Source organism: Eupeodes corollae, chromosome 2 (genome assembly GCF_945859685.1).
Source record: "Eupeodes corollae chromosome 2, idEupCoro1.1, whole genome shotgun sequence".
NCBI classification, from domain to species: Eukaryota; Metazoa; Arthropoda; class Insecta; order Diptera; family Syrphidae; genus Eupeodes; species Eupeodes corollae.
This window is the reverse complement of record NC_079148.1, coordinates 23,459,006-23,530,853: the sequence shown is the minus strand read 5'-3', so window position 1 is coordinate 23,530,853 and position 71,848 is coordinate 23,459,006. Positions and strand designations below refer to the sequence as shown.

The window sequence follows — 71,848 nt, the reverse complement described above, 5'->3', positions numbered from 1 at the left end:
TATGCTTTCATTTGAGAAATGTGGTATAATGATTTGTACTGTACTATTCCTGCCTTACAGTTTCCTGGAATGTCTCTATGGCCCGGCACCCAGCAAAGGTTTATATTAAACCGTTGTGCCAGATTCATCTGTAAGACTGCTCTTAAACCTAAACTTAAATTAGTTATCCATACTTTGGATCACTGACTCGGCTATGGTCCTGTTCAGCAGGAGCTTATAATGTTTGGTGAGGTTTCTGGGCGTAAAGAGATGATAGATGGCTCCGTATGTGCCATCTAACAATCAAATTGGTATTAATGCAAAATCTAAATTATCGTCGATATTTTTATTCCGACCAATTTGTTGTTGTTGCATTCAACCTTTCCTTGTCTTTGGTTTTTCTTAACATAACATTTTTCTTTCAGGTAAATTGTATGATCAATTTATTGAAGAAGTCTGGGTAAGGATAAGAGAATTTAGCATTTCACAATCGACAACACCGTCCACAAGTCCAATTCCAACTGCCGACGACGATATGGAAAAATTAAATTTGACGGACGAATCACGCAAAACATTCGAATGCCTTGCAACCAATGATGAATTCCTACTCATGGCTTTTGCATGTAATTTAGATGAACTCAGCAGAGATTCCACAGAAAAGTCAGACACTCATCAACACACCAAAGATCCTCCGCCAGCGTTAAAAATATTCAATGAATTAAGTAGAACCTCTCAGATTATTCTACCCCTTGAAGAGATAATTCTTACCTCAATGACCCGAATATTAAATGCACGTATTGCTTATGCTAATCAATTTGTTATAAAAATGTACCTCGAAGAGTTTGAAATTAAGAAACATTTCCAAAATATCCGAAAAGTATTACTGTTTGAGTGCAGCGATTTGATGTCATATTTCTATTCAAAACTTTTCGTACAAGTAAGTCTTCATATTATTTTTGAGGTTCTGAAAATTATTTGTTTTGTTGTTTTTTCTTCTAAGATAGAATCTGAAGAAAGTTGGGCAAATCCTTTTCTGTTGAGTGTTCAACTTGATGATATCATGTGCTCGAAATTCCCTGAACTCTCATCATTGTTTCGGGTCGATATTAAATCGACTTTTAGATCTATAACACCAAAAGTAAGATATTATGCTTTGTTTGTTTTGAGGATTCCTTTTTTGATGAGGTGTTATTTATACCTTACCTAGGTTACAGAAGCTGTTGATGAAATAACAATTGGCTACAACATCAGCAAAGAGCTTTTGCATGTCATCACAGAGAAATCCCTCGAAGAGTACAATAAAGTGTTTAGATTTCTTTTGAAAGTTAAATGGGGACTATGGGCTTTAGAAAGTCTACACTTCCCGCAATCACGCAAACGTTCCGTGCCATATGCTCCATTCGAAATGATTGACTTGATAATGCGAAGATTGGAACAACTTCGTTTTTGGATGATCTACTCATTGCAATGTATTCATTTTCATTTGATGACCCATGTCCTACAATCGATGGGTCAACAATTAGATGAGAAATTTGATAAATGTTGTCATATCAGGGAAATGCTTAGAGTTCATGATTCCTACATAACAACTGTGTGTGATCATTGTTTTTTGGGAGAGACATTTAATAGTATCAAAGTTGGAGTTGAACAGGTATGAACAAAAATATTTATATTAATTGCGATTGTAGGAGAAAGTCTTTATAAATTCTAATTTCAGCTTCTTAATTTGGTTTATATAATTCGAATGGAATGGAATAGTTGTCTGAAGGAAATTGATTCGAAAAATATGTTGTCAGTCGGTTCGTTGTCGGATGATGAGCCTGAAAGTTCTACAAACTATGTGGCTATTTCTCAAATTGATGCTATTGAGGTTACATACATAAGATGTCATCAGTTTTTGGCCAATACTCTCAACAACGAAGTTTATCTGAATCAAAATAATTTCTGTAAGTATTTGTAAACAAAATTTGTATTCAACATTTTAATGATCTAATGAATCTATTTTAAACCCAATTTTACTTACAGTGTCAGGGTTGAGTGCGGCATTTAATTCAAGCATACCATACTAAAATGTAAGTATTTATTTTGATGGCATTTATTTGAAGTGTTTAAATCTTTTTTGCTGCTTTGTCTTCACGAAGTTCAACCACAGATAAAGCAGTTAAAACGTTTACATCATATTCATAGAGAAGATATAACCTATAGCAAAAACCTTATGATGCAATGTCCCATTTAGGGTTTGATCATTAAAAAAAAACAGAAATAATTCTTAGGTACCTTAGCCTCTCTCTAGAGAGAGAAAATCTCTTTGCTAATCAGTTTGCCACCATTTCAATGCTGCCTCAGAGTGTTACGTCTCTGACTGTACTTGGGAGCATAAATAATTGTATGTGACCGAACTTTTTTCGCATCCCCGCTCTTGTTCTGAAGAGCTGCCCTTTAACGCTGGCAAAACCACTGTGTAATCTTTTTCATCTATCCTACTTTTCAAGACTTAGTTTAGTTTAATTGACTTCTTTATTTCTTAGAATAATAACATTTCATAATATTAATTTCTAAAGCCTAATTGGTATGGCCTATTTGGCCGTCTACCAGAGTGACATATTATAATATGAATTCGTTGAAAAAATACAGAAATTGTTAAAATTTGTTTTGTTTACTATTTTATATAATTAAAAATCTTCTTCAATAATAGCTTTTCTATAAAGCAGTGCTGTGATAACATAGTTGTAAAGTCCATTCCATCCCTCGTCGCCGTTGAGTATGCTGAGCATTTCTCCCTCTTCCAAGTTGTGTTTGTTGAAGTATCTCAACCGAATTTCAATCAGAACAGGACATATTGCAATAAAATGAAATGTATCTTCACGCGCTTTCAAGTTACATAGACTACACAGTAAAGGCAGATCTGGTCATCAAACTATCGACCGATCGCACTTACGTCCCTTCTTGTCAAGGTCATGGAAACGCTGGTTAATTATCAGCTCAAGAAATATCTCGAAGATAGAAAGCTTCTTAATGACCGACAGTATGGTTATTGTAGCAGTAGTGATAATACATCCATCAAAAGAAAGGTATTTTAATGGTCACCCCTAACTGCAAGCCAAAAGCTTCTGCGAGCTCCAGGTTTCAGAAATATTGGTGAAAAGGTAAAATTACAGAATTTCGACCCAGCTCATCACAAATTATCTTGAGATTAATGTTTTCCTCAACAAAGCCTCGGAACAAGATGCCGTTTTCACTATAATAAAGAGCATCGACCCACAATGTTGCATCTGAAAAAAGATTTTTTTTTTTAGTTTTCCGAAAAAAAAACCAACAGCATTTTTAAAACTAGTATTGAATGGAATTTAGTCCGAAAAACACAAAATAAATCCTGATGTGCCACAGGGCTCTATTCTGTCTCCGGCAATCCGGTGGAATCAAAAATCAAGTTGAATGTAATGCGTCGAAAACTCAATGTCATGTGCTGTGGTAAAAACATAACCTACCACCTTTGTCACTGTCCATGAAAAGCAATTGCCTTAAGGAGCCTACACTTGGTATGTGTAACTCCAAACACCTAACATAAGATAAGGCAAAGATAAGACGTTTGCCTTTCACTCTAATTTTAAACCTCCGACAGAGTTTGGTTCTCAAAAGCTTCAAAACCCAAAAGATCCTTAATAAAATCCACTTAATAAGTTCTTTGCACTGATCTAAATATTATCTATAAAACTTATATACGTTGAAAGCTTGGGTATAATTCCTGGCTGGTACTACTGTTACTTACTTAAGTCTTTTGGACATTATTGGACAAAGGGCATTTAAATTGATAGAACACCGAAGAATAGTTTTTTGTTACACGCTTTTTACTGTAATGTTTTTGATTATGATTTAGAGAAATAGCCAGTTGTTTTTCTCCCCCAGGCCTCCTGCCTAGTGTAGATATTCGTTCTTTACCCGTACTTAAATGAATGTGGAATGCTTTGCCTTTTGCCACAATCTATCCTATCCCAGTCATTGCAATATTCAAGAATTAAAACAAAAAACCATGCACCGACACCGCCTTTCAAACCGTCTTTCTTTTTCCTAATTCCCACACTGTGTCTTATCATAAAAATGGTATCAAAAATCCCCTTAAGTGTGTACTTATTATCAAAAACGGACGATTTTAAATGACCTCTATTATGTCATTCGCATTAAGTAAGATTTGTATACTTTTTATTTTAAAAATATTTGATAGATTTTGGCCCCAACCGAAAATGCGTGCTTTTGGTATTGATTAATCTCATTTTCTTTGCATTAAAAAACTACCTTTCTTTTTGTTAAATACAAGTAAAAACATTAACTTCTTAGATTAAACAAATGAACTTCTTAGAATTCCCATCAATTTATCCTTGAGCTCAATTTGAACATGCTATAAAGTATAGATATTTTATTTTTAACCGCACTTACAGAATGTGGAAAATCTTTACCCAACTCTCTGTTTTTCCCTCCCATTTTTATGTATCCTCTTAAAACCTTTTCTTTTTACCTAACCTCGTTTTATCCTTAAACATGTTCAAATTAGTAATAAAGACATTAAAGGGTGTGCAAATGATACAAAAGGTAGAAAATCATTTTCTTTTAAAGAGCCCAAAATATAGGGTCTTTTTGGCGCGTGTAGATTTTGGCGCCCCGTGACGGGCATTGTGTTTTGGTAACATCTGTACAATCTTGTTTATTATTCAGTTGCTTATGCCAAATCATCACGACATGTGGTTCCAAGAGGACGGCGCTACGTGCCTCACAGCAAACGCAACGACATCTACACAACATCTATCCGCCCTTATTGAAAAGTAACTAATGTTTTCAATGAACTGTCAAAAAAAGTGTTCGACACAACACAAACTGCAATTCATTATCACCTCACAACTCACAACTTTCAACTCAGAGCAAACATGTTTTTTGATACCACTCATTTCTCGAATCCCAAAATCTTATAAAATCTTAATGTTGCTCTCTTCAACGTTGAACCTCTTCTAATAATTACAATTTCCCAAGCGTTTGTTTTAAGTCGAATACTCGGGTAGTCGGGTAACTATGTATGCATAAAGAGAGCAAAGAAGTAATTCAGTCTGTCAATCTATGAATTTAATAAGATTCCTGAAATTTCAAAATAGACCCCCCCTTTGTTTTATGTCGTATTCACGTTCACATTTGAAAAGTACAATAATTTGTTACGTACATATTTCATTCATAGGTCATACGGGAGCAATGTAACCATCCTATGTTTTATAAATTGACAATCCTTGGGGATTTTTACAAAAATACACTATTGCCCTAGATAGACCCACCTTACTTTTGAAACCTATTTAATTATATAATGATGATGGTTGCAAACTTTTAAAATATTACACACACCGTTTGTATGGAAGAGTTATGGATTGAATTTGAACAAACAGTCAATCCTTTTGCAATTATATTAAATTATAGGCCAAAGAAGCAACCTAAAGTCGTACTTTGTCTAGCTTCGAAGAAATATAACCAAGGCAGGAGTAATTACTTTGTCTCATAAATACAAACAACTATGCAACTTAAGGCAAGAAACTAAATAACATAAGCAAAAACCTCCCTCACATCCATCCAGACAACATAAACAGCAATTCAATTTTAATGTTCCAAAAACCACCCTCAATTAGTTCACAATAAATAGCATAATGTTAGTCAACACGAACCGAAGACCGAACCATCATACCTTACCAGCTTACCTTCTACCTTCTACCTACTATACTCGACTCGTACTAGAAATACAAATAGAAATAGAAAATTGTCCAGAATTTTCACCTCATTCTCGTGATACCACCGAGTATCACATTCACATCACATCACAACTGAAGTATTTTGTAAATTTAAACAAAAATACCTTAGCAACCGCATTTGGTCAAAACCAATATAGTGTAGAAATAGATAGATAGTTTTTGTTTATTCGAGAGTAGGTTTAAGTTGCGTTGTTCTCGGCAATGAAGAGTCAAAATCAAAAGACTGCTACTATAGAAGGTTTAACTTTTTAAAATTGTTTTTTTGTTTTTTGTTGTTGTTGTTTTATGGTGTCTCTTGTTTAACAAAAAAAAATAAAATTATATTATCTTTTATTTCCTTAGAAGTGCGTCACAGTTCGAGTTTGTTTCTACAAATTTTCTTGTGGCTTAATGTGTATCTTTTTGTGATTTGGGCACTAGCATATGTTTTCTTTATTCTGCACAATGTAAGCAAAACCATTTTTATACCTATACCTTAAAATACATGTAACTATAAACAAATATAGAATTTATTGTAAAAGATAAGGTTTGATTCATTAAATTTTTGTGAATGAATTTCTTCATGATTGAGTGCGTGTTTGAAGATACTTACTGTCAAGTATCAAAGTAGTAATAAAGTTTTGTCTTAGAAAAAAGTTATTTTCTATTCATAAGAAGAAAAAAGGGTATTTCATAAAAGGAGTTTTGAAGTGCTATGGGTAACTATTTAGTGAAGATAAACAACCAACTTCGGTGTTATGTGCCATTTGTAGCTAACCCAGTGACATGAACTTGGAAATAAGAAAACTATTATAACTTATATTTGGTTAATTTATAAATTGCTGTGAAAATGAACTCAAATTTAAAGTAGTGAAATTTGCTCGGCAAAAAAGTTTTATCTTGTGTAGGTAACTATTGGAAATGTATTATTACGTTGATGCTTTAGATTTTGTAATAAGTGGTCTAAATGGCAGTTATCTTTCTTGAATAACTTTGAATTTGCTTCAAAATAAGTGTTAGGGAGGCGCAAAGGTTAACCATATAAGATCGAGCCAATTAGACACTCGTAATCTGAATCTTTCGAGTCGTTAGGATGTCAGAATTGTCGAAAATTCAATTGATTCAGTGGGCTTTCTAGGAAGTGTGTGTTTCATTGACTAGAGGCCTTTGGGAAGAACTATGTTCACATATTCTTTCCCCATATTTGCAGAAAGTGTTATTTTTTAATAGGGGTGGTTCAAAAAATAGTTAAATCAGTTTATTAAGAATACCTAAAATATCCGTTTCGATAGTACCTATTTACTTTTGATTTTTTTGCTCAACATAATCATACCTATTACCAATGTCGTCTCATTTTTTCGACGACTATCGTTTTCTCTGTCGTGTCGTTTTTTAAGGGGCATTCCAAAACTTCTTCGACGTGACGAATTTGTAGCAGATGTTTAAACGATGCAAAAGTAACAAACATCTGTCAAAAAGAAAAAAAAGTCTAAATAAAAAATCTGTTTAACAAATGCGGTTTTATTTAATTATTGGTAAATAAATAAGTTATTAAAATGATAAGTGTAGAAATGTTTTACAACACGAGTAGCGATAGTGATGATGATGAGAGGGTGGAGTGCGAAGTTTTGCGTCTGAATCTGCATTTGTAGCCTTAGTTCGTGTTGATGTATGTCCGGATGTAGTCGTCAAAGTATTTAAAAGTAAATTGGGCTTCTTTTCTTCTTCACTTTTAACTTAAAGCCGGTCCAAATCTTATTAAAGCAAACATTAAAAATTGGTTTACATTAATGAAATAAGCGATTCAAACCTTTTGCCAACCATCTCTTACTAGAGGAACCTTGTTGTTCAGCTGCTCAGTTATGGAACTCCATTCCCTTTTTATGTCAGTTTTGTTGATTCCCTTCAAAAATCCCCTAGCCAACTGCTCGTTGCTCTTCTACGAGAGCCTGAAACTTATTCTGATTTGTTAATTTCACCTGCAAATGTGAACAAATATTTTTTTTTTATTTATCGCATATAAAGTACTAATAAATTCCATAAAATAAATTATTTAACAAGGAAACTTGCAGTTTTGCGAACTTCCATTTCTATTTCTTCGTCGTGAGCCAATTTTCAAACGGGAGATACCGTCGTTTTTTTTTCATTGCCGACGTTTCCTTTCGGCTTACAGAATGCTGAATGAAAGCGTTCAACACACTTAGCGTTTACACACGACAACAAAACGAGTGACAAAAGTTGAAAACGACTTATGGGGTGCAGTGTCGTGTCGTATATTTTGATGTCGTTTACGGCATCGGTAATAGGGGTGAATGTAGGAGTTTAGTTCAAGACGATGAATAACATTTTCTGAAAGGTTTTCTTTTGCTGATATTTTAAAAGTAGTTTTCTACAAATCGCATTTCGATGATTTTTTGATCACCTTAAAATCAAAATACATAATTAACGCAAGTTTATTGATTCTTTCTTCTTCGAAAACGCAAGTTCCTTAGAAACAAATGATTTTCCTTAAATGGATATTAGTAAACCTATCACCATTTTGTAATCACATCTCCGGCACAAATATGCTGTTGACCTGTGTAAATTTTGTGAAATAATTTTGTACTATTCCTGTTTTCCTATTAAATCCTGAGCGCCATACGCTCAACTAAAAAGTTCGTCATGGTACACGTACCGTATAATACGTGCTACTTTAATTAGTAGTATTAATAATTATTTAAATAAGAAAAAAGTTTTCACGTTTAAATTCCCATATTTTGACACTTTCACTAAAATTATTAGAAGACTTATTTAATGGTGCTTACTCAAAATCCGTTTACAATTTTTCGAAACGATTAATCATGAACCTATTCCAAGGACCCTTAAGCAAAACAGCAGTGGGCTAAGTGGGTTTTTAAGATGAACTAAAGAAAGTATTGCTTTCCTAAAACACATCAAAGAGAATTAGAAAAAAGTGGCTCCAGGGATTCCATGTGTGTCACTGTATCCTTGCCCCAACAACGTAAACCAAAAAAATAACAGTAGTATCAATACAAATTGTTTGGTCAAAAATCGAAAATTTAAATTTCCGCAAAAAATCCCGAAAGACTTCCTAAAACTTTTACTTACTACATATGTAAACTACTGTATGTTTTGTATTCTTTAATAAAATTGAACTGTCATTTTGATCATTACGTTGGTAGAGAAATCGAAAAAAAGTGGGTCCCTAAATTCTGCAGCCCAAACCATTGGGTCCATTGAGTTCAAATTTGGAAGTGAAAATTTTAAGCAGATTCGCGTTAAACGTTTTTAATTTTTTTAAAGACTAAAAATAATGGTAGTCTTTTTTATAATCACCCTTATTTTGAGATTCGTTTTCTATCGAAAGTTATTCGAATTCGAGAAGATTTTATTTTAAGATTCGATTTAAAAAAAATAACTGCGTAAACTTTGACTTTCGAATTTTTGTGTCGTTCAGATATTTTCTGGTGAATAGCTAAAGAAACATATAAGTTTTAACAATTTTTATACGATAATTAAACGAAATTTTTGTTATTTTATAAAGGGCACAGTCACATTCTTATTCAACCAATAGGGAACAAAAAGAAGTCTTAATAAGGTTGATGGAGGGGAATCTAGAGGTAGCAAAGAGTTTTTCTGTAAACTGTGTAGATGATAACCGGTTTTAGAAAAATTTTGCCGTGAAGCGCAATAGCCATTAGAATTAAGAAACAAAACTATTGCCATTGTTTAATTTGTCCAAAATAAGAAAAACTACACCGATTTGAAGTTTATAAACTTTGATTGTTTTCATTTCAATTAAAAGTGTGACCATGTGTGACGAATATACATAACATTTTAAGCGGTATAAACACAACATGGAAATTTCTTTATCACTTTATCAACTTCACTTAATTTTTCAATTCAGAAACTGTTAATCTCTAACAAACTCTGAATTAAAAATAAGATTCTTCGAAAAATTTAAATTCAGTGTGGTAACACTAAATCAAATCAAAACTTCAAATCATTTAGAACAGCTGATCTCGAATATAAGATTAATTTCGGTTAATTTTCTGCAATGAATATTTTTCATTCGAATCTCAAAATAAACAAAATTCATTCGAACCAATAGAATTAGTCACTTGAATCAACATTTCGTTCGAATCTCAAAATAAGCATGAATAAGAAATATAAAATGAAAATATTTTGTATTGCTCCAAAAAGGTTCTATCTCAAAAAAGAGAAAATATTTGGTAACGAAAATTAAATGTAAAACTTATATTAAATAACTCCACAAAATTGCATACTAAAAATATATTTAAACTAAGATTGAAACATTTGAAAACGAAGAAATTATTGAAGTCAAAAACGATCCTGCTCCTGGCGCAAAATTTCGCTCACTTATCTGACAGCACTCCATGAATTCATACACCACAGGTTACTTGAAATAATTCAGAAATCAGGAGGCAGAACACAATGCTAAAAATTATGTAAATCCATTCAATAAAACCATTATTTACCTAAACCATAAGGTTTTTTGTTATGTTCTTTACTTTAAAGGGCCTTACAGGTAGATTCATGGGCTACAAAAAACAGGTACTTTTTATTACCTTCTTCGGGAAACCCCCCATAAAACTTGTATTTATCATCTAAATCCAAAATTATTAGGCGTGTACCATCAACTGAGCGTTCAGTGAGCGCTCAATGTCAGATTGGCAGAGGCAGAATCGTTTTGTGGGACAAGAATCTCCGTACAAACCTAAGCTGTCAAAAACATATGTTGTCAATTGTAGTTTTTGATGTGAATTTATTAATTTTTTCTATTGATAATTGATAATTCTTTGTTACTTTTGGATAAAAAAACTATTAAAATGGATAACAAACAAGAAAAAGTTTTGCGTCAGTAGTAGTTCTTCAGATAAAATAAGAAATAAAAAAAGGAATGAGGAGCATGAAAAGATTTTGATGGAAGTGAGGATGTATCGATCAAAAGATATTGCACCCCGTCGACCTCAAAAATTTGCTGAACTTCTTCACTCATGTTAATTAATTTATAAAAATGTTTAAATTTTATTTCTTTTCTTAGAAATTATTTAAATTAAAAATTATAAAATTAGACAAATGGCAACTAAACAGCTGTTTTGGGTGAGCAAGCAAATTGAGAAATGAATCCATGAAATTTTTGTCTCAGAAATCTCCGCAAAAAATCTCAGTGCTCAGCTGAGTTTTTTTGTCTAACTTTAAAAATAGTTGAGCGCTCGGAGCGCTCAGTTGATGGTACACGCCTATTGTTAGCAATATAATCTTATTAAATACCTCATTCATTATACATTTGGGTTTTTCAAAAAAAAAACTTAAGGGTTTGAAAATATCATCAAACAAATAAACGAAAAAAGCTTGTCTCTTTTCATGTGACACGAAGTGTATGTACGAGTATGTACATATATAGTCAAAATTAATTTAAAAAAAAAAAACGCTCTAACGATTTTCGAAAAAAAAATTCTTACACCCCAGATTTTTTTAATAAATTGAATGGCATTTACATTTTTTATGAGAAACTTATTTCCTTGCTAAATCTTAAAATGTAAGTTCTATTTGTAAAAGAGAGTCTTTGGATACAGGAGCAAGTTTGTGCGATCCGGTGTTACACTTTATTTATTTTACTGTAGTGGCTTATAAATTATTGCTTGATTTGACTTGGATGAAGTAATAATCGATTTTTGGCCAATTTATCTGCTTCTTTATTTAATTCATTGACACTATGTCCTGGGTGACCAAGTGGAGGGAAACCATTTTGGCTTTGCTTAGTAAACGTAACTTCCTACGATACTGCCAGTGGTGATTTTTGTTGAAGAGAAAGATCTTTAGCGGCCTCTGCAGTGTCTTTTAGAGAGGTGATTAGATTAGTTCAAATACATACAAAATAAATTTGATATTCTAAAGAATATTTAAAGAAATAAAGTAATTTGTAAGCAAGACATTTTAAAGAATAATTTTCTTTATGTCTTAGACCGATTTTATTATTTCAGATGTTTGAAAAGTAATATATTCTAATTTTTAATAAATACAAAATCGTTGCACCTTACATAATAGAAATTCTGCCTTCCATTTATGTCTGTGCAAAAGCACTGCATCCATTTATGTTACTTAAATTCACATTTGGCTTTTTGCCATATAAATTAACCACCATTAGTATCATAACAATAATGTATTGCACAAGAGGATAATTTCAAATTTGAATAAATTATGATTGATTTCCTGAATTTCAACGAAACCTTATGCTGTGGGGGTGGTGATGAAAGTGAAAAGCATTTATATCATCGTAAAACGGAAATTACCTACTTCTCTAAGAAACTAGAACGAATGTATACGAGTAGGTAAATGGATTTACAAATCGAAATATGAATATATAGCAATATGCACCATAATTTGCTTGTAGGCTTATATTTATGTTTCTTGTTAAAAAGTATGAAGGAAAACAAATATTGTGCATTTATAATGTTTCATAGATTTTAAAGAAAAACGGTTTAGAGTTTACTTAACAAAGAAAATGGAAAATGATTATAGAAAAGAGAACGAAAATGAGAACGTAGGCGTTCATTATAGACCAAATGGCGACAGTGGGATACCTTAGTTTGTAAGGTTAAAGATTTAATGTCATTCAACCGAAAGATCTGTGTAGGAGATAAAAAAGTGTCAATTCAATTCTGGTTGCTTATTATAAATAACAAATCGAACTTTCGACTCAAAGCGAACGATTTAATGATCCAAGATGTCTAAATACATTAAAAAAGGTCAACAAAGACATTCTAAAGGGCCATTGTAATTTTGAAGTGATCGTAAAAATGAGAATTGCAAAGTATGCAAGTTATCTCAAAAAATGTTTTTAAAATGTGCATTTATCATTTATGACAAAATTAATATTTTCCCTATTTGCAGGCTCATCGTGTTGAAACGAGTCAAGTTATTTTCACATCATTTGGCTACTCACTTGCAGTAGTTTTTGAACTTCTTCGCTTATTCCTCGGATATTCTGGGAATCTTAAAAGAAAGGTTAATAAATCGAGTCATGGAATAATTACAATTAAATAAATCTATTCATGTGTTATCTTTCCTTTCAGCCAATTGATTTGAGTGTATTTCTAGTGGTATCAACAATTATCCAAACCCCAATTCTTCTATATCTCACTTTATTTTTGGACACACAACTTCACATAATAATACTTGGATGTTTAATATTATTTTGTTTGCTATTCGAAGTGAATCTCGGGGCTTATACTTGGCGAAGAATGTCATCGCAACAAAACAATTTGCAACGTATCAAATTATTACTGGCAGAGAGAAAGGAGTTGCGGAGTATAAACAACTAATTTAGTTTTCTTGTTGTTTTGGTTTAATTAAAATCTACTTCATTTTTATTGCAACTTTAATTGTATTTATATATTAACTAGATAATTTAATTTTGTATAAATCTCTTCTGTGCACGACTATACAAGCACACACACTTTTTATTTTTATTTTCTTGTTGAAATATAATTTCAATAAATGCATGAATTCAAAAACATAAACAAAACAACATTTATTCTATTTTGTTTGTTTTTTCTTTTCAAACTTTGTAATTCTCTTCTAGATTGTGTTCCATATACAAGGCATCGATTCGGTCCAAAACAGCTTTCATTCGCGGAATGAATTCTTCTAAAGTCTTCAAGTTTTTCGCTTGCAATTCACCACTGCCAATTAGTTGTGTACGAGTTGGTGCCCAACGGGAGATAACCTTGAATGGAAAAATCACATCAGATTAAAAAACTAATTTTGGATTCGATTTAAATTTTATTTTTAAATCTTACCGAAACTGTATTCTGCACAAACCAACCGTGATATGGTTTTAATGATCGATCATAGGCATCTTGTAGGTGTTGTTTAAGATTGTCTAAACTTTGTTTATCGTTGAACATATTTTCAAAAAATGTACATATCAATCGGAGACCACGTTTTAGCCATAAAAGTGAATCAGAGGAAAACTTTTTGTCCATATTGATATTTTTCACAATAAGGTCTTCGAGATAATGGAATTTGTCTTTTCCTTTTTCATAGCTTATGGTTAGTTTCTATTTGAGAAATTTAAGAAGTAAAGAATAAGATTAGTTTTAGTATCAATTAGTCCAAAGTCTAAACAAATTCTTATAAAACAAAAATAATTGACAGAAATTTTAAATTCAGGTCTAAATAATAAATTAAAAATATTTCAAATTTAAACGGCAACATTCATCTGACCTAACCTTAACACAAACTGTTTAAAGGGGGAGTTTTGTATGATGACTCACGCGCACTAAAAGCTGCATACGTTCTACACTATACGAATATTTGAATTACTTGAATATTACAACAGCAACTCAATTTTTCTTTATTGGCTAGATTTTTAACGAGTTCGAACTCGATCATTTATGATGCTAATTTTTCTGCAGTCACTGGAGGATCGAACCTTGACTAGGCAGCTTACCGAGCCGACACATAAAGAATTCGCAGCTCACAGAGTCGGAATATTTCAATTTATCTAGTCGTTTTTATTATTTACAACATTAACTTTGCCGTCAATTTCATTCCTTGAACGTAAATTTTGACCAAAGCAACTAGTAAGTTTTGTAAGTGTCATAAATTTATTTACTGTCACTCCTCAGGCAAGCTACAAGTCCATTACGATTTGTATTTTTTATTTCTTTTCCAAATTTACAAGGAAGCTTTTTACAGAAAGCATTGGTCGCATTCACAAAGCTAGTGGCTTCTGATTGGCTTAATCTAACTACAAAAGTAGTTGAAATTTCCCCTCCGACGTAGTGTAAAAATTTCGGCTGCAAAGTTAGTGCAGAATGATTTTGACATTTCGCAATCAGCTGATCGGTAAAGACACACGAATTCAAAATGAAATAAATTTTTACGTATTTAAATACAAATATAAATCATTCAAATTGTGTATTAAATTTGATTTTATTGAATTTAAAAACACAAAAGATAAGTTGAAGTTATCAAATGAAAAATGTTTCTTATTTTATATATTTGCATTAGTAAATAATATGACAGTTTCAGATTGACTAGCTTTGTAGTGTAGTATTGCATTCACAAAGCTAGTTGAATTTTGACTACGTAGCCACTAGCTTTGTGAATGCGACCATTAAATGAAGTTGTGCAGAAAATAAATAAATCATAGAATAATAAAGTTCAGCTTTCGGTTGAATAAAAAAAATGATCAATTGTCATTTTGACATAAGTTGACTTGACTTGATAGTTAGGGAGATTTTTCTTGCCTAACTTTCCATTCAACTTTCCAATAAAGTTGCCTAATTAGAAGGCAATTTTTTGACAGCTGGCCAATCAGTTGCAAGAAACTTGCCTTACTTTCAAGTTCTTATGTCGTCTGAACCTGTACATTTATCATAAATGTTCCTTAGGCTAGGTTAAAGTGGCTGTTGGTTGAAAAAGTCAAAATACTTAGACCATTTTTTGATCCGTTGTGATACCAACTCTTTTAATCATTTAGAGTTGATTATGAAGCTTTTGAGACAATAGATGTATGAATGTATCAGATCGCCGCTAGGATCATTAAGTAGAAGTCTCCTAAGTGGAATCTTCGTCTTTGTGATAGGATAAGATATGAACATAGAATGTGAGAAAATATCTCCTCTTTTCAAAGTCGAACTGCATGCCTACCTATTAAGCACTGACCAAATAGGACAAGTATACCGGAGGTAAAGTGGAAATTACAAGAGAAATGTGTTGCTTTGAGCGTTAAGCTTTAATCTTTAGCCAAATAAGTTTTGTGGACCGGTCAGTGATGGTGGTTCGTTTCACAATGTTGTTATGCTTTGGCATAAGTTTAAGTAAACTTTTGGATATATCAATGTTAGATTTGTTTGCTAATGTTCCCTGGAATATTTTTATGGCCCGGCACCCAACAAAATTGAGTATAGAATAGTTTTGACACATTTGCAAAAACCGTTCGATACTTTAATATAGATAAAGATATAATATTTATATGGACAAATTTCTGATTGTATGGTGACTGAAGTGTTGAGATTTTGCATATACCGTTAGCTGATATAACGTTTTTTTTAACCAAGAGAGGACTTATTTGGTGGCCAACAATTCTGCCTGGACGACACTGACAGGGACTGTTTAGGAAAAAAGGTGAGAGTATGTGTATCCGAATCCGTCATCGGTTAAAGATTCATCTACTCTACATATGTACACAGAAATGAATCACTTCATCTGCTAAACATGACTCATTCTCCAAGATAGAGCTTGATGGGAAGAACAATACGATTTTTTTGTAAAAGCCTTAAAAAAGGAGGGTTCTTTACGAAAAAAATTGCAACAATAAAAACATGACAAATGAGAACCATCCTAATTTAGATTATATTGTTTCTTTTGTTGAAGTCTGGCGGATATTTAAAAACACATGGAACAAACGAATACACAATTTTAAAATTCAAACAAACCGATAAAATAAAATGTAGGTAAACTCGAAGTAGGTGTGTCTCTATTATTTGTGGTTTCTGATATCCATATCACATTAAAAAAAATATATTAATAGCAAAAATATACCAGATGAATAAACATTAAAAATGTCAATAGAAGTTGTTGCCGTTTTTGCATGACTCTTCAAAAAAAGAACACAATTGCTTACCTCAATGTTTCCACTCATATCCTTAGTTATTGGTTTGAAAAGCTTACCAAAAGTATCTGAAAATATATGTACACAGATATTAATCAACATCACTTAAAGTTAGTAAATTAATAAAAAAAACAGATAAGAAGCACATTTTTGACCGCTTCACAAAAAAAAAGTATAACATACGACGCACGTACCTATGATCGCAACAATTTCTTGAGATGCATGTAGGAATGCTTCGGTTTCTATAAGTTGACCTTTTTCGATAATAGGAAATCCTTTAAGATTTTCAAATTGTATTCGCGGCACAATATCCGATTCAGTCATTTTGATAAAAAAGTTCTTCTTTTTTTTTAAATAAAAAATTTAAAAAAGACACAAACACCAAAAATGTTCTCTTAACCAATGAATTAATTTGACTGATGATATATCGATGGTAAATTAATTTATCAAAGTTCCAATAATTCTATTGGTACAAATGAAAGTTATTATTATCTTATCGTCGTCGTCGTCGTCAGTTGTTGTTGAGCTATAGAACAGCATATGATAAGTGATAGTAATAGTGTTGTTGCTGAAACATGTTCTTACAAAAAAAGAACGAAAAGAAAATACACAAAATTAGTTTTAAAGGTAAAATTGTTGAAATATACAAAAGACAGAAATTGTATACGAAGCTAAATAAGAAAAAATCGGAAGTATATTTTGAATTTATTTAAAAGATTGAAATAGCTCTTGAATTTGATTTTAAAAACTACGCAGTCTGTCCCATAAGTTTGAATTGCTAATTCAAATTAAATACATAAACTTACTAAAATTGTTTCCATTACAAAAAGTAAAGAAATTTACAACATTTTAGGGAGGGTAACTGCAATAAAAGGCCTAATACATTCTTGAAAAGTTGTTTAATTATTTCTTTTAGATTACCGACCCGTTTTCCGTGAAATTAGGCTTCAATATTTCCAGAAGTGGTTTTGCAATGGAATCAGTGGCGGGATAACTACCAATCTAACAATGACTTCCAAATTTCAAATTTGTATAATTCAAATAAACAATAAAAAGGCAGCTGAATGACACCACTGATAAGTTGGTTATCATTTTGAAAACATGGAAAAAGTGGGCTATTTTAAAAAGAATTCAAAGTGCAGTTTAATAGTATTCATTCACAAACAACGCAACCCCTTCCTTAGGCGTTCTTCATCTTTTGTTTCTCATAAAACTCATTCATTGTGGAGACTAAACAACTCTAACTAACGACTCCACCAAATTGTCGTTTTCCAGACCTATGTATAAAGGGTGATTCATTTAAGTTTTGTTGATATCTTTTTTGTTTTTGAAGTACAAAAAAGTGAGAAATGTCAATTGTTTTTTTTTAAAGAAATCAGACACTTTATCTAATGACTCCAACGAAAGAAAGAGTTTAGAAATGAAATCCCGATTTTCTAAACCCATTAAATAACTTTAGAATATCGTAGACGTTAATAAATTCATCCAATTAAATATTATACACAAGGTCATTTGAAATAAAAGTATACGAAAAGCTACAGAGCACAAAAGATAACACCATAGCTGGAGTAGATATTTCTGTTTTTTTTTTCGAAAGCTAACTGGTGTCAAGAGTTGACTACTTATCGTTTTCGACTTCGAAAAAAACTTAACTTACTATGGTGGCGTAAAAATCATGTTTGAAATGGGATTGAATTAAGTAGTAATCCGTTTTTGGGCAAACTTTTATATAAAGTAGGTTTACGGATTGACTTAATGGCGAAGCATTTGAAAAAATGACAAATTACACAGGTCAGCGAAAAAATGTGTTTTGTTTGTTAGCCATTTTTTCAATCTGGGCATTAAGAAATAAGAATAAAATAGTAACAGTCCCTTTTTTTAAAATTTGTTTCTGCACCTTAAACAATAATAAATACATAAATATTGAAATATGTGTTGTTTACCAACTTTATAATGGGCAGGTTCGACGACATAAGGGACTTGAAAGTAAGGCAAGTTTTTAGCCAATTCCAATTAAACCAAATTTGTTTGAAAATTGACTAGAAAGTTAGTCAAGAAAAAAATAAATAACCCTGAGGCTCCACAAGAGTAAAATCCAATCCAGCTTCTCTTCCGCAATATCATCCGCAATCCATTGTCTTTTTTGACTATGTCTTGCCAAGAGCAACTTCAAATGTCACATTTGACATTAGAAACGTTTAATCTGTTGTTTTCTTTTTTTTTGATTTACCTTTAGTGTCGGTAGTTATGTTTTTCTAAATTGCGATGACCGGATCATGGACTGGATGTTGGATTGTTGGTTTTATTGGATTATCTGATGACACCCCGATAGTCCTGTCATCGGAAATGTTCAATGGAGACCCCAAGTAACAATCAAGTCAAGTCTTCTCATGTCAAAATGACAAGTGATCATGTTTTTTTCATTTAACTGAGAGCTGAACTTTATCACTCTTATGATTTATTTATTTTCTGCAAAACTTTTATTTAATGCTTTCTGTAAAGTGCTTCCTTGTCAACTTTGAAAAGAACAAAACTAATTTTTCTTTACAATACAATATATAAATTGTAGCTTGCCTAAGGAGTGTTTTGTAGATAATAATTGTGTTGGTACTTTTTGTACTATGAACTTAAAGTAGAAGCTTGCGAAGTAAAGTTCTGAATTTGAAATTCATGACACTTCAAAAACTAACTAAATGTTTTGGTCGAAATTTACGTTCAAAGAATCAAGTTGACTGCAAATAAAGTCCTTTTTGTCCTAGTTAGGAAAACAAAATGTCAAATTAGACGAAGTAGTGGAGACTAAGAAAATATTAAAGCTCCCTAATACAGATCTCGAGGTTTTAAATAATAAATTAAACTAAGGCAGTAGACGGTATTTTCGACGGTCCGAAAATAACAAAAACTATGGTTAACAGTGCTGTTGCCGCCAAATCGTAAATGTACATTTGAACCATATATTATATAACATAGTTTTAGTCTTGATTTTGCTACCAACCGCGACGGTCGTCACATTTAGTATAATAAAGCTCTTAATACAAATAATTATTGTTACTCTCTTCATTTCTTTCTAACTTACAGTCCACTTTTACTTCGCTCGAACATTTGGTCCTTCCAGCCGGATTTGCAGATTTCCCATGTTGGGGAGCGGAAGTATAATAAAGCTCTTAATACAAATAATTATTGTTACTCTCTTCATTTCTTTCTAACTTACAGTCCACTTGTACTTCGCTCGAACAAGTGCCTTCTAGGATTATGGGCACAAATGATATGGACTAATTGTCGATACGCTTATTCTCATACAAGGCCTTCCTTAAAAGTGTTTTCAACTCTTAAGCTATGCTTGCTCTCTTGTAGCTTTGGCTGACAAAAATTAAACGCCATCTGTTATTTCCTTGCCTCAATAATATTTATTTCAAATAAACCAAGGACATCCATTAATATAAAGTTTGACAAAATAAACAAAATATGAAAATCAAGTTAAAAAGTTTCTTCATATTTCCACTGAACCTACAGAGGGCCGATGGTTGTGATAGTCTGTAGTTCAACACTTTTATGGCAAGAACGGAGCTGACTACTACATGGCGCTTGTATCGAGTATATGTAATCATTTTTAAATAATAAGCTGCGATTTGCGTTAAGAGTATATTATGCATTACATTAATATTTTTAATTAATATCAGGGTAAATAAAATAAAAGAGTTATGGAAAAATATAAAATAATGGAGTCTTTGTGGATTGAGGATAAATTATTGTTTTAGTTTAACAATCGAAATACGGAAATCGTCACAATTTAAATGGAAAGTCAATCAAACTAGTGCACAACAGAGCTGGTACCAAATCATTTAAAATAACTGTCAACCTAAACCTAAATAACCTAAAATATTTATAAATAGTCGTTTTTTTTTTAATTCAGTGGAAAAACATAAAATAAATATATTTTTAACAAATGCAATTAATAAAATTACCTTAACCATATTATTACTCTTGTTACTTTTAGTTACTTTCTAGTTTTTAAAAGTTGTCTTAGTCTTCTTATTACCGGGTAAACACACCAAAAATACACGAGTACGATACCAAAAACAATATCTAATTTACTACAAAAACGTCACTCTTAACTTATTGCTTTAAAAATCTTTCTATAAGCTTAAATACTCAAACTTATTTTGTTTGGTGTGTTTTTTTTTTTTTTTTAATTTTGTTCACTTAGTTGTGTTTCACTTTCATTTGTTACATCAAAATGTTTTGAAAGCGAATAACCCCCGTGTTAGTGTTATACCTCCGCCTGCTGTAGTTTGAAGCGTAGACATTTTAGTAAGTTCTATTACAAGCTTGAGATTATTATAGTTAGTACAGTTATTATCATTAAGATACAATGGATTTTGGCACACAAATATCTTAAATAATTCGACTTTTAATCTTAAAGTTCTTTGAGCACTGATTACAGTTTTTAAGTACCCAAGTTCAATCTTGAAATAAAGTACATAGATACTTTTTTTATACACAAGCTATTGGTTAATTTTGTTTGGCTATAAAACACCAATTATTAATCTAATAGCGAAATACAAGCATATCAAAATGAATACAAGCTGTGGTTTTATAAAATGTAAATTGGTGCAAAGCAAATGCGGAACATATTATAATGTTTTTGTTGTTGGTTTTCTTTGTGGTTTTGCATTAAAATAGCCCAAAAGTATACTCTAGAGTTGTACATTTGTAGATTTGATTTGGCTATTTCTCCAAAATTGTAGATATGTATAAGTTTATAACAATCTCTTAAATTTTGTCCAGGTTTTCTTTGGCTTAAGAATCAAAATCTAAACGTTTAGTTGTGCCATCAATACAAATGGCAAACACATGATGCTTTGTGTAATCAATGTCCTTTGGAAGAGCAAATTCATACGTGAATTTTTCTTTGGCAAATTCAAAATAATCGCTAACAAGGCTATCGGCTGTGCAGCGAATTTCTATTAACTTTAAAGGACTACTTGCCATAACCAAGAGATTATCTTTTTCCTGAGTTATGCGAGCGTTTTTCATGTCGTCCTTGCAATCATTTCTCAACCAGCGGTTGTAGGCCAATATGATGGCACAATTTCGGGTGAAGAAAAACGAGTCACCACCGCTTTTCTGCTCGTGATACTTTTCCAGGAAGCGATTTTGGTCTCTTTTGATTTTGGTGAATCTCACAGATGGCACATCCGTCGGCTGTGTTTGAGGTCCAATTATTCTATCGGGCAAACTCTCGGTTAACTTGTCGATTGTGAAAACTCGATTAAGGTAGTCGAAACCATTGCCCATCACACCATCGTTGGTATGGCCAAGATCGAAAATGTGCCCAATTTCATGACACACAGCTCCTAAGCTTGTCGCATAGACACCAGAGTAGGTTCGTCTGTAGTTGCTATCGTCAGCAAATCGTTCCAAATCAACTTTTTCGTTGTTCTCAAAGCAATCGATTATGTCTTCGAACTTACTGGGCCACGAGTAGAAGAACCCCGAACCAAAAAGGGCCAAACCTCCACCACCCAGAGCAGCATTGCCTTTTATGTGTCGCTTAATGTTTTCGTAGGAGAAGTCCCCATCGGTTATGGGTTCGTATTTGGTGCAACCGATGAACGCGACGAACTTTACTTTTGGATCATTTCCGTGCTCAGAATTTATAATCTCATATGCGAATTTATTCCACAATTCCTCCTGGGATAACTTGAGGGCCTCCTCAACGTCTAAATTACTTTTAAATATCTGACACCGTGATTTCAGGACAAACGTTCGCCTCCCAAAACCCGACTCGTTCAACTTTTCCGCATACAAGCATTGCAGCAATTTCATATTTAAATCAATAATTGCACAAGCTTCCGATGCACTGCCACTACCATTACCACTACCAACACCCCCACCACCACCAAAGCTACCGCCACCGCCACCGACCCTCCTACCAGAACTCTCCGCGGTCGTCGAGTTAAATGAACCATCATGACCCTTACAAATAATATAGAATGGCTGGATTTTGTAGGGATTCTCTTGTGGTCGGTAATGGCATTTGAATTTAATAGACGCACTGCAATAGGAAACAATGAATTCCTCTGTCACCTTCATTGCTCCCGTTGCCTCACCACACGCTTGAAAGCGATAGAGTATTTTAAATTCACCATTTGCCACAGAAACTCTAGATTCCTGACTTACTAACTTATGATGACCATTGCGAGATGATTTCAATTGGATTTGTTTGTCGGGGGAACATGTCTTACTTAATTTGCCTTTGATGAGAAGAAATTCGTGATTGATGACTGAATTGTTTGTTAGATTTGTTAACTCTATGACGTGAGGCACAACACAACACATTGCAGAGGAATTTTGTGTTAACACGTAATCGAAATCGAAACGAAATGCAAATTCAATTTTGAGCGATGCAGATGATGAAGAAGAAGCCTAGCAAAAGTTGTCGTATAATAAATATAAACAAGATTTTCTATTCCAATAAGACACATTTGACAAGAGAGAGAGACACAAGAACAGCTGAGGAACTGGAATTGACGTATTGGCCGCGTTCGATGGGACTTGATTTGAAATACGATATTATTTATTTACGCAAGTGCATGTATTTGAAATTATTTAAAATAAATTGATAAAAGCCGAATGGACAATCGTGGATTAATATAGAAGTTTCTCAATGATAGGTTTTATTTTGAATAGCTTGCTGTTTAGGCAATTGCCACTTTTTAAGTAGTCATCTTTTAAAATTTGAAAGAAAAAACTATTCGAATGAAAAACTAAAAATAAAACGATATAAATTCTGTTACTCATTAAAATAATTAAAATTCATTAAAAATATGTTCAAAATATTAAAGACATAATTATTCCGCGGCAGTTTGGTGTGAAAAGTTTTCTGACTGTCTTATTTCTCAAAAAGAAAACCACAATTGGCCACTGGCATCTTGTAATTTAACCATTTTAAAGTTTAAAGTAAATTGGGCAGCAACCGTAACCGTGGAGGTCATTTAGATCAAACACTTTTCTATTGTTAAAGCATGGTACACAGCTCTAGCTAAAATGTAGCCTATTTTAAATATTGTTTTAACAAAAATAAAATAACTGTATTTTCATTTTTGCTAAAGTACCGTCATCCTAAAAATTGTATCTTGTGAAGGGCCAAATTAAATAGAAATTGAGAATTTCTCCCGCCGAACAAGAATAACAAGAAATACGGAAAAACAATTTTAGTTGATAAAACTTACAGTTTTATGCCAGATACTAATTTTTCCACAACAAATTTAAAACAAAGAGAACAATTGAATAAAAACATTGGTTTATTATATAATTAGAATTTATAATCCGATGTAAATTATAAATTGATTTTGATTTTCATTGTTTTCTCCAAAACGTAAAAATTGCTTGCTTTTAAACAAACCTTTCATTTTGTTAGTTAAACACTTTCTACTCATCTTCTGGGCCATGTTGTGCATTGTTAATATTCTTTTTGACAATTAAACAATAAGTTAAGACCAAATATCAAAAAAATTGAAAATATTATATGATTGCTAAAGATGATTTGCTGTCATTAAAACTGACGATTGAAGTGTGGTATATGGCCCAAGAATTGTGAATTTTATTTTACACTAATCTGAACAAGCCTTTTCTACTACGTTATTTATAATATCGTAAATCACAGTTCGTAGGTCAAGCAAATCTATTTTTTGACAGCTCATTTTGTTTTCTCTCGTCTCTAAAAAGAAAAAAATTATTTACCATACAACAAACGAAAGCGAACGCACGAAACATGAATAAATAACTTTTATTTTTGTTGTTGTTGCTAAAGTGTACAAAATAAAAACAACATAATTCATCATCATTAGTGTTTAGTTGGCAAAGTTACCTCATAGCACATCAAATCATTCTATAAATTCATCAAAGTCAAGCGCCACCATGAATGGCCGTTCAATTCGTATAAATCGAATGCCAGCTCTTATTCTGGCATTCATTGTTGTCTGTGGAATTATATACACTTTAAATGTCCTATCGGAAGATAAACCCTTGTATGGGATGCTCCGGAATACAAATCAGGTCAATATGCGAAAGTTACTTATCGGTTCAATACAAGCTGCACAACGAGGCGGTCTTGAAATTCTGGATGTTGCTCACTCGAGAGACCTACAACAAAAGAGCAAAGGAAAGACACTGGAAGGTGTTGATGATCCCTATACTCAAGCTGATGCTAGATCACATTGCATCATGAAAGGTGGGATGCATAGGATATTCCCTAAATTGAATATTGTCTCCGAAGAGGATAAGGAAGGTTGCTTGGAATCGGGAATCTTCGAACTGGATCCTACCGTCCTCCATGAAACTGCCATCACACCTGATGAACTTGTAGATGTTAAGGATATTACCGTGTGGATAGATCCACTAGATGCAACCAAGGAATTCACAGGTAAGTTAAATTCAAACACTTGCGATTATTTACTAAAACCTATTGTCGACTTTTAGAAAAGCTATACAAATATGTGACTACTATGGTGTGTGTTGCTGTAAAAGGTGTTCCTGTAATTGGTGTTATTCACAGCCCGTTCACGGGCAAGACTTCTTGGGCATGGCAAGAAAAGTCTGTCTCCGAAGATTTAGCAAATCTTAAAAAGGTTTGAATATATAAACATTTCTTGGTTTAACTCAAAGTAACTGATCTCTATCTTTTGTTTTAGGAACATACTCTTACAAAACACCCAATAATCACAGTCTCCAGGTCGCATGCGGGTGATGTTAAGAACATTTCCAAAGAAGTTTTCGGAGAGAATTCAAATATCCTCATAGCTGCAGGAGCTGGCTACAAAGTTCTCCAAGTTGTAGCAAATAACGCCACAGCATACTTGCACTCGACGCGCATTAAGAAATGGGATATTTGTGCTGGCAACGCCATTTTAAATGCGTTAGGTGGCAAAATGACAACATGGACTAATGAAGAAATTAACTATGCAGATGGTAGTGATGCAATTAATGATAAGGGTCTACTAGCAGCACTCACAAATCATGATGTTTATATTGCCAAGATGCTTGAGAGGCACAATAAAATCCAAAGATAATTGATTTTTTTTTAAATGTTTATTTTTTTAAAAACAAAACAAATCAAAAATGTATGTAAGTACTTAAGATGTTTAAGTTATAATTTTAAGAAAAATCAAAAGATAACAATTAAGGACTGATGCATTTGAACATAACACTGTTACTATTTAGCATGACTAAAAATACGAAGATCAATTGATTTATTTGAACAAACTTTTCTTTAATAAAAAGAAGATAAATTTAGATGAATTATTTTTTAATTAATTTCTTTAATAAATGTGAATTTATAAGAAAAACCAAGTTTTTAAAAAGAATTTATAAGAAGTAGATAGAAAACACAGCAACGGTTTTAAAATACCGTATCTTCAAATAGCTTATTATTTATGAGTTTTTTTTAATACTCTCGCATCAGCCATGGTTTGGTTATTGAATTATCTGGAGAGGTGTCATTGATGGTATGCAAAAGCCCAATTCCGAACCTCGCCTTCTGCAACCCACCCAAATCAAGAACCCAAGTCAGTCAAAAATAATTCTTTTATCGTACCTCTCCCAAGTAAGCTAGGATGTTTTCATAAATACTAAATTCTTTTTTCAATTAGAAGTTTAATTTCAGCTGCATTCCTTGCTGCAGTTTCGTCATCATTTCTTGCTGCAGACGTTTATATAAACACTCCTATTCTACCATCTTTCCAAGCACGTTCTTCTTCGTTCATGAACTTCCAACTAAGAACTAGAGCCTAGTGATTTACAACTCAAGTTAAAATTCTGGTCAATGATGCAAATATGATGTGGAGATGTAATTCCTGCACTGTGTCTCGACAGATTGTAATTGATTTGTTTAACAAGCTTGATAAACTTTCAACTGAGATTTTAGAGCTAAAAGATCAAATAAACCTTATAAATAAATCGTCTAAAACATTCAATTCTTCAGTGAATATCGGTCCAAAGAAACAATAAAACAAGAGTTCCATAAAAAACAAAAAAACTTGATACAAACGTTACATTAGGTCATTGTACTCAGAGCACTTCAATATCATCACCATCATGTACTCAAATAAAGCCTTTATCTTGTAGAAGAACTTACTTTTCGATAGCATTTGCAAGAGATGTCATAACGGGTCATATAGACTGTCCCTCTCTTCTAGCTTTGTTCGGTATATATGCGCCTTCTAGAACCTTAAGACTTAGAAGTAATGGTTTTTTGTATATTTCTCGACATGCAACGGTCAAAATGAGCCAATCACTAATGCTTTTATACACTTTAATTAATATGCAAATGTTATCGAACTTGATCGAAATAGAAATATTTTCAAATCCATTATTATGGAAAACATTGTAGAAAGCTATTTTTCATTATAGTAGTTTTTAACAAATATGTACTTGGTCTAAGAGAGTTATCGTACTTATAGACGTTAATAAATAACAAAATAAATAAACTCTCAATCATTCCTGTGTGCTATTCATATCAGGGATGGGGGGGACAGCCTTCTTCTCATTCAAGGCCAGCATATTCGCCGTAAGACCTTTCTCTTCAAAACAGTTTTGTAGTTATATTGCCTCTTTTACTATAAGCACCCATCTAACCATAGAGGAAATATATTATCTAGAGTCCCGACCGGTACCCGTCCTACCTGAAACACCCTCAAATTTTATTCGAGGTGAACTCTCTCAAATTCCCTATCGGTGAATACATGTGAGTGGTGAAAAAAAGCAAAATGGGGGATTTCCCTTATAAAGAAATGTATGGAAATTTTGTGACCTGTCAAAAATTACAATCAATTTTGCAAAACAAAACAATGGGTTTCGGATTTTAAGAGTAAGTATTTGTTAATTGTTCTGATTTTTAATATAATTTGATATTTTTCGGACCAAAGATAATATATTTCCTCTATGCATCTAACCATATAAACAATCCGTCAGTAAACCTAGTGGCTCCTCACCCAATATTTCAAATTTAACGGCTCCTAAGCAAGGGGTGACTTTTCATTACCGCAGCACGAATTTTCTTCCGATTTGTAGTTAGGTAGGGGCCTCAATAGAACATATTTTAAATATTAAGGCGAGAAAACACCTTTAAGTCATAGAACAAAATATTTTCTTTTTCGGGATTAACCCTACTTTTTTTCTATTTCATTTTTTGAGCAAAAACAAGTATATTCAAAGTAATTTTTGCATTTGAGCACTAAAATCAAAGAAATCCTTAACAAAAAAACAAGTATGGTAACACTGAACACAAAACAGGGAAGAAATGCCAAAATCAACCATTTTTGCGTGCTTTGTATGTTAAAAAATGAACTTTGAAAATTAATTTCAAATAGAAATTCTTGTTTATCAGCAGTTTTAGTTTGTGTCCTTGATTTCTATAAAGACCGGGAATCTATCCTAACCGTAGCTTGTGCCTTTATTTTTAGCTACTCCTGGGAAGCTTCTCCAACTTGTGTCTTAAGATCCTCATCTTTTAAGCGGACTTAAACGACAACCCTGTTTCACGCATACAAAATTTCCCTTGATAAGAAATAACGTCATTCAAAAATTTCCCCAAATATGTCACTTTAAAATACCAAAACAACGTGTGCTTGAATTTAGATTGAAAGTACATTTTTGGACTTCTGCTTAAAGAAAGCAGACAAAATGGTAAATAAATAACATATACAAATACCTAAGCTTCCAATATTAATCAAAATTCTCCTTAGGCTAATTTGAAAAAGAAATTGGAAAGTATCAAGCATCCCAACAGTCGTAAAACCAAAGCCCTAAGTAAAAAGGCAAAACGCCAAAATAACAAACACAAGAGTCGCTTGGGTCATGCCATAAAAAGCAACATCATTGGTGAGAAATTAAATTGGTTTTTAGGAAACATAGGCGATCGTACAACACCATTGAGTCCTGAAGAATTCGAGGAACTTGTCAAGTTGTATCTCAGTCGATTCGATGAGGAACTCGAACAAATTGCACTCAAACAATCAATTTCAAAGAACCGCGCACATCAACACGTAGCTAGACAGGATGTGATCAAAATCACACTCGAAAAAGAGAAGAATGAATTCTATGGAGGTGGAATGGGTATGTATTTTGTAATCTATATTTTAACATACTTTTCTTATTTCTGTGTTCTTTTTTAGAAATGATAAATCTATGTGATCCTGTAAAATTCAAATCACTCCTCGACTGGGATGGCAACGCTATAAATGTACAACACTTGAAATTCGATTTGATTTCCAATGGAATGTTGCAGCGACTTAAGAAACCTAATCCCTTTATTGTAGTCACACCGTGTAGTGATGGGGAGCAAAGCATGGATGTGTCGACGAGTGCGTCGTAGTTATAATTTGAATTTATATTCTTTTGTATAAATTATAATTATGGAGTTTAATAAAGTTTAAAATGGTTTTATACAATTCTAAGCTTTAAAAGTTTAATCATTAAAAGGGGTTTCCATTGGACACAGACAAATTATTTGATCTGTCAAAACAACGAATTTCACTTCTTTGTGTTTTATTGGGCTAAATAAATTGATTCTCTACTCTTGATCTAGATCTGTCAAAACATACATTGATTTATGATCAAATCTGTAGATCTGGATCCAATCGTGTTCCATGAGCCAGTAAAAAAACATAATTTTTTTCTCGAAAATATGAAATTACTAATGGAAAACCCTATATGAGTCTTCCTCTATGATTAAAACTTGAAGATCGAACTTCAAATCGCTAGAAAAATAAAGTGAAGTTTCTTCGAACTCATTGCTTTTTTGAAAGTTTCGCTTGGAACAAAAAAAAACACAAAATGTAGTTCCAGATCAATTTAGTAAAAACGCAAATAATATTGATATATTTTTGATTTAAAATCAATCTGCAGATCTTTTTTTTGATAGATTTAAACGTCATTGAGCTCGGTGTTGATCTGTCAGTTTGGTCAATGCAGAAATAAAAATTCGATTCGAAAATATTTTAAGTATATCTTTCTCAAACGTGAAAGCATTTTTAAATTAATTATTTAGTACATGAAACTCATTTACTTCTTCTAAAGTGCAACAAATAGAACAGATTTGAATGCAAATTTGACAGTTTACACAAAAACCCAATGATATACAAATACAGTCACTCAAGTTATTGATCACGTGATCAATATAAAATACATCTTTTTGTTGTAATTTTACAGTTTTAACAGTTAGAGCAACTTAATTTGTTCTCAAAACAAATTGAGTCATTAGGAATTAGTATAAAAAAGGGAAGTCAAAATGCACCGTTATTTGCACCGTGATTTCTGAAGACATTTTATATTTTCTTTATTTTAATGGAAGATGAAAGAACTCAGTAGCTTCACAATTAAAGAAGTGCAAGAGAAATTTTTCGAAAACTAAAAGTTTAATTGGGAATGATATCAAAAATACGAAAGATTATGGAGGTCCAAGTTGAAAAAAATCGATCTGGAAGAAAACCAATTTTGAATTCCATCTTTCAAAGGACTTAACCTCAATGATGGGATTAATGTTTTCAGGGACGAGCTAAAATAAAGAAGCCGCTTTTGACGGACCGTCATAAGGAATTGAGGTTGGACTTTGCAAAAAAAATATTGTGTAGGTGATTGGGCAAGGGTAATTTGGTCGGCTGAAACAAAAATAAACAGTTTTGGATCTGATGGCCGTCAATGGATTTGGAGGAAACCTGGTGAACGAATAAGCGATCTTATAGTGAAATCAACACTTAAATTTAGAGGAGGAAATCTTATGATTTGGTGGTGCATGTGCACGGAAGGGGTCGGTGAATGCATTAGAGTGGTAGGTCGCATGAAACACAATACGGAACGGAACAATACATCACCATTTTGGGAGAAGGACTCCCAAGAAGCCAGCAAGATAATGATCCGAAACACACAGCCAGAATTACTAAAGCTGGAAAGCAATCAGTTTGAGACCTCAACCCGATCGAACATCTTTGGGTTGAAGTTAAACATGCAATATCGGATATGCCCGGAGATTGTGCAGATTTACAAGTATTATGGCAAAGATCTCAAACTGCTTGGTGACAAAGCATCAGCTCGAATCAATGCAAAACGTTAGTTGGATCCATGCCCAGAAGAATAAAAGCAGTACTCAAAGCAAAAGGAAGCCATACAAAATATTAAGCAACCTGAATTTCACAGAGTCAACAAATTGATCAATTGCTCTTTTTTTCATTTTTTAATTAATGTAAGTAAATAGATGAATTTTGATGTTCTTAATTTTTTAATTGAACTAGTATGCTAGTTTTTCAAAAAAAAATCGTTGAAAAATCCGGGTAAATAATAAAGTTACAAACAAGTCGAGCGTTGTAGAAATTATGTGATCAATAAGTTGAGTTACTGTAAAAGTCAATGTCCGATTCATGTTCCATTGGCTACAAAAAAATTTAAATTTACCAATGGCAACCCCACAATAGCTAATGATTATTTGTAAGAGTTTGCCTTGTATATAAACTGAATAGTACTATCATGGAACAGAAAATTTTGGTACGAAAGGCGGACCATGAGGGTGCTGTGTGTACGGAAATTTGGTGTGGAAACTAAGAGCGACTGGAAAATAAAATTTTGAAAGCAAGAGTGGGAATGAAAGGAGTATATTATTTTGTTCTCATAAGTATTAAGATGTGTAAGGGAGTGAGCTGAATCAGCTGTTTATTTCAAAACAAATGAGAAAATGTGAAAACAAAAACACAAAAACAGTTCGTTACCATAGTTACCTTGGATTTTTTTGTGCCTACCTATCAATGTAAAGGAGTTATGCGTATACATATCGTTATAGCTGTGAATTATATGCTTTTCGCAGTAGGTATTTTGCTTGAAGAAAATTGTATTCATTTGATTTTAGATTTTCAGTTTTTGAGAAATTTGAAAATTTAAATGCAACGTTTTCAAATTTCATTCTCTGTAGGATTCATTGTTGCCATATTTTGAATATGGGGTATAGAAGTATGTATATGCATTTTTTAATATTTATATTTATACAATGTAGGTATATGTAGGTAGAGGGTGGGTATGTAAGTAATATCTAAGGAGATTGACTTGTAGTGCTAGGCGGTGGAAAATCTTTTTTTAAATACTGTTACTAAACAATGAAGCCAAAAACATCTCACGAAACAGTAACGCTAGAGACTTGAATTAAATTTTATATTATATATTGTAACGTGATACCAAACAAGTATATTTTTAGCAGCACGAACATTTGGTAAAAATTGATGTTCGGTTCTCCATATACATATCGTGAAAAATAGATGGTATTGTCTTCAAATTAATTTCATTCATTTAATTTGTATTTGTATTTATCGAATCATTGGGTCGATAAGATTAGATTAAATAAGATCTGGAATAATTTTATGCAACGAAGAATAACGTTTTTGAGATACCTACCTAAGTATTTAAAAAAAAGGAAAAATAAATTGAATAAAAATACTATAGTAATGGAAAAGCATTTCGTACTCTTTTCCACATCACCCAATGGGGTAGAGTACTAGATGCGTTTTTTTTTCGAGGTATCCCCAGTAGGCCTATTCCTCGTCCTTAAACTATAAATTATGTATAAATATTAGCATTATATATGTATCACAGCACTTAAACTACAATAAAAGAATATATACATACATATTATATTTAAAATCTTAAAAACTACGTATAAATATATTTTGTTTCTTTGTTATCTTTTTCCTTAAAGCTTTTGTTTTCCCTTCTGAGTTCCGAAATGATCAGTCCGATCAGCACAAATTTGGTGATAGCTTCTTGATGTTCAGTTGAACAGCTTACTGTTGGAATCATGTCCTTCACCTTCAAAAGATTTTGCGTCCAAGTATCAGCCAGCTTTTCCATAGCACTCATTGTTGAAAAATTGTGCAAAAATATGGTGTGCAGAATATTGACAATTTCTTCAAAACGGATTGAAGGAACTGTCAGTTGTCCAAACCTTGAAGTTGTGGCCGATGTCTCATAGGCTCTCAGTCTAATTAAAAACGTCTCTTGCCTTTCCGTGTCCATCTCTTCTTCGTCTATTAGAATTTTGGCACATTTATCGCAGTTTAGTTTGCTCTTTAGTTTTTTTGCAGCAAAACCGGCGTAATATGCAGCAGCTCCTTTCTGCAGATTTTTTGCATTTGCATCCTTTCCATCCATGTTTACATGTTCGTCTAGAAGTTCTTCCGGTTTCTCTTCGAATACGAATTCCTCGTTTGTAGATTCATTCGTTTGTGTATCTACATCCATGCTGCCAACCATTTGCAACAGCGGTTCTGCTCCAGCATCCTCGTATCCAGAATGCTCAGCTGAAGTCAAATGCTGGAAAATGATTTGCTTCAGATTCCGGATGAATCTCCAAGCCGAAGGATTCCTTTCATTTGAGCCTCTGTTGGATCGAAGCATTGAAAACAAATTTTCTGCCACATCTGTGTTTAGATGTGAAAGCAAAAAATAGCTTTGTTCATCGCTCTTGTAATGATTCCACATCTTCTCTATTCCTAATAGAGTTTGCTTTAATCCCTTAAAGCAAGGTGGAATTGGCATTCTGCTGCTGGATTTCCAAGTCGATACCCACTCCCTTGCACTTTTAAGTACATCCAGGGTGTCAGTGGAGTCCGACAGAACCTGCTTGTTGGGGTTCCTTGAGTACAACTGTCCTGTATTTAGGGTATCGAATAAATCGTTCATCCTTTTGATGAACTTCGCCGTTGACTCCGCAACTTTTTTCTCCTGCTCCGTTTTAAAAAAGTTTATGCTAAGTGCGTACATTATCCCAGAGTACACACTAGCGCTAAAAACTTGTGTTGCCAATTTTACGGACATTTTCTCATACAAATTGGGTTTGATGTGCGCTTTTGAAAGTTTGAAGAAAACTTGAAATATTCCTTTTGAGTCGTCTTCAAAGATCCTTTCTAATATGCGCCAATCAACAACTTCATCTCCCATTGAGATAGTGTATTTGAGCAAAATGTTTCTTACACTTTTGAACATATGTGGATAGTCATAAAGTAAAAAAACTCTATGGCCCTCGATATCCACATATGGTTCAAGTTCCTTGTTAAAGGGTGCTATTCTGCTATAAGCTGCAACATTAGTTGTACCTTGGTCACAGCTTGTTGCGACAATGGCTAGTCCACAATTTATTACTCCCGTAATAATTGTTACTAACATCTTTGATAGTATGTTTACATCAGGTGATCCAACATAATAGGCAATAGTTTGTTTCCAATTCTTGTTTAAACCTCTGAGTGTAAAAACCATTACCTTAGAGGCCACATGGTTTTTTCTTCCGAATTCTCCAAAGTCGGTGTATCCATATATAAAGTCATCCTTGACGTTATATTCCAACTCCTTTTTAATCAACATCTCGTCGAATAGCAGCACACACTTTTTGTCCATCGATGTCATGTCCTTAGCTTTGTCAGTGAGCAGCTCCTTCATCCTTTGGCTCAATCCTGTGGGCAGACGGATTTCTGAATGCCACCGGTAAATCGTGCTTACCGATGGCAGCTTGAAACCTGCACTCAACATAAAATTGTAGCATGCTGGGGACTTAAAGAAAAATTTGATAAACAAATCTTTTTCTTTTGGTGCCCAGGGTGCATTCGCCTTGTGAAAGAGCTGGGAGAGGATGAAAGTTCTCAATTCCTCCGAAAAGTCTTCCATATGGGCAGCGAGTCCTTTCCTCAGCTGGTATTCTGGTCTCACTGCTGTTTTTTTGGGTGTTTCCAAGTAACACTTGCACAAAGGTTGTGAAGTTTCCGGTGATTTCACGCGCGGTACAAATTTGTAGTTTCCTAAACCGGGGGATGGCAAGTGCTCCGGTATGATTTCCGAACTGAAATCGGTTGGTGGTAAAGAAAATCTGCGTATATAATTTGCAGAACCAGTCGCAGCCGCATTAACGATTGATACGGCTGGACTAGAAGGAACCGATGGAAGTGGGGCTCGAGGTACATTTATAGGCACAGAATCCCGAATCGTAGAGGTAACCGTGGAGGTTGGCTGAATTCGTGTTTTGTTCGCTTCCATTGTGCGAACGCACGATCTGTCGTGGGATTTCTCCGAGCAGCAACAAATGGAAGACGAAAAGGGAATGGGAAGCGCCGATTTGGACAGACTCTTATATGTAGCGCGTACATGAATGTCCTTAGCATAAAAATGGTTTTCGCACATGAAGGAAGTTTTTGCAATTTGCTTGATGTGCGAAACATTTCCATGCTTTATCCAAATCGGTCTTCGGTGGTCAGACGGCAATTGAAAAAAAGAAACGTAGCCTGCCGACCTTTTGTGTTCATAACAGTTAAAATAACAGCACATAACCATTTTGAATTAAGAAATATAATATAATTAAATTAAAAGTAATAAAAGAAATATATTAAGCAAAAACAAAAATAAAATATATAAATGAAATACCCTGTCTTTAAAATAAATCAAAATGCTATACCTACAGCAATTTTTGAATCCTTTCAAATGAGGTAATAACAAAATATAAACAAAATCAAAAACAAAAACAACGCACTTTTAATCAAAGTTTGAAAAATAAACTTAAATTACACTTCCTATTTCTTATTATCTTTAAAAAAGTTTATTTCTTATTATTTTATTTAGTTTTGAAAAAAACTAGTCTGAAGAAATCACAAATTTCACCGATTTCACTATTTTTTGGTAATAACCACACAAAATCGCACAACCGCCAAAGTTGAAATTTTGAAAGTTTTGAATTTGAATTGATTAAAGGCAACGAACCAATTTTAAATATAAATAAAAAAACGCTGCAATTTACATTCGAAAGAAATAGGACAGGGCTGCCACTTTTGAACGTGAATATAATAGAATAATTTACTAGTAATATAAGATTTGTTTTTCATTTCACCTTATAAATGCGTACCTACCAATAGGTATACGAAAATACATTTACGTGAACTAAAATTTTATTTTAATGTTTCCGTGAACTACAGTAGATTTCAAATTTTAACGTATGAAATTTAAAACCATTTTCAAGGGAATTCAGATTGTTCAAAAATGTTTTATATTACATAAAACATGTTTCACAATTAAAATTATAGGAATTGCTAATTTTTTTAAGTGAACAAACACTGAAATGTAATTTTAATCTTCACCTGAATTGTATTCTAAATTAACCTCTTAAATGGATTTTAAAAACAAAATAAATTAATACTGTGATTTGTAACTACCTATATGATTGCGTATTTACTATGCTTAAGGAATAGAAAACATTAATCTACATTTGTTCGTTATATTTCTAAAAATATCCAACATTGTGAAGGTGATATAATATCTACCTATATTTAAACTTATAAAAAACAAACAATAAATATCTGACCATTATGAGCATTATATTAATTTTCTTTCTCATTACCATTTTAGTCGAATTTAAAAAAGAAGTACCTACTAAAAGTTTCAAATTGGGAACCGGAAACAGTTTGTACTCATTCAATCCTTTTTTTGCCTTGTTGATATTTTTCAATATTCCTCAATACCTACCAAGCAAAAATAACACATTATACATATTTGTATAGAATATGCATTGAAAAATAATAACAAAAATGCCTTTTCATTTCACTCCCTCCAACTATCGCTAAATTTGTATACATTCTTCTCTATCTTCATTTCTTCAATTATCTGGAAAATTATTATTTTATATTGGAATTCTCGCTCATTCTTCCCTCACCGCAATACATTCCACACGTTAAACATGTGGAACAAATTGTTTAGGAAGTCGTAGGAAGATGTCAGGTCGAGCGTTCCTCCTTCATGATAGTACTATTCAAATATATATACAAAGGAGTTTGGATGTCCAGTTTTAAAATAGGTACAACATTAAGACTTTTCTGTTATTTGACATACGATTTTTATAAAATTATACTTTTGAAACCAAACGTTCGGTCGGATCTTTAGACGTCTGGAACCCAAAAATTTGTGAATTACTTAATTGTTTTCTATTTATTAATAAATCATTTACCCTGTTATACGTTCTAACCAAGAACCAGCTGTTTATCAGTTTTTTGGACAGTGAACGTCTGACTTGAAGCTACAACATTCTTGGCTTTTGGGATGCAACAATTCTAATTGAAAGTATTTAAGTTTAGTTTACACATATTTTGAAGTTGTTATTCCATAAAAACAAAATCTTAAAGCTTAGCAACAGAATAAACCTACCAGATTGAATTCAAAATTAGTATAAGTATTCATGAATTATTTGTTTGGCATAACAAAGGTTCTATCACGCACCTAAATTGGTGATTCGATACAAACAAACTTGGGGATTATTTTTAAAGTGAATCGATTTAATCTAAACTTGATCAAGATCGAGCTTGCAGAAAAAGATTTTATCTTCTTAAACAAAATATCCGTCTTTTTTAATTTGCACAACAACTTATATAGTTATATTAAGCTGTTAAAATTTATTTTTCGATATTTCTTACAAATAACATAGCATGTCTATCTTATCATCGAATCCCATTTATTTGTTTAAAAAAATTAATAAACAAACAGCCTTTTCCTTCGTTCATCTTTTTGTTTTATTTCTATCGAATAACATTTAAATAATTTACTTCCTGTACCACATTTGAAGGGTCTTCATGCGCTTGACCTTCTTTTGCAGTTGCAACACTCCGTACATGAGAGCTTCAGCTGTCGGAGGGCATCCAGGTACGTAAATATCGACTGGAATAATCCTGTCACATCCACGGACAACAGAGTATGAGTAGTGATAATATCCACCACCGTTGGCACAGCTTCCCATTGAGATAACCCAACGTGGTTCAGGCATCTGATCGTATACCTTCCTCAATGCTGGTGCCATTTTATTTGTCAGGGTACCAGCGACAATAATAACATCAGCTTGACGTGGAGAAGCTCGGAAAACAACACCATATCGATCCATGTCATAACGAGGAGCAGCGATGTGCATCATCTCTACGGCACAACAAGCCAAACCGAATGTCAATGGCCAAATTGAACCCTTGCGACCCCAATTAAGCAAATCGTCCAAACGAGCAACAGCCCATTCGCTCATATTACTCTGTTTGGTTCCGAATGGAGAGTAACCCTTCTTGGGAAGAGGCTCTTCTGGATTCACTGTTGGCATGGTGTTTTGCAAGCGAAGTGCCATACAAGTGTTCACCGCTGGCCCAAAAACACCTCCCAACCTCGACAGGGACATGTCACCAGCTGCGGCCAGGAGCTTTGGAGATTTGTTTACTAATGCGGCAGCGGATCGTAACATTTCTCCTAGGAAATCAAACAAAAATAAGTTAAATATAATTAAATTTTCTATAGGAATTTATTTAGAAATAATAACTACGTCGAAATTAAATGAAAAATCTATTTTAAAAACAATTGAAAATCGGAGAAACCTTTTTATGTAACTTCCACAGCACAATTTTTATAGAAATGTCAAATGTTTATTTCATGCGCTTAGGTTGGTAGATTTTTATGTGTCAAAATTTCATAACGTTCAAAGACAAAGGGAAATTTACAGTAGAGTCTATAATTAGTTTATTCAACATTTAACTTTAAAATCGTACTAGAAATTATTTTCTAAGTAGGTACTTTTTTCAACAATTGATTTTTTTGGGTTAAATGAGATTCAAAATTTATTAATGGGACGGGGTGTTCTATGGGTAAAATAAGTGAATTTATACTTAATCTGATCTGTCAAAATACAAATTTTCTCTGGTTTTGCATTTCATAGGGCAGAATATCATGATATGATCAAATAATGTAGATCTGAATTTTTCGGCAGATTTACCCCTCTTTGTATCAATATTTACCAAATTTTTAAGGAATGTTTAGCTGGGAGGATATTTACCAAATTTTTAAGGAATGTTTAGCTGGGAGTTTGACATTTCTACCACATTCTATACACATACACGAAATTACACTAATACAATGACAAAAAAAAAACAATACACTCTTGTTGCGCCACGAAAAAAATCAATTTTTTAAGGAAAAATTAATTTACCGAGGGAAAACTCCATAAGATAATAATTTATTTATAAAGTTTAACGCGAGTTGAACATCACTTCACTCTTCCATTTTTTAGTATTAAAGCCTAGTACATACTTCCTCGTGAAGTGAACGTTCGCCAGTGGAGAAAGTGAACTTTTGACATTGCTCACTGGTACACACTTGTGAGTACACGTTGTAAAATGCGGAAACCAAATGTCAAAGCTTCACCAACAGTTCCGTGAACGAAAACTCTCCACTTTATTCTCCACTCAGCTTCACGAGCAAGTTCACGAATGAACCAAAAACTGAAATTTGTATGGGTTCACGAGATGGTTCACAAGTATGTACTAGGCTTTAAGCACTATGGTGCAACTGGCTCTAAGCTAGAAAAAAACTCCTTTTGAGTCCTATTTTTCGGAAGAATATCCATGTTTTGAAGTCTAACAGATGAATTTATTAAATATTTTCAAATTAAACAAGTGACATCTATACTTATACTTACTTTTTCCTTTTTTTTACTTTTTTTTTACTTTTAATTATAAATGCGAATGTAAGTTTGTTTGTTACGCTTTCACGCAAAAACTACTTAACCGATCATCATGAAACTTTGCACATACACTCTTGAGGGTATTAGAAGTAACATAGGATACTTTAAAAAAAAAATTAAAAAAATTTACGAAAAATAAGAAAATTGTTTGTCAAAATATCGTCAAATTTAGCTACTTCAACGCCATCTAGCATCATAGTAATGAAGTTTCAACCCTGAATACTGTAATACCAACCCTCTGTATTACCGACGGTGACGACAATATCTAATTCAATATCTAATTCAATTGAATATAGTTTCAACTGTTTCTAATTTTTCTATATTTATTGTTATTTTCTTCTGTCGTTACATGCAGTATAATACTATTCACATTTTTGAGGTTATCCGTAATTTTTGTGGTTAGCTGTTACTTTATTATTTTAGATCTTACTCGCTGATGTTAATTCTTACTCTAACAAACAAATTTACATTCGCATTTATAATATTAGTATAGATGTCCGTTTGAAAAGACCAAAAAATAGAAGTTGGTGTAGCTTTGTCAGGCATTGCCGCGACGCTATTAAAGTTCGGTCGTATGGCACATTCCGTTTTAAAATTACCATTGAATTTGGCACAGGAAGATTCGCCCATCTGTAATTTTAGTAAAAATAGTTCACGAGGTAGGATGCTGCGAGAATGCAAGCTTTTAGTGTGGGATGAATGTACAATGTCTCACAAGAAGGCTATAGAAGCTTTAGACCGGACCCTCCAGAGCTTGCGAGATAGTACAGATATAATGGGAGGCATGGTAGTTTTATTGGCTGGTGATTTCCGTCAAACCCTCCCAGTGATTCAAAGGGGGACACCAGCAAATGAAATTCAAGCGTGCATTAAATCATCAAGCTTATGGCCGACAGTTAAAAACTCCGCCTGAAAACGAATATGACAGTGCATCTTCATAATGACGTGGATTCAGAACTTTACGCGGAAATGTTGTTGAAAATTGGTGATGGTTGTTAAGACGTTGACGCTGAAGGCTACATATCACTGTCAAGAGAATTTCGTAATTTAGTAGAAAGTGATGTGGATCTCATTGCTAATGTTTTTCCGGAATTGTAACAAAATTTGTGTAGTGATCAGTGGTTGTGTTAAAGAACAATATTAGCACCAAAAAATGAAATTGTAAATAGGATCAACACTGACATTTTAAACGAAGTTCAAGGAGAAATGAAGAAATATTTGTCAATAGATACAATTATGGATACGGAACTAAGTACTTCATATCCTGTGGAGTTTTTAAATTCACTTGAACTATCAGGTGTACCGTCACATAAACTGCAATTGAAACTAAATGTACCAGTAATGCTTATGCGAAATCTAGTTGCCCCTCGGCTATGTAATGGAACAAAGCTTCGGATAATAAAATTGTTGGTACTATTTTAACAGGTGTCGGAAAGGGAAATAGTGTTATAATACCTCGGATACCAATTATTCCCACTGACCTTCCATTCCAATTTAAAAGGGTTCAGTTTCCCGTCAAGCCTAGCTTTGCTGTTATTATGAACAAGGATCAAGGACAAACATTACAGGTAGCAGGAGTGCATTTAGAAAACCCATGCTTCTCTCCACTTTATGCAGCCTGTTCACGCGTATCTAATGCCCGGAAGTTACACATATTTGCACCCGACGTTAAAACTTATAACATTGTCTATAAAAATATCTTAAATTAATACTTTGTATTTTATTTTTTTTTAAATTGTTAGAATTCACAATTATTTATTTTTGTTACGGTGAAATATATTTTAACATTTGTTGTTGCTTTGCAATAAGCATATATTAAGGTGTTGAAACTTCATTGCCTGTAGTAATTTTTAAAAATTGTTGATCTCAGCCAAGCAATAAAATTTAGGTATTATATTCTCTCATTTCTATTATTATACCCTTATCCTTTACGAGCATCTCTCATACTTATTTAATTTCTCCACTGCGGGCGAAGCCGCGGGTAAAAAGCTAGTATATTATATATCATAAATATAAGGCAGGACTTGAGTACTTCATTTGCAAGTGTCATACATTTAAAACTTGGAACTTTACTTTACTAACATTAAAATTCCACGATAGACCAAGTACATTAAATTAAGAATGCAATGGAAAAGGCACTTTAAGAAAAACAAGTATGCTCAGCTACATACCTACATATATGTTGCTCAAGCCCTTGATAAGTTTTGGCACTTGGGACTTAAGTACAAACTACTAGGGACCTTCCTAGGCTGTATCATAGGGGAAATATATTATCTAGAGTCCCGACCGGTACCCGTTCTACCTGAAACACCCTCAAATTTTATTCGAGGTGAACACTCTCCAATTCTGTATCGGTGAATATATTTGAGTGGTGGAAAAAAGGCAAAATGTCAGATTGAATTCTTGTCAAAAATGAAAGTTCCACATTTCGATTTCAAAACAAAACATTCAATTTGAATGTGAAACAGATCAATTTTCCAATCTTCGGTGGTAGGTTCTGTCTTGAAAAACTGACTGTAGATTAAATTAACTATTGTTCACATGATGAGGAAGGAATTGCATACACTGCGATCTTTCGCCTATCCGTAGCTGGCTGTAAGAAGTGCTTTGCATTGCAAAGATGGTGGCACATTACGTGAATGTGTTACCAGGAACAAAGTCTTGTTCAGAACTAAAGAAAATTGAAGGCGTGGTACACAAGGATTGTCCTTGGACTAACCTTGTAGCTTTTATATACAAGCGATATTCTAGTGGATATCAATAAATTACATGATCTACACAAAAATTGCATTGTGAAATTAGTCCCCAAATTCTAAAATGAAATAAAGTTCCAAAAAGGTATGATAAGTCCCCAAAAAATAATGAAATAAGTCCCAAAAAAAAGTTCAAATATGTCTCTTACTTAAGGAATTGTCTCACCATTTTATTTCTTTTCCAATGCGCTTTTCAGCCGACGGAAAGGCAGTCTTCGCTCATGTGTTGAACGTCGACACTGCACCACACCGTGCAAGCCACCAGCCGGCGAAACTTTCAAAAAATTGTTCTTATTATACTTAACAAAAGGTTGCCAGACCTCGGGCTCTGTGGAGCCTATCAGGAAGTAACCTAAACGGTTGCGAAGCTCGGCCTGATGCTATCCTCGTGTACCATGGTGACAGAAGCCCCTGGGTCTTGTCGGTTCTAGTGTCTCATTGACACTGGTCGACTTGGCCAAGTTGTCTTACAACCAAGATAGACCTCGCTCTTAAATAAAGAGTCCAGTTCATGCCTTACACATGACTGTGAAATTGTACTGGGGGACCAGCATTTTTCCCAGCTCCTGATATTGGGCGCATTCACAAAGCTAGTGGCTATGTAGTCAGAATTCAATTAGCTTTGTGAATGCAAAATTGCACTACGAAGCTAGTCATATTGATGTCAAAAACATATACATAAAATAAGAAACATTTGTGTTTTCAGAACTTTAAATATTTTTTTTATTTAAATTCAATGAAACCAAATAGAAGATAATATAATATGATTGATTTATATTTGTATTTAAATTCCGAAAGATTAATTCTGTATTAAATTCTTGTGTCCTTACCTTAACAGCTGATTGTGAAACGTCAAAACCAGTGTGGACTAACTTTGTAACCAACACTTTTACACTACGTCGGAGGGGAAATTTCAACTACTTTTGTAGTTACATTTAGCCAATCAGAATCCTTGACTACGTAGCCACTAGCTTTGTGAATGCGACCATTGTTCGTAGGACCATCATAAGTCCTAAATGGAAGGTGTTCACGTTAAGCAAATCAATAACATCTATACTTTACAAAAGCGAAATAACGTAATTTTTCAAAGGTTGGTCCTATTGCACTTTCACTAAGTGAAACAAGGCCAAATACCAAAGGGGAAGCAACCAGCATTACGGTGAGTAACACATTCATGAATGTACGCAAACTCTTCTTGGTTACATTATATGATTTGGGGTAGGTACGAGCTTATAAAAATTCTTTTGTACAGAAGTAACTAAGGTAATGCAAGTTTTGTACACTATATAACTTTGTTATTTCAAGGTTCTCGAAATGAAAACAAAATTGTTCGTACTCAAAATCTTGCACCTATTCCAAATCCTATAGTGTGCCCAGGCTGGTGGTGAAGACACCTCCTAAAAATTGGCTTTATTGCACTTGCTTCATTAAGGGATGTATTTCAAAATTGAATTTGGGGAGTTATTTCAACATGAAATAAACCCCCAAAAATGGGCTGTTCTTTCATATAGAATACATTTTTTCTTTAAGGATTATTTCATATTTTTTTGGGGAATTATTTCTTGTTTGTATTCTTTTAGCTCCTACGTTAAAAGATTTCACATTTAAATTCTTAAAACAAGCTTATTGCCACTTATGAGGTCAAAAGTACCATATTAAAAAGTGTTCTCCAATTTGATTAAAAAAATGAAAGTTCTTTAACGTTTACATAAACGGGTACACGTATATTTTTTCCATTTTAATAAAAACATTGTTTTAACCCCCATTGCTAATTTTAGGTTTTTTGTTTCTTAAACCACATTATGTACATACAATATATATATTGTGAAATAACGACACAAAACAGCTTTTACCAATGCATATTTTAACATTGATTTGTAAAACATATATTTTTTATGTTCAATGCCACACGGTTGCGAATACTTTAGACAAAAAGCATAAAATTAGTGTTTCAGAATGCACAGATGACAACATATAAACAGTTCTAGCGTTTTTTGAGAAATCAATTTAGTTTTTAAAATGTTATCTTTTGATTTTTGTGTGTATTTATTTAGATATGCATTCTCATTATCACCTCTCTCCCATTAAACTTGTCTGTAAGCATAGAACTTTAAAGTCCAAGTTTATAACTGCTTTATCCACCTCAAATATGTTTCCACAAATTATAAACAAAATTAAAAAACAAATAAAAAAATATGTTCTTATAAACAATTATCGTTAAAGTTTTATTATTATATTATTTGTTTTTTCTTTTTTTTAAGTATTAGGTTTTCAATAGAAAATTATTAAAAGTGCCCCCCAAACACACACATTCGAAGGAATTTTAATGTGAATGTGTACAATATTTAATAAGTCTCGAGGGTGTTGAATGTGTGTGTGTACATAAAACATAACTAGAATTAATTAAAACACAAAATTAAAATGAAAAATAAAAACAAAATTAAACAAAATCCTTGCAAAATGATAAAATCTAAGTAAAGGTATAGTAAATATTTTTCTCTTCCAATCTTTTTTACATCTCTCTTTCTTTTTAGTAATTTTTGTTTGTTATGCAAATATATATATTTATGTAATTTAATAAAAAAATGGAAATTAAGAAAATTTAACAATATTTTTTTTTTAAATGTATAAAACAAAGAAATCAAAATTAAGGAAAAATGTTGTAAATTTGCTTACATATGAAAACTAAAGCCATGTTTTTCTCAAAATTTGAAACAATATATATTTATTTTTTGTTGTTGTGTCTCAGATTTTAAGTCAAAACTAGGGTAAGATAGTTTTGTTTGTTGTTTTTGTTTTTTTTTTCTATGAAAAATGAATCTTAATTCACTAATTTTTGTTCATTAAAATAAATTTGAAGCTTTCAGCGGTTGTTGGACCCAGCTTCAGACTTCTGGTTGGTGCTTTATTTAACTTCCTCGACTTTAGAGGATTCGCTAGCAACTGGAGTAGCGGCAGAGGCAGGTGCAGCGGAAGCGGTAGCGGTGGTACGTTTTCTTAATCCCTCATCATCGGTAGCAGCAGCAGGGGATGATGGTGCTTCATCGGATTTTTCTTGTTTATCGTTTGTTGCGTCTTCATCTTCATCTGAATAATTGGTTGGTTGTTCACCTTTCTTCAGAAGACGTCCAACGTAGATGTATTTTTCTGTATTTCAAAAATATTTTAAAATTATTTATTTTCTTCAATATTTGTTGATATTTTTTTAGTACCTTTGAATTGCATTTCCCATTCTCGGACGGAGTCCATTTCCATGGCATTAAGATCACTAAGGTCATCGTATTCATCATTGTCGTTGGCTGTTACATTGAATGTTGCCAGGTTTCTTGATGCATCGCGACCAGCAAACGAAGCATATGGTCCACCTAGAAAATATTAATTAAACTTATTACAAAAACAATATTCATGCACGCATCCATGAATTTAAATTGAACTTCATTTGTGACTCAGTGATGTGGAAAATAATTATTGGTATTAAGTTATTGTTTTCGTTTAAGTGATGCAATAAGTGATGCGTGCAGTTAGAAATTATTTTAAGGTTTGAAGAAATTGGGGCAAACAAAATGAGTTGTTTTTTTTTTTAGCTTAAACCTGTGTCTTAAAATATGAATTTTTGAATTACTCATAACGTCGTACTAAACAACTAGTTCTGGTTTAACTCATGATCGACAAAGGCATTGAGCCCTATCATAAATTCCATCGTAATCGGAAATTTTTACGAATCCTGAAAAACTGTATCATGAAATCCGTTCGTAATGCAAAATTGTATGAGATTTTCCACTACGAACGGATTTCATGATACATTTTTTCGGGATTCGGAAAAATTTCCGATTACGATTGAATTCATGATAGGGCTGATTATTTTGACTGCTAATTAAAGATTATCACTTAAGTTGTAGTTTAAATGAAACAAACTATAAAACTGTTCGTATTTTAATCAAATTCAAACAATTGTAACTTCGCCGTTCTATTAAAACTCTCTTAGGCTATTATTTATATTTTGAGGATTCGCAAGTTTTTATTCTTTATAATTAATCAAAAGAGTAACGCAGAGCTTAAGGACTTTTGACAGAATAAAGATTTGTTCATTTCCAAGAACTTGATCTATTTATCTCATTTTTGCTTTGCTAAAAATAGACTCGTAAAGTATTCATAGCACGATGACGATCTTTTCGAAGAAGAATATTCGATCAGTGACAACGTCAAATAAATTTTCAAAAATCGATGCAAAGATTTAAAAAAAAAACACAAACCAATTGCTTTATTTCAAATGTATTATTTTTAGGTTACCACAGGTATATTTTTTTACTTTCCTCTTTTTATGAATTAATTCAAATATAAAGTTTGGTTTATTAATTATGACTAAGTCTTTTTAATGTCCGTCTTAGAAAGATTCGCAGCATTCTATTTGCTAGGTAATTTTTAACTACTCTTTCGCAGATTTCTAGACATGATCTTATTTTTTTGACCTATGATTTTAATTCAAGTGTAAACCAAGTGATTTCTAGAATTCAGTTTAGAGATTTTAAGAATATCAATAAAACACATTTTGAAAATGATATAAACATGATAGCATGGAATGACATCTTCCTAATGCCTTCACCAAATGACCAAGTCGAGTTTCTAAACACAAATATTAATATTTTATTTGATCGACACGTTCCATTGAAAGCACAAACTGGAATCCGCGAAAATTAACAATGGTTTACTAGTAGAATTAAAGAACTTATAAATCAGCGTGATCTAGTATACCGACGCTGGAAACGGTTCCGTGTTTACGAGCTCGGTGATTTGTATAAATCATTGCGAAATAAAGTAGTTCAAGAGGTAAGACACGCAAAAGTACAGTCTACTCTAACCGTCTAGAACTAAAATCGGATAGTCGTAAAATATGGAACAACCTCCGCAAGCTAGGAATAGGCAAACAAAGAAATAATTTTCCAGCTGAATTGAATATTAATGAGCTAAACAGTAAATTTGTTTCTACACCTATAATAACTCTAAAAGACCCTGTATCTCTTAATACCATACCTCCACCTTCTACAGACACCTTGTTCAATTTCGATTGTGTGAACGCCTTAGACATAGTTGAAAGTTGTATAAGTATAAAGTCAAATGCCACTGGTGCTGATGATTTGAATCCTATTTTCATTAAAGCTATTCTTCCTTTGCTTCTACCCTATTTTACACATGTAATAAATTCAATCCTTACGACTGGCATTTTCCCACATCAATGGAAAAAAGCAAAAATAATTCCCATCCCCAAAAACTCGCTGTGCAATGAATTTCGACCAATTTCAATACTTCCATTTCTGTCCAAGGTCTGTGAAAGGATAATGTAAAAACAATTAAGCAACTTCGTCAGTCGCAATAACCTATTAGTCGATGTTCAATCAGGTTTTCGTTCGCACCATAAAATAATTGAAGACATAAGGACTGAACTCGATATTGATAATGTAACTTTTTTAGTCCTATTAGACTTTTCAAAAGCATTCGACATGGTGAATCACTCGATACTTCTGAATAAACTGTGTCACAGATTCAACATATCTTCAGAAGCTATTAAACTACTTTCTTCCTTTTTGAATGATAGAAAGCAAGCCGTTTTCTTAAATGGAAATCTCTCCGATTTTCTTCCGGTTCAACAAGGAGTTCCTCAAGGATCAATTTTATCCCCCCTTTTATTCTCATTATATGTGAATGAAATCGGTTTCATTATAAATGAAGTATCAAAACATTTTTATGCCGATGACATTCAAATTTACAAAAGCTGTTCTTTGGGTTTAACTAGAAAACCCACTAGAAAAGATATCCTGCTGGGCGTCGTGCAACGGGTTGGTTCTCAACGCAAACAAATGCAAATGCCTGGTTGTATCAAGAAAAGAATTAGACTTAACATATTTTTCTTCCATATTTCTAAACCAGAACCCAATAGAATTCGTAAATTCCAGTAAAAATCTAGGAGTAATCTTCAATAAAACATTGACCTGGAATGACCACATTAACCAATTAGTAGGTAAGACTTATGGATCGCTTAGAACGCTGTGGACTGCCCAAAAACATCACTCCATTTAAAACCAGACTAATGCTTGCAAGGACCCTTGTAATACCTGTTCTCACTCATGGATGCGAAATTTTTTACAACTGCGATTCCATCAGCAAACATAAATTAAACATAGCATTCAATACTATCATTCGATACATCTTTGGCTTAAGAAGGTACGACCATATTTCACATTTGCAAGAGATTCTGCTTAGTATGCCTTTTAATGACTTCATGAAGCTTCGAACATTGATACTGTTTTTTAAAATCTTGAAAACACGCCAACCAGCTTATCTGTTTGAAAAAATCAGAATGTCAACATCGAATAGATCGACATCGGTAATTTTGACACGTTTTTCGTGTTTGACCTCAGAAAGGCAATCGCTGCATGTCGCCTCTGGAACTCACTTCCAACTCATTTGCGGGATATAAGTGATATACATATTTTCCAAAAAAGTATTAAAATCTTCTTTTCGAACCAAAGCAACTAACTTAACTTGATGAACTATCTTCTCTTCTTAACTTTAACTAACTTAACTATCTTTTCCTTTTTCTATTTGTATTATTTCTATTTTAACGTCAATTAATATTTTATTTATAAATTATTGTTATTTTCTTTTTTTGTATATACTCGTAATTTAATTATATATTATTTTCTTACCATATTTTTAAAAAAAATTTAATTGTTATATAAAGTTAAGTCATAGGCTTTCACTAATTTATAAGATATCTATTATCTTACTGTGTAAGCGTTATTAATAAATAAACTGAAACCGAAACTTTGGTAATGTTGGTTTTTAACGAGAAATTATTTGCCTTAACACGTTCTTTTGCGTATCCTTACTATTATTTATTATTACTATTATTCCTTTATTTCATTAAAAAACATTTTATTTTCAATTTGAAAATCAAAATAATACATATATGAATATGTCAAAATTGCCGTCTGCCAGAAAATAACAATTTGCTTTAATAAAATAAATAGTTGGTAGGTTTTCATTAGATTTCTTGTTATAAAAAAAATATAATTTGTTGTTTTACATTCGCTCAAACAGAAAAAAATAAATGAAAATAAAGCCTTCGAATTTCTTGTAGTATCGGACAAATAGCTATGAAATGGTAAGCATCATCATGCTCATTTCTGTTACAATAATTGCAAAGGAGAGGTAGATCTGACCGGTGCGGAATATAATTCAAGTTCAATATTTTAAACCTTGCTCTGAAAATTGTACCTATAGCTCTCGCAGAAAGTCTATCATTAAAATAATTTGTCACATTAGTATTTAAGGAGTGGCTTAGATTTCTATAAATTTCTCTTGTTGACGATGATGATGCTCTACTTAGATGTTGAAGATATAAATTTAACTTCCCATAGGAAGTTATTGTAATGGGTCCGATTTGTCAAATTAAAAATTTTGACATTTCTCGACGTTTCAAAGTCCCTAGAGTCGAAATAAAAGATTTTTAGAAAGATGTCTGTGCGTGCGTGTGTCCGTATGTCCGTACGTCCGTACGTTCGCGACGTTTTTTTCGTCCTCCATAGCTCAAGAACCAGAAGAGATGTCAACTTCAAATAAATTTTGTTATAAAGATTATAATGCAGATAAAAGTTGGTAAAATTGATTTTCGACTCAAATATCTTTTCAAAACTTTGAGATATTGGCTTTAATTTACTTTTATCTTTCAAAAAATCTTGTTGTCAACATTCAGTTAAAGTTTGAAAAAAATCGAATTGACAGTTTTTTTTACGAAAAATTAAAACCCGAAAAAAAAATTAACAAAAGTTGGTAAAAAATGATTTTCGACTCAAATATCTTTTAAAAACTTTGAGAAAATAGCCTCTAACTAATTGTTTCTTATAAGAAATATTGTTTTCAATATTCGATAAAATTTTGAGAAAAATCGAATTGACAGTTTTTTTTACAAAAAATAAAAACCTAAAAAAAAATGTGTAAATTTTAAATATTGGCTTCAAACTAATTTAACTTATAAGAAATATTGTTTTCAACATTTAGTAAAATTTAAAAAAAAATTCGAATTGACAGTTTTTTTTACAAAAAATAAAACTCTAAAAAAAACAATACTAAAACTTGGTAAAAATTTACTTTCGGCTCAAATAGCTTTTTAAAAATTAAAAATATTAGCTTCAAACTTATTTTATTTCACAGAAAATATTGTTTTCAACATTCAGTAATTTTTATATAAAAACCCAACAGTCCGTTTTTTTTCATAAAAAATAAAACCTACAAAAAATAGTACGCAAATTTGGTAAAAATTGATACGAGACAAACTTTTAAGCAAGACAAATCGACAGACGGGATGGGAAGTTATCAGTGTGGGTCGCATCCCAGCCCCTTTTTTCATCAACTTTTGCGATAACATTCGAAAAGATATCTTGCCAATTATCTATGTTAAGCTCAAGGGCAAGTTGAGTCCATTCCTTAAATGGCGATGCTTCTGTTCGCAAAAGAACCTTCATGATAGATGTGTGAAGATTCGAGCTTGGTTTAGTTATTACTCCCTCAAATTTTTAATATAAATGGGCGCAAATCCAGACTCAACATGAATTGCATAGGTTAGAGTCGAATTAGGTAACCGAATTAATTTTTTGAAAAAGAGGCGTTGTATCAACTCAAATTTTTCATAATAGGCGTGACCAAAAACTTATATACCGTAAGACAAGCAAGAGTTAATGGTATTAAGATCATAAGTCTATGTTTTTGTTTGAGAAGAAAGTTGGCCACATTATGTTGAGAGCTACTTTAGCTCCTTTACTCTTACGCTGAACATGTTTATTGAAGCTACTCTTAGCAGGCATCAATACTCCTAGACATTTGAATTCCTGTACTCTTTTAATAGGTTGGTTGTTAAGGAACCACCTTTCTTCTCTCAACCTTCAACAACTCCGTGCCTCAAATACCATTATCGTTGTTTTCTCTTAGTTTATTTTAAGGTCCCAGATATTGCAGTACGTTTGGACCCTATTGATTTGTAGCTGGAGAGAAGATGAGTTATCCGTTAGGATAACAAAGTCATCCGCGTGAAGAGGTACTTTTATACGAATATCAGCAAAACAAACTTCACCGAGTAAATTATATGAAATATCATCAATTTAGAGGGCAAACAAGATTGGGCTGAGGATACATCCTTGGGGAACACCTGCAGTCGTTTGAAACCAATTTGAAACCTCGGCCCCATCCCAAACTGTAGCAAAAGTTTTACATTCAAATTTTTCGTAGATATTTAGAAATTTTCTAGATATACCAAGTGAGGCCATTTTGTAAATGAGGGCTTGTCCATTGACGGTATCAAATGCAGCTTTTAAGTCGATAAAGCAGGCATACATCTTCTTTTTCTTTTGGATAAATTTGTTAGTAATACTCGATAAAGCAAAAATATGATCAACCGTTGAAAAGCCCTCACGAAACCAGCTTGAAACATACACCTTTCTTAAATATTGAAAATATAACAGCTTTATTTAAGCTCGTGGGAATCGTACAAGTTGTTACAAAAAGAAAGAAGATATTGCTTGTATTCTAAAGATGAGTTTTTTAGGAATTCAACAAGAATGCCATCAATTCCTGGGGACTTATTGTTCTTCATGTTAAAAAGAGCAAGCTCCAGTTCATCAAGGACCATTACAGAATCAAGCAAATTATCGACTGTGTTTGGGCAAGCGTAATGAAACGATTGCAAGTCATCTTGACATGTCAACAAGGATCGGAAATGGGATGCCAGAATTCAGTTTGTAATATCCTTGAAGACATACGATTGTTTCCATCCAACTCCCGTACATTATACCAAAAATTCTTCGAATCCTTACACTTTTCTAAGCTGGTCGCTAAATTAAGTGTGTATTTTACCTTTTTAGCCTTGCCGAACTGTTTGTATATTTTATTAGCTTCCAGATATGCAGACTTAAAATGGTCTAAATTAAATTTTCTAAATAACTTAAGAAAAGCGAAAGATTTTTTTCTGAGCCTTATACATTCGGAATCAAATCATTTATTTCTGGGTTGCAGCTGCTTGGGACTACTAATACGGGAGCAGATGATCTAACAATTTCACTAATTTGTTCTCCTAATTGGTCAATTGCCAAGGGGATTAAGGATGGCAGCGACCCAACGTGAAGGTTTAATCTTTTACGGAATATCTTTTCCTTTTGGGGTATCTATTTAAGCCTTGGAATTTTGTCTAAGCTTGCGCTATGTGTTTCATGCAAGAAGTTTGCATTCACCAGAATTTTTAAATGAGACGTAAAAGTTGCTAATAATACTTTAAAATCATTAACACCCAAAGCCTCACTTATATCTAAAAGTGTCAATAATGGTAGCCAAATTACGCTGCCAGGAAACTTATAACACAATAAAGCCATAATTCGTCATTGTCACAACAATCTATATGTCTCCTTTAATAGATGTAAAAACTGGGAAATGAATGAATACGGATTATCAGCAACACTTGAACTTGAAGCATCAACATTTTTTCGACTAAGCATGCAGTACAATGATGCACAGGTCTCATGACATCCGTACTACTGCCACTCTTTTCAATTTCGTAGTCGGTCTATTATGACGACCATAATCATCTTGTGATTCCCGAAAGTGGTTTTTAATTGTTAAGCGATCCATTATCGTAAATGGTAAAAATTCAACTAATATGATGAAACTTCCATAAGGAAAGTTTAAGTTTGACATCTATCAAATGCTAGCGCTACCAACACTATATACACATATTATTCTCAAAAAAAAAAATAGTCTAGAGGCATTACAGTTTATTTTTATAATAAGCACACACTCAAGGGGATATTACTACCCTTATTTTGCAGAGGCACAGTGCGAGCACCAGGAAGAGGAGAGAGGTTTTAAAAGGAGATGTCGGTGCACATTGGTTTTGAATTCCTGAATATTGCAATGACTAGGAAAAACAGTGTGGTAAGGCATTCCAGATTCGCGTAGTACGGCTAAAGAACGAATCTCTTTATTTGACAGTACGGCCGAATTGGCACGAGGGTATACTGATGAGCATTCCTAGAAGCACCTTGCGACGATGTTCAAGCGAAGAAAATGAACTTATCTATCAATTTAAATGCTCTACGTTCAATACTATGCAAGAGGCTTAAGTAAGTTGCAGGAGCACAAGCCTAGAGATGGGAGTTATATCTCAAGTCTTGTAGATAACAGCCAGATCAGAAGAAACACCTTGCGGCATTTTTGGCGACATCGCGTATGTGATCATTCCAGAAGAGGTGGTTGGTGACACACATACCGAGAATATCGAGGTGTTCAGTCTTATTGATGCAAGTGCCATACATGGATAATGGCAATGGGGGTATATCTCGCTTTAACGATACAAGACATCATTGGGTTTTCAAAGCATTAAATTCCACGCGGTTTTTTAATCCCCATTGAAAAATGCTGTTTAGGTCGGAATTTAATGAGTTTATCATATTTTGTTATTGCAGTTCCACATCCGAAGAAGAGGGATGTGAGTCTGAAAACGAATATTAAAAGCTAAGACTACTATCGTGACCGAAACAATGTATTGAATTAGATGTTGCAGACAGGAGATCATTAATAAAAACGAGAAAGAGTGCTGGAGATAAAACGGAGCCCTGGGGCACACCAGCATTTATTTTATGGTTTTCAGACTTGAATCCATCCAATACTAATTGTATTGATAGATCCGAAAGGTAATTACTAATCCAATGAAGCTGGGATTCATGAAAACCATTTTCGATAAGAGAGCCTGATGCCAAATCCTATCAAATGCTTTTAAAATATCAAGCGCAATAATCTTATTTTCTCCAAAACGATGTAAAGATTTGCTCCACTGTTCGGTGAGATGAACCATGAGATCACTAGTGGACCTATTGCTATGAAAGCCGTATTGTCGGTCATTAAGAAGCTTTCGATCTTTGAGATATTTCTTGAGCTGAAAATTAATTACCGTTTCCATGACCTTGGAAGGAAAGGATGTAAGTGCAATCGGTCGGTAATTGGACGGTGAAGAAGAATAGGCTGGACCAACGCGATTTTCCATCCGCTCGGAACGATACCTGAGGATTAGGACAGATGAAAAAGCTAACGCAGTGGTTTTGCCAGCGTTGAAGAACACCTCTTCAGAACAATATCGGGGATACCATCCGGACCAGCAAATTTATGAATGTTGAGATCTTTAAGAACTCTTGCCACAGTACGAGTGCGAAAAATGATTGGTCCCATAGAATCACTAACTCGTTCAAATACAGGCGGAGTCATAACACTCACTGGCAGCGTATAATTGGCGGCGAACTGCCTAGCAAAGAGATTAGCTTTCTCTAAAGAGCTAACAAAAGGAGTGTCATTGACAACGAGCGTACGAACCGAAGAAGAGGAAGAATTCCTCATGTTTTTTACAAATGACCAAACATTTTGACTGCCTTTGGGCATTGCAGTATTTTTTGCCGTAACTTTTGGTCATGTAAAAATTTGGTCCGTCGAATATGGGCGTTGCAGGCCTTCCTGGCTTGATTGAACTTTTTCCGGCTTTGCTCAGTACGGTTGGCTTTATAGCAACGGAAACTAACCTCTTTACAGATCGCATCAAACTAAGCGTTTTCCTTGGGTCTAATACTTTTAACCCTATGCGGTATAAAAGTGCTCATTCCCAGGAGAATTAAACTTGAGATCATATCAGCGCTGGCGTCAACGTCACTATCGAGGAAGCATGACCAGTTAAAGATCCTGATGTAATTATTGAGACCGTCCCAGTTGGCTTTCTCGTACTGCCAAACGGTTCTCTTAGGAGCTCTTTCTTTAACTGAACAGTTTTGCACGATAAATTTGCTGATATAACACAATGGTCAGATGTGTCTAAAGGAGATAGAACACTAACAGTGTACTTATTATTTACCTACCGAAACACACAGCGTCGTTGTTGAAGAAGCTGATGTATACTCGCCTTTAATTATTACCAATCTTACTAATTCTGTTGTAATATCTGAAGCATAGACGGAGCTGCTGTAGATGTCAAACTCACCAGCTGCGCCATCGCGGCAATTTCCTCATAGCGTTGTGTACTCGATAACTGTACGGTTGTGATAAGGATCAGTGCAGATTTTTTTTTTTAAAATTATTTTCAAGTTTAAATTATCATTTATTATGAGCGAAGCTAAAGATAAAATTAGTGATGACGAGCATTCGAGAAAAAGGAGCGACTCGTCGGAATCGTCACCATCTTCTTCCGAAAGTGAAGGCGTCGCTTCACCTCCTCCAAATAAAAGAAAGAAAAACATGTCCAAACATGTTTCTTCTATGGATCAACGGGTAAATGATCTAACGGACCAGGTTTGTCAGCTTTCGCAGTATGTAAGTATGCTTTTACCACAGGACATTATGACACCCAACCAGCCGAGTACCTCCTCCTTTTTATATAATCCAGAAAGTTCACGGAGAACTTTAGACCTGGGTGAGTTGCATACGGAATGCGATTCTAATTTAGTTCAGCCAGCTAAACAAGAAAATCTGAAAGAGTTAGTGCAATTGCAGCACTTTGGTTTGCCTACATGGAGGAGCGTCAGGTATTCTAAAGCTATGAAATCATTAGCTGCGACCCCGGGTTTTGTGGAACTAAAAGTGAACGATGAGTTATGTACCCTAAATAAGGGAAAAGATTACCTCGCTTCAACAGAACAAGTAATGGCCGCATTGTCAAATGCATTATTGGAACAAAAGTCATTACTCAAGTCCGGGTTGCAGTCTATTATTGATTGGGCGTTTAAATCACCGAATGAATTGAACCCAAATACTCTTTATGAACAATTCACTGCAATATTCGGATCTTCGTCTGCTTCTTATAAGATCTCTGAACTGGCACTTCAGGTGGTCTGTGGCAAGAGAGCAGAATGCATTGAGGTGCGGAGAGAAAGGCTAGTGGGTGAAATAGCTAATAAGAACGTCCAAGTTGCCCTTAGAGGTGTAAATCCTAGTGCTGAGAATCTTTTCGATAAACAGGAATTGTCTTCCTTAATACAATCATTGGGGGGAGTGCAGTCATGGCTTAGTGTTTCGTCTCACGTTAGAGAAAAGAAAACTTTTACTCCAAAGCTAGTCCACATCCAGAGTAGAAGAAACGCAGTTGATAGTAGAGTGGGTTCTCGAAAGCATTACAAGTATAATCATAAAGACCAGAAAGTAAACAACTCAAATAAGGGCCAAGGCAAAAAGTTTAATTCTTCCTTTCGTTCCAAAGAACACGACAGAGACAATAAATGATTCAGGTTCAACTTTCAGAGGGGGTCAGTTGCAAGCTTACCAAGAAAGCTGGAAGGATTTGGGTGCAAACTCTTTTATTTTAAAAACTATTTCAGGAACAAGAATCCCGTTTTGCAAAAAACCCCATTTAACATACCCTTCAAGAGCTACTCGGATCAAGTTTGCAACAGCATTTTCAGACAAAATGGACATGCAGATTACAGAGATGAAAAAACTGAAAATCTTAGAACCCCCTTCGGAAGTTGGACCAAGTTTCCTTTCAAAAATGTTCTTAATAAGGAAGTCGGATGGAGGTCTTCGTCCGATTTTCGACTTGCGAGCCCTAAATTGTTACGTGAATGTAAAAACATTCAAACTAATTTCTCACTCTGCGATTCCAGAGTTTTTGCAACCAAGAGATTGGATGATAAAAGTGGATATTTCTCAAGCATATTTCCATGTGCCAATAGCAGAGAGCCATCGACGTTTCTTAAGATTAATGTACAAGGAAGAGCTCCTTCAACTGACTTGTCTGCCGTTTGGCCTTGCTTCGGCTCCAAGAATGTTTTCAGCACTAACTTGCTGGATCGCGGAGATCCTACGCAAAAGAGGTATGCGAGTGTTAGTTTATTTGGACGACTTCCTTTTAGTAAATCAGGACCCCTCCATACTAGAAACACAGGTTGCGGAAACCGTTCGAATTCTAGAGGAACTTGGCTGGGAGATAAATTTCAAAAAATCAGTCCTTATTCCAAGTCAAGAATTGGAGTACCTTGGAATTACTTGGAACACTTTCAAAAACATTATGTTCCTACCAGCAAAAAAGGTGGAGAAGATTCGATCTTCCCTTCAGGTAATGTCAAATTTAAAGTTTTGCAATCTGCATCGGTTGCAGCAGATACTGGGCCAATTAAATTTCGCCAGTTTTGTAGTGCCCAGAGGTCGACTCCATTCTCGTTACCTTCAGATTTTTTCAAGGCAGTACGACAAACGTCCGAGACAAAAACTCATCATCCCTCGGAGGGCTCTGAAAGAGATAGATTGGTGGCTCCAAGCGTTAACGAAGGACGAGTTAATACACAAAAAAGAAGTGACACATTTTCTGGCAACGGATGCTTCAGATACAGGATGGGGTGCTCATCTGAACGAAACAGTCTTATCAGGTCAGTGGTCGAAAGATCAGAAAAAATGGCATTGCAATTTAAAGGAAATGTACGCAGTTTTCATGGCAATAGACAAGAGGGCATCAGTTCTGAAAGATGCACATATTCTTCTGCAGTCAGACAATCGAACTTTGATTGCTTACATACGGAAAGAAGGAGGCACAAGATCAGTGAACCTTTTAAGTTTAACATACCAACTCCTTCAGCTTGTCGATAGGCTCAATATAACAATATCCGCATTTTATCTTCCGGGAAGATACAACGGAATAGCCGACAGATTGTCAAGAGGTCGTCCGACGCCGGAATGGCATCTTCTACCCCAAGCAACTGCGGAAGTTTTCAAAAAATGGGGAATTCCAGAGATAGATCTCTTTGCTTCAAAAGAAGCAAAAGTTCTCGACAACTATGTATCAATAGACTGCAAAGATCAGGCCGCAGCTTACATAAATGCTTTCAGCCGGAGTTGGGATTATTGCCTAGGTTGGATTTTCCCACCGCCCAACTTAATGCCGAGGGTTCTAGCACACTTGAACCGATCTCACGGGAAGTACCTAATTGTATCACCAGAATGGGACCAGACCTTCTGGATGTCCGACCTCAGAGCCCGAGCGCTGGAGCCCCCCTTTGTAATTCAAAACTTGCGGAAGGTGTTAATAGATGTAACAACTGGCCAGCCTCCCTCGCAGGTAGACAATTTAACCCTGAAAGTATGGATAGTTGGGGCTGGGGAGGCCAGCTAGTAGATTGGACTTCCGAAGAAAAGAATTTATTGAGTAAAGGATGGAGAGATTCTACACTTAAAACCTATTCTCCTGCTATCAAGAGATGGCTTCTTTGGTGCGAAAAGGTTGGGATCAATCCTAGATCCCCTAAGGGTTCTAGCTTAGCGAGATATTTGGCCAATCTTTACCTGAAGGATAAATTTGCTTCCAGTACTATCCTTGTGCACAAGTCTGCGATTGCAACCTTTTGTGATCCAGCGTTAGTTGATAGTCTAACAAAAGACTTTTTTGTACGGCGTATTTTAAGAGCTATCTGTTCTTCTCAACCACCTTCCGAGAAACCACCCATTTGGGATCCAAGGTGCGTGTTTAATTGGTTAGCAGAGAATGAGTTTAAAAATGAAAACTTATTTGAGGCCTCGAGGCGAACAGCTTCCATTCTACTCTTAGCGTCAGGTAGAAGAGTTCATGACCTCACACTTTTGAAAATATCATGCGATAACTACATAGAGAATGATGGCAATATAATTTTGCATCCCTCATTCGGATCCAAGACTGATTCAGCCAGACACAGGCAGTCTAGTTGGCAGTTAATTTGCCATGAAAATAAGAATGTCTGTCCTGTTTTTTGGATAAAACAGTTGATTAGACTCTCTCAAGCTAGGAGGGCTCTCCAGAGCAACTTAGATAGCTTGTTCATAACCATTCATGGACCGGTAAAGCCGGCATCAAGAACAGTAATTGGAAGCTGGATTCGCACTGTCTTAAAAGATGCGGGCGTTGGTGCTCCTCCAGGAAGTTTCAGAGCAGCGGTTGCTTCATTGGGTTGGCTAGAGAACCAACCATTAGATGAAATTTTATCAAGAGGAAACTGGAGTACTGAGAATACGTTCCGAAAGCATTACTGCAGAGAGATAAGTTCAAATACTAACCTAAGTTCAACTTTTCTTTTTAAAAACTTTAAGCCAATATAATTATTAAATTTTAAGTTATGTTATATGATAGTCACGGAGACTTTTATGTTATTAAAAATGAATTTCTTTATTTGTAATTAGTTGAATTATTTATAAAAATGAAAAAAAAAAAAAAAAAAAAACATTCATCATAGCGTTGTGGGCAAACACCAGCAGATAACAGACAGGTCTTCAACAACGACGCTGTGTGTTTCGGTAGGTAAATAATATGTCGGTTTTACACTAAAATAAAACCGATATTATTTGCCGCAAAACACACAGCGTCGGAGCAAGTTCCTTGCTGGTGAAGACACTATGAGGAAATTGCCGCGATGGCGCAGCTGGTGAGTTTGACATCTACAGCAGCTCCGTCTATGCTTCAGATATTACAACAGAATTAGTAAGATTGGTAATAATTAAAGGCGAGTATACATCAGCTTCTTCAACAACGACGCTGTGTGTTTTGCGGCAAATAATATCGGTTTTATTTTAGTGTAAAACCGACATATTAGGTTCTGAGGTAAGAAAAAAGCCAAGAGTGTTTTCTGATCGACCTTCAACATCTGATATTCGGGTGGGCTCGTTGACCAGCTGAGTTAGGTGGTTCAACTCAGCGAAGATTTCTGCACACACTCCATCGGGTGTTGTCTGGCCTGAATGTTGAAGCCATGAAGAATTGATCAATTATATATTTTAGCCAATGGCAATGATCATTTATCCTTATATCAACGTAAATCCCAAATCTAATTATTTTGAGCTTTTCCTAGTCCCTTTTAGGACCCTACCAACCCAAAAAGGGTCTTTAAAAAAGTATAAAACTAGAATTATTATTGCTCTTGTACGAATTTTGTGTGGTCCTGTTTTTAAAATCGGAGTTTCTAAAGGTTTTAGTCTAACTCAAAATTCGGATTCAAGGTTCATATTTTAATTCTAAGTAAAAAAGAAGGCTGGACAATGCTCCCAACACTAGGAAAAAAAACCGACAAAACTTGCTTAAAAAAGTATACATTTCTTGCATTCGCGCTTGTATTGGTATTGACTTACACACTTATCGAACTAGAATAACAGGTTTTTTATAAAAGATCATTTTATTTTGGTCAAAAATGTGTTTAGAATTTTTGTTTCTAGTAATTATTATTTTATATAACGATGGTAGATCAAATTGATAAGCTTTAAAACATTTCTCTGACTTTCTCTTAGCCGTAAACTTTAGAAAAATCTATTCGTAACCTGTTTTGTGTGCAGTTATCACAAATGTTGTGCAGCTTTGTCAGGGAGCGGAGGAATCCAATGGACTTTGAAATCCATTTAAAGCACTTAGATTTACGCGGAGCATGTTTACTTACTCTCTCATAGGATCAGGGATCTCCATCAAACGACAACAAGTGTGGAAAAAGAAGTAATGGGACTTAAAATTAATTCCGGGAAAACAAAAATGATCAGCTTTGGAACCCGACAACCCTCTCAAATCCGATGGAAAAAGTGGAGAGCTTTCAATACCTTGGAAGTACTGTCTCCATCGAAGGCGGAACCGAACAAGACGTAATCTGCCGTATCGGCAAAGCAAAAGCGACGTTCGGTATGCTGTCGAAATTTGGAGGAATAATTCTATTAGCTTAAGAACAAAGCTACGACTTTTTCGCACAAATGTCGAATCTTTGCTTCTTTATGGGTGCAGCACCTAGAAGGTTACTTCAGCCATTACAAGAAAGCTGCAAATCTTCGTGAATGGATGTTTTCGCAACACCCTTAGAATTTTCGGTCCTAACCGAATATCCAATCCAGGAACCTATAGACTCTATTATACGAAGGCGTAAGTGGCAATGGATTGGAGAAGAAGGAAGAAAAGCTGGACGACCGAGAAGCACATGGCACAGGACAGTCGAGGAGGAATCAGCGTCACTAGGCAAGAGCTGAAACACATCTCCGAAAAGCGCATACGATGGCGCGTAGGATTAGTAGAAGCCCTAAGTGATTCCCAACGGACTTAACAGGCTTGACGACCTTAGTAAGTAAGTAAACACGTTCAATAATGTTCAAGTATGTTTTTCATAGTTTTATACTTCCAAAACAAATAAGATTAATATCATTTAAGTACATATGTACGTATGCATGTAAGTACGTACAAAAATCATTTAAAAAACGATGATGACTAAAAAATATTAAAATTCGTTTTGTGGTGGACTGTTTCCTGAATTGCAAATTTTAAGTACGAACAAAAAAGACTTGAATCAAATATAAAAATAATAATTTTTATTGAATTTTTCAATGGAAATCTTTAACAGTGACCTCATAATTTTATTTTCCACAATAAACGAACACGAGCGAATCATTACTTTCATCCAAAATTTATTTGGCCATAAGAAATTTTATTTTCGAATCATTGGGTTTTTATGTACTTAATATTTCGACATTTTTCGTGCGAATATTTTACTTCCTAGGAAAACAGATGCAATTCACCAAACGCCTTAATTTATTGGTCATCTTTTTTTACGACCAAAATGAAAAGAAAAATATCTTTGAGAAATATTTCAATAACCAAGTAGAATAACGAAAAATAAATAAAGAGGAGATTGCCATCACACAATAATTGATTATTTATTTATACGTTCGGTCACCAGAAAGCAAAATTATTGTCTGATAATGTTTAATATGTGTGTGCTTCATTGGATAGGTGATAACAAAACACCAATTTCGATTTCTTCTTATTGCGTTTCAAGACATGTATCCAAGTAAACTCGTATACTAAATATTGTGTTAATAATTCTTTTCATGTTTTTCTTTTTCTAAAGTAAGTATAGGAATACATTTAGTTGTTTAGGAATTCATTGATTTTATTTAAAGTAACTCAATTTTATCACTACTTCCAAAATATTGTATATTTACCTACGTCAATGGCGTCATAATTGAATTTACTTAACGAACTGACCTCTGAACATCTTAAATCATTCATTCAGTCTTTTGTAATAAATGTACATCCATACATATATTTACATTTATTTATGAGCAAATAATTTTATGATCTGACGAAATTGTTGCAAAGTCATTGCATTAGTATGTGCTTGAACTTTTTTTTTCCTTTGGTTTCTTATCGAAGCGTGAAGCTTGTTAAGATTTATAAACAAAATAAAAATAAGTTGGATAGATAATCAAGAAACGAAATTTTTACAGTAAAAGTCAAGAAATAATTTCACACGAAAGCGAGATTGTGCTTGATTAATTGAAACTGTGGTTATTGTCATAAATATTTATGCATGATTAATAAATTGAAGTGATTTGAATTTGTAATTTATGTCGATTTCCAATTTCAAGCAATTTACTTGATTTTTGTTTTCTTCGAAATATATTTCTTCTGGATTTACCAGTGTGACATAAAATAAAAATGAGACTTAAATAGACCAATTTGAATTACTATGGAAAGTTTTTCTACTTTGTTCTATTTCCATCCTATTCTTTACAAATGTTAAAGAACAATAAATCAAGATACATCAATTCTATTTAAGCCTTTTTTTTACAAAGAACTTGGTACCTAAAGCGATGAAGAGACTTCCAATAAAAGGTTTCATTTTGATATTTAATAGCGAATATTTTCGTAAAAGAAATCAAAGAAAATTTATTTTATTGTAAAGCAAAACCTTAGAACACCTTTTTATAGAAATTATTATTTTGATGTTTTCAATTATAACGAATATTCTTGAGCTGAATTTGAACAGACGTTGTTACTTAATTTTTATTTAAATAAAGAAGCCTTTACAACATAAGAAGTGGGATTAGTTGCAGTTATAGAAAAAACCTATACCATTTTCCGGATATGTCAAGATATAGCCAATAATTTGGAAGTTCCGTTAAGTGCAACCATACCTCAGCTCCTAGACTTTTATAATGAGCTTATTAAACCTGATGGGATAAATTCCGTGGTTTCTGAGCTGTCAACAACTTCCAAATAGGATGAAAGGACAGAAAATATTGAAATTTCCGGACATTCCGAGCAACAAGGCGTTCAGCCTAATACGAGGGCGGGTCAAAAAGTCCGTGACTTTTGGAATAAAACACAGATTTTTTGATAAAAAAATAATTTTATTTTTCAACGTAGTCTTCCTTGAGCTCTATACACTTTTTCTTACGCTTCTCCAATTTTTGTATTCCTTTCAAAAAAATGATTTGTCGAGGTCCTCAAAATAGGCCTTTGTTTGCGAGATGACTTCATCATTGGAGCCTTTTTCCTCCAAGCCATTTCTTCAGGTTTGGGAACAAGAAGTATTCGCTCGGAGCCAAATCTGGAGAATAGGGTGGATGAGGGAGCAATTCATAGATTCTTGCCATGGCAACTGCACATTTGTGCACACTTGCATTGTCTTGGGGGAAAAGAACTTTTTTCTTGGCCAAATGAGGTCGGTTTTTTTTCAAATCGTCATTGAATCGGTCCAATAAGTTGGCATAATATTTCCCATTGATTATTCTTCCCTTTTGAATGTGGATTATCCCGCGTGCATCCCAAAAAACAGTCGCCATAACTTTATTATCTGACAAACCCACCTTGGCCTTCTTTGGCGCCGATGCACCCCTAGAAACCCACTGTTTTGACTGTTGTTTGATCTCTGGTGTGTTGTGATGGATCCATGTTTCGTCCACGGTTACAAAACGGCGCAAAAACTCCTCCATATTGCGATTAAACAACGCCAAACCTTCCTGTGAGTTGTTACACGAAATTCACTTTTTTCCATTTTCTCCTCAAGTCTGATAAAAAAAGACAGGAGCAGTGTTGCTGTTTCAGTAAATAGGTCAGAAATTCAAAAAGACTTTTTGACCCGCCCTCGCATATTGATTCCGAGTAGAATCTTGTGTTGAGAAGGAAATTACCTTATTAGAAAAATGGAAACATTTACTAACATTACGCAACGAATTAATATAGGCGACCATGTGGTAAGATCTCTTGATGCACTATGCCATTATAATAGAAGAAAATAGCAAGCTTCACATTTGGTAGAACTTGACGAGCTTTTTTCGTTCGTGACGTTGGATGCTTCCAGGTGGATGATTGTGCTTTGGTTTCGATATCATAACCGTACACCCATGTTTCATAACCAGTTATGACCCTTTCAAGCAAACTTCGATCGTTGTTTACATCATTTAACAGCTCCTGAGCGATGTTCATGCGATTGTTTTTTTTTTTGGTCAAACATTGTTTAAACAATCAAAAATCGCCGAGCTCATAAAAACACGTTGAACCTTAGTAACTACTACAGACAAAGTTAACGGTGAATATAGCTGAAAATTGCATCATACTTTAGGGACATGTATACAAACACAATACCAAACAAATTTTGACTTTCGGACTCTCCAGACCCGCGAAATTTAAAAATTCCGGGTACTTTTTGAACACACCTCATATATAAAATAAATTACATACATAAATAAATTACGTGTTTTGTTTGTCTTTTTATTCTAATGCGATTTGGAGGAAACAAAAATAAGTCCCAATCATGTTCAACAGAACGAAATCTTCAACTTTAAGACTCATGCAAAATATATTATAAGGACATGAAAAGCACTTTTTGACATCATAAAGACGATAAAAAAAGGGAATGCAAACGTAATTTAACTAGATTGTTTTTGCTCGGAGTCAATTTTTTAATAAGACTTGCGTGAGTGAATTTAGTTTAACTAATTCTATAAAATGTTCACATTTTTATTTGAGTGTTGATAAACCTGAAAATTCCGCCTTAAAAAAATGGTAGCATTTTCACGACATCGAATTTAGGGTTCCGGTCTAACGTTTAAGACAGTGGCTCTAAAAAGTATAAAATGGTTGTCAAAGTTTCTTCTTAGTACAAAATTCTTTAAATTGGCTACCATTATGATCAGCGGAATAAATCTTTTACTTCGGTTGAGAGCTTATCTTAAAGATTTGAGAACTTCAAGAATAAAGAAACTTTTTTTGGGAGCATTTTAATGATTTTTTGTAGTGAAATTTAACAATTCCAATGAGTTGTTGAAGCTTGTAAAGGGTGATTCTTAAAAGCTATAGGAAAGTTAAAAAAACATGCAATTCAGAAAAATGCATGAATTCTTTATTTGAGTCGATAGTACGGTCCATACCATAGACCCACAAAAAATAGTCAAAAGGCGTTAAATCGCACGATCCAGGCGGGTTATTGACCCGGCCGAACGTGAAATAAAATGTTTGCGAACTCGCCTCTCAATAAGTCCATTGTTGCGATTGCTGTGTGGCATGTGGCACCGCCTTGTTCATGTCATGGAAGTCAAGCTCTTGAATTTTGGGCAAACAAAAATTGGATATCATCTCACGGTAGCGCTCACCATTCACAGTTACGTTACGATTCGCATCATGTTTGAAGAAGTACATTCCAATGATGCCATCAGCCCATTAACCACACCAAACTGTGACTTTTTCGGGATGCATTGGTAGGTCTTGCAATGCTCCTGGCTGATATTCACTCCAAAATCGACAATTCTGCTTATTTACATACCCATTGAGTCAAAAATGAGCTTCGTCGCTGAACACAATTTTTCGGTAAAAAAGTGGATCTTGGGCCAACTTTTTAAGAGCCCATTCACGAAAAATTTAACGTTGCAGTAGGTCGCTTGGCTTCAAGTCTTGCATAAAATGGAAGAAGCGCGCAATGAACTTTCTTAAAGAGCGCGCATTTTGGTAATAAAATTCAATAATCTGCAAGCGTTGTTCGTTTGTAAGACGTTTCATGGTTAAATTATAGACCAAACATGAAGAAGTTTGACGGTGAAACAAAACACGAAACGTGCGTCAGCTGTTGAAACCAGTATTGCTAAAAAAAATAATAGCTTAAAAATCACCCTTTATTATTTAGCAGGTTCAGAAAATATAAGGGTCTTAAAAGAAAGCAAATTACTAGTAATTGATTGGTAAGCTTCCAAGAAATAGGCAGGTTTAGACTACATAAGGGACTTTAAGTATCTGATTGGTTAGTTGCAAAAAATTGTCCTTCAAGTTCAGGCAACTTTACTACGTAGTCAAAATTCAACTAGTTTTTATCGCGTTTACAAGGAGAATTGTATTCGAATTGAATCAGGATTTAGCGCCGTATAGACCTGGATCGGATCGAAATAGGATTACTCGATCCGATCCCACTGAAAGAGGTGAATCGAATCGAAAATTTGTTTGTAAACCTGAATCGGGGAATCGAGTTATTGGTGTGTGAGGTCTTGCTTGCGATGCGATAATTTTTTTCCATTTTGTTTGTTCTAAGCAAAAATACTCCATTTAAATTTAGTATTTTTGGTTCTAAGCTGAATTTAATTTGGCGCTCGTCTTTGTGTTGAGAGCATTGTTATAAAATTTGAAAGTTATGCACGTAGCAGTACGCACACAAATACAACCCAAATGTTATTTCGATTCCATTTGAATTCGATTCCTCGATTCAGTGCCACCATATACCTGCATCGAAATCTCAATTCGATTCGATTCCTTGGGCTCCCTGAAATTACGCCAAAAACTGTTTTGGAAAAAAAGTCCAACCAAATTTGGCGTAAAAAAATCGGAAAAAGCGCCCAAGAACAAAAAGGAAAATACGCCAAAAAGTGTGGAAATTACGCCAAACTTTTGGAAAAAGTGCCAAAATACTAAAATGGAAAAAACGCCAAAAAAATAAGAACTTTTTGGTGTAATTGCCAAATTAGTTTTGGAAAGTAAGCCTTAAAAGAATAAACGTAGCTTTTTCTGGCTAAATTAAATTAATTTGGAATTAAAGCCCAAAAAGTGTATGAAAGAATATGAACGTACGACGTAACATTTTAGCACAACAATTGTTAATATAACAAATGTAAAGAACATCCTCTTTATACACTCCGTTCCGTTTGTTCCGTTACGTACAAAAGTTTGCTATTTTTTTGTTTACCACTAATAATTTCATAATCAAAATTTTCCATTTTGTCCATCACTTTATGAAAATGCTCTTCAACTCGCGTTAGGGAAACAACAAACTATCAATCACTACTGATCACGTTAAAAAATTTAACATAAAATATGCTCTTCAAAATTCGTGTAAAACATGTAAAATACTGTTATTTGCCGTTATATATTTCTGTATACCATATGAATACATTCGACAAACATGTACTTTTTTGTATTTTTTGTTTTTGATTTGAAGAACGAACGTTAATTTTCTGGCTTTTTTTCCGAATCGAATAATATATATAATATTTTGTTTTGTGTCGTTTTTTCCTTTAAGAGTTGGAAAAAAACTAAAAAGTTTATTTTTGGGCGTTTTTCCCTTTTTTGTTTGGCTTTTTTTCCAAACAAAAATTGTTTGGCCGTTTTTCATTATTCTAAAAGGAAAAAACGCCAAGAAATTTTCGGAAAAAATAGCCAAAAAATCCGGAATTAACGCCTAACTCTTTGTGTTCTTTTTCCTAGGAAAAAACGCCAAAAAATGTAAGAAGAATTTTTGGCGTTTTTTCCATTTTATTTTTTTGGCGTAATTTCCTATGGCGTAATTTCAGAGAGCCAATTCCTTGATCTCGTCTTGTAACCAGGGTATTTGTGAATGCAAAATTGCACTACAAAGCTACTCAATCCGGAACTGTCATATTAATGACAAATACAAATATATAAAATAAGAAACATCTGTGTTTTCAGAACTTTAAATATTTTTTTTCTATTTAAATTCAATAAAACCAAATAGAAGATATAATATAATTGATTTATATTTGTATTTAAATTGCGAAATATTCATTCCATTTTAAATTCTTGTGTCCTTACTGAGCAGCTGATTGCGAAACGTCAAAACCAGTTTGCACTAACTTTGTATCCGAAATTTTTACATTACGTCGGAGGGGAAATTTCAACTACTTTTATAGTAAGATTAAGCCAATCAGAATCCCTTGACTACGTAGCCACTAGCTTTGTGAATGCGACCTCAGTCTACTTACTTAGTCTCTCACTTTCAAGTCAAGTACACTTATGTCATAATGACAGCTGATCATGTATTTTACTTCAACTGAAAACTTAACTTTATCACTTTATTATTTATTTGTTTTCTGCACAATTCCATTTAATGTTTTCTGTTCCTTGTGAAATTGGAAAAGAAATGAGTAAAATTTCTTTACAATAAAAAACAAGTCACGAAGGACTTGTAGGTTGCTTAGAAAATGTTCCGTAGACTGTTTTTGGTGGTTTTTGAACGGTGGCGGTTAGAGAATTTAAGTTCCGAGTTTGAAATGTTTCACATTTGCGAAACTGATTAGTTGACTGCAAATGAATCCCCTTATGTTTTCTGAAACTGCCCAATGTTCTTCTAACAAAGTCAACTTCATTTAAGAGTTAACTGGAAAGTTATTAAAAAAATATGTCATAAGTCTATGATTTATTCATTTTCTGCAAAATTTTATTTAAAGTTTCGTAGGAAAGACTTCATTGTCATTTTGGAGTGAGAATAATCAATTCTTTTTTGTATCCAATGTAAGGAGTTTTTTGTTTTTATATAAATATAATTAATAATGCATGCAAAAATTAGTCAAGTAAAGTTGACATTAATGACGGATGAAAAATTAACTATCTGCCTTAATCTTATTTTACGTTCAAAGAACTAGTTGAGTGCAAATGTTGTCTGAACGTGTCCATTTAATTTTTAGTAAAGGCACAGATGTATTTGTCAAATGTTAATTGACATCATCTGCCATTCAAAATTAAACGTCTTATTGGAAACCCCTTTAAATTAAGACTAATAAATGAATGACTCTATCTAACGAAAATAAATAAACTGAAACTTCATCATTCAAACCACAAATAAACAATTATTCATTTCATTTTGTATGCCTAGTCATATGTGTATTTAATTAAAGAGAACAAAATTCTAGCTGCGTACTGTTTTGGACAATCAACCTTCAAGATGAAACATTTTAGAATCTTGTTTACAAAAAATAAAGTATCATTCGCTAACCAAAAAGGAGCTCCAAGAGTGAAGGGGTTTTATTATCTAAAACAGAAAACAAAAAATAACGCAAAAGAACATAGTCATATAGGTATTTTGTTCAATACTTAAAAAATACTCGCAAGTATATAAGTAAGCACACTATGTCTTGAATATACATCACACAATATCTACCTATTGAAATATATGTATATAAGTAGATAACAAAACAATTAAACTGAGGTGAGAATGGTCAAATTAGGTTTTTCGATTTTCGAGTTCATTGCAAGCAAGCAAATTGAGATATAGAACTAATGACTTATCGAATAAGTCACAAACAAACGCATCTATCTATCTATACCTGAGCCAGTATGTTTTCAGAGCCGTATATTATTGATTTATGTTTTGTCTGTATATATTAAATGGCTAACCTATCAAATTAAAAATCGAAAGAAAAAAACAACCAATTTTTGTTCAACTTTGTTTTAGTAGTTCAAGGTGCAATGGACATGTTCTTCCCTTTTTTGTTTTTGTTTTTAGCTTCACAATGCCGGCGGAAGTAGAGCAACTCGGCGCAGCGGAGGAAAGGAAAGTTTTATTGTTACTGCTGACTTGACAATACGAATACGAGTACAACACATGCCTACCTTACCTACTTATTATTAATTTTATATACTTCAATGCGTTTTTATTCGTATATTTTCGATCGCTTCATATTCATGCAATATGGAAGAAGGATAGGCAAAGCGAAAAGACAGTTCCTGATAGATAGATGGGTATTTCACAGCAATTACTTGAGTGGGAAGAATGAACAAATTTTTGCATACGTAGTAACTTTAGATTCTAACTTTTTTTTTTTCTTTCACTTACCTGGTCCGTAGAAATTCTTTCCTTTGGTGACGTCATATACACTTCCATTTACACCAATTAAAACCCTTCCATCTGGTTGATTGCCATCGAATGCCCTCAACTCCTGAATTGTGAAGTCTCTTCGCAGTTTTGGTAGTTCAGGTTGTGGTGGCTTAACATCGCTGTGAGGGACTTCAATTCGGTCTTTGATTATTTTATAAACGAGGAATGCAATTACGGCTACAAGAGCCAAATTCATGGGACTGTAGATGATTTCATTTATAACCGAAGCAATGAAAGACGCAGATTCCTCAGTGTTGGAACTTGAGGAGGTAGAACTATCATCAATTACAATATTTTCCCCAGACATGTTTGAAGTTTTTGTTTTTTACTTATTTTTTTTTTAACTTCACTTGGAAATTAATTCAGTATTTTTCTACGTTTTAAAATGTTACTTTGTATGCAGTCTTTGAACTTTGATCTCTTTTTAAGTATTAAAATAAAAACTTATAACTTACACAAATACCAACCGTGAGATTGTAACAATTAAACGGCGAGAGAGTTAATTATTATTTTTATAATTTATTAAAATCGTATGTTTTTTCGGAAGTTGAAAAAGAAAAACTAAATAAATGTGGGACGACGATTAAAATGTTGTGTAAATCAGTCAACAGACATTTGGTTTGGTAGATGAGCGATGAGAATGAGAAAAATACGAAACGTCATGTTCATGTTGAAATTTGAAATGAACGAATTCAGTGAAATATAAAAATAAGGAATACCAACTTAACGATGGGGTATTGTTTGATGGCACGCTTATACTCAGTATACCACTTCAATTAGAGGAGTTGCCATAATGGAAGTTCTACTGTGGATTAAAGTTTGAAATGTTTGCAAACTTATTTAAAACAATTAATTTTTTACATTAAGTGTGTGCAGTTTTTGTAAATGTCCTGTAATCATAGACTATTTTGTTTATTTAGTTATAATTCAATGTTGTAAATATTTGTTTTTTTTTTTTAAATAAAAAAAATAAAAAATATCTACACGACTTTTTTGGCATGTGTATTATTTAACTTCATATTATTTAATTTTTAAAAGATGACAAACTCTTATATTAAAATTTTACTGGTTCGGATTAGGTCTTTTTAGTTTGGGTAACAAAATAAGAGTATTTTAGCGATATACTTGATATTTAAATTCTTCTCAAAATTGTACCAAATGTTGAAAACAATATTTCTAATAAGACAAAATTAATTTAAAGCCATAATATTCAATTTTTGAAAAGATATTTGTGTCAAAAATCAATTTTTACAAACTTTTAGTAAATGCTTTTTTTATTTTTTGTTAAAAAAATTGACAATTCGATTTTTTCAAAAATTTATCGAATGTTGAGAACAATGTTTCTTCAAAGATAAAACTAGCTTAAAGCCAAGATTTCAAAGATTTGGAGAGATTTATCGTTTTTATATTTTATGTTTTTATAATAAAACTGTCAGTTCGCTTTTTCTCAAATTTTTACTAGATGTTGAAAACTTCTTGGAAAAAGGTGAAAATAATGCCTGTTCCAAAAACCTCAAGAGGAGACAAGTTTAGACCAATCTTAATACTACCTTTTCTCTCGAAGGTGTTCGAAAAAATTATTCAAAAGCAAATTAGTACGTTTCTTGATGACGAAAATATGTTAACATCAAAACAATCTGGATTCCGTAAGAAAAATAGCTGCATTACTGCCTTTATAAGTATTTCAGGGGACATACAAAAATCTATCGATAAGGAATGTGTTACTTTTTTGATACTTTTAGACTTTTCGAAAACATTCGACATGGTGAATCATTCAACACATTGCCAAGAGCTCTCCCTATTTTATAACTTCATTTCTGATGCAATCAAGTTGATTTTTTCTTATTTAACTGGAAGCCCACAAGCTGTTTAACTTAAAAAAGTCATCTCCAATTTTCTATTAAACAAAAGCGATGTCCCCCAAGCCCCAAGGGTCCATACTTGGACCTCTGTTGTTCTCCCTCTACATTAATGAGCTTCCATTAACTATTAAGTATTGCTCCATTCGGCTATACCCTGATGATGCTCAGTTATATCTAAGTAGTCCGTTGGGATTAATTGAGCACTTTGCTACCTGTACAAATAAAGATTTGTTAAAAATTCAACGTTGGTCACACCAACATAGCTTAGTGCTCAATCCTAAAAAATCTAAAAGCTTAGTGTTGTCGAGGAATAATAAAGACGTATTTTACATTCCATTAATTTTGTTAAATGGA

General features: G+C 33.5%; 7 protein-coding genes across 8 annotated transcripts in view; 3 read left to right on the top strand and 4 right to left on the bottom strand.

The window, feature by feature from the left end:
• Nucleotides 1-13,098, top strand: part of LOC129944388 (gamma-tubulin complex component 5) — an 18,288-nt gene extending 5,190 nt beyond the window's left edge. The window contains exons 7-13 of the mRNA XM_056053769.1: nt 405-916; nt 980-1,117; nt 1,187-1,630; nt 1,697-1,925; nt 2,005-2,051; nt 12,657-12,770; nt 12,839-13,098. Of these exons, the coding sequence (XP_055909744.1) occupies nt 405-916; nt 980-1,117; nt 1,187-1,630; nt 1,697-1,925; nt 2,005-2,048 (1,367 nt within the window). The 3' untranslated portion in view covers nt 2,049-2,051; nt 12,657-12,770; nt 12,839-13,098. The remainder of the gene's footprint in view (nt 1-404; nt 917-979; nt 1,118-1,186; nt 1,631-1,696; nt 1,926-2,004; nt 2,052-12,656; nt 12,771-12,838) is intronic.
• Nucleotides 13,099-13,294: 196 nt separating this feature from the next.
• Nucleotides 13,295-16,717, bottom strand: LOC129944390 (glycolipid transfer protein). Its single transcript, XM_056053771.1, has 4 exons — nt 16,581-16,717; nt 16,399-16,454; nt 13,565-13,825; nt 13,295-13,491 (listed from the first exon to the last, which is right to left on the bottom strand). The coding sequence occupies exons 1-4, from the start codon at nt 16,708-16,710 to the stop codon at nt 13,324-13,326; spliced, it is 615 nt and encodes a 204-aa protein (XP_055909746.1). The 5' UTR covers nt 16,711-16,717; the 3' UTR covers nt 13,295-13,323.
• A 4,461-nt stretch (nt 16,718-21,178) lies between these two features.
• LOC129944389 (uncharacterized) lies at nt 21,179-22,728 on the bottom strand. The gene has a single exon (XM_056053770.1). The coding sequence runs from the start codon at nt 22,726-22,728 to the stop codon at nt 21,187-21,189; it is 1,542 nt and encodes a 513-aa protein (XP_055909745.1). The 3' UTR covers nt 21,179-21,186.
• A 1,369-nt stretch (nt 22,729-24,097) lies between these two features.
• Nucleotides 24,098-25,736, top strand: LOC129945360 (putative inositol monophosphatase 3). Its single transcript, XM_056055050.1, has 3 exons — nt 24,098-24,814; nt 24,871-25,019; nt 25,083-25,736. Exons 1-3 carry the CDS (start codon nt 24,310-24,312, stop codon nt 25,458-25,460), a joined length of 1,032 nt encoding a protein of 343 aa, XP_055911025.1. The 5' UTR covers nt 24,098-24,309; the 3' UTR covers nt 25,461-25,736.
• A 2,225-nt stretch (nt 25,737-27,961) lies between these two features.
• On the top strand, nt 27,962-28,844 carry LOC129946190 (translation machinery-associated protein 16 homolog). The gene is made up of 3 exons (XM_056056284.1): nt 27,962-28,074; nt 28,134-28,503; nt 28,563-28,844. The coding sequence occupies exons 1-3, from the start codon at nt 28,072-28,074 to the stop codon at nt 28,760-28,762; spliced, it is 573 nt and encodes a 190-aa protein (XP_055912259.1). The 5' UTR covers nt 27,962-28,071; the 3' UTR covers nt 28,763-28,844.
• Nucleotides 28,845-36,914: 8,070 nt separating this feature from the next.
• On the bottom strand, nt 36,915-37,920 carry LOC129945347 (NADH-quinone oxidoreductase subunit B 2-like). 2 transcript variants are annotated; one of them, XM_056055024.1, is made up of 2 exons: nt 37,803-37,920; nt 36,915-37,677 (listed from the first exon to the last, which is right to left on the bottom strand). In XM_056055024.1, the coding sequence occupies exon 2, from the start codon at nt 37,670-37,672 to the stop codon at nt 36,995-36,997; it is 678 nt and encodes a 225-aa protein (XP_055910999.1). In that variant the 5' UTR covers nt 37,673-37,677; nt 37,803-37,920; the 3' UTR covers nt 36,915-36,994. The 2 variants fall into 2 exon arrangements, with proteins under 2 accessions (XP_055910999.1, XP_055911000.1); XM_056055025.1 differs by having other exon boundaries at nt 37,751-37,837.
• A 5,971-nt stretch (nt 37,921-43,891) lies between these two features.
• LOC129944630 (membrane-associated progesterone receptor component 1-like) lies at nt 43,892-70,273 on the bottom strand. Its single transcript, XM_056054196.1, has 3 exons — nt 69,591-70,273; nt 44,910-45,062; nt 43,892-44,844 (listed from the first exon to the last, which is right to left on the bottom strand). The coding sequence occupies exons 1-3, from the start codon at nt 69,937-69,939 to the stop codon at nt 44,603-44,605; spliced, it is 744 nt and encodes a 247-aa protein (XP_055910171.1). The 5' UTR covers nt 69,940-70,273; the 3' UTR covers nt 43,892-44,602.
• Between the last annotated feature and the right edge of the window lie 1,575 nt (nt 70,274-71,848).

Bases quoted from the DNA above. Each gene is read 5' to 3' on its own strand.
- LOC129944390 (XM_056053771.1), bottom strand. From the start codon at position 16,710: ATGACTGAATCGGATATTGTGCCGCGAATACAATTTGAAAATCTTAAA. The intron at 13,826-16,398 runs GTAAGCAATTGT...TTTCTCAAATAG, and splicing joins ATATGAGTGGAAACATTGAG to AAACTAACCATAAGCTATGA. The intron at 13,492-13,564 runs GTAAGATTTAAA...TTTCCATTCAAG, and splicing joins TTGTGCAGAATACAGTTTCG to GTTATCTCCCGTTGGGCACC.
- LOC129944389 (XM_056053770.1), bottom strand. From the start codon at position 22,728: ATGTGTTGTGTTGTGCCTCACGTCATAGAGTTAACAAATCTAACAAAC.
- LOC129945360 (XM_056055050.1), top strand. From the start codon at position 24,310: ATGAATGGCCGTTCAATTCGTATAAATCGAATGCCAGCTCTTATTCTG. The intron at 24,815-24,870 runs GTAAGTTAAATT...GTCGACTTTTAG, and splicing joins TGCAACCAAGGAATTCACAG to AAAAGCTATACAAATATGTG. The intron at 25,020-25,082 runs GTTTGAATATAT...CTTTTGTTTTAG, and splicing joins ATTTAGCAAATCTTAAAAAG to GAACATACTCTTACAAAACA.
- LOC129946190 (XM_056056284.1), top strand. The intron at 28,504-28,562 runs GTATGTATTTTG...GTTCTTTTTTAG, and splicing joins ATTCTATGGAGGTGGAATGG to AAATGATAAATCTATGTGAT.
- LOC129945347 (XM_056055024.1), bottom strand. From the start codon at position 37,672: ATGTTACGATCCGCTGCCGCATTAGTAAACAAATCTCCAAAGCTCCTG.
- LOC129944630 (XM_056054196.1), bottom strand. From the start codon at position 69,939: ATGTCTGGGGAAAATATTGTAATTGATGATAGTTCTACCTCCTCAAGT. The intron at 45,063-69,590 runs GTAAGTGAAAGA...AATATTTTCTAG, and splicing joins AAAGAATTTCTACGGACCAG to GTGGACCATATGCTTCGTTT. The intron at 44,845-44,909 runs GTACTAAAAAAA...TTTGAAATACAG, and splicing joins ATGGGAAATGCAATTCAAAG to AAAAATACATCTACGTTGGA.